The 71,164-nt window shown below is 35.0% G+C and overlaps 7 protein-coding genes, 1 long non-coding RNA gene and 1 other non-coding gene across 10 annotated transcripts; 4 read left to right on the forward strand and 5 right to left on the reverse strand.

The window, feature by feature from the left end:
* Positions 1-1,278: 1,278 nt before the first annotated feature.
* Positions 1,279-4,008, forward strand: LOC131651732 (pentatricopeptide repeat-containing protein At5g50280, chloroplastic-like). The gene is made up of 2 exons (XM_058921425.1): positions 1,279-2,225; positions 2,632-4,008. The coding sequence occupies exons 1-2, from the start codon at positions 1,375-1,377 to the stop codon at positions 3,917-3,919; spliced, it is 2,139 nt and encodes a 712-aa protein (XP_058777408.1). The 5' UTR covers positions 1,279-1,374; the 3' UTR covers positions 3,920-4,008.
* A 137-nt stretch (positions 4,009-4,145) lies between these two features.
* On the reverse strand, positions 4,146-8,080 carry LOC131651733 (protein root UVB sensitive 3-like). 2 transcript variants are annotated; one of them, XM_058921426.1, is made up of 14 exons: positions 7,719-8,077; positions 7,581-7,640; positions 7,461-7,499; positions 7,320-7,382; positions 6,664-6,720; positions 6,455-6,518; positions 6,022-6,105; positions 5,800-5,882; positions 5,592-5,721; positions 5,409-5,501; positions 5,086-5,224; positions 4,941-4,981; positions 4,662-4,849; positions 4,146-4,548 (listed from the first exon to the last, which is right to left on the reverse strand). In XM_058921426.1, the coding sequence occupies exons 1-14, from the start codon at positions 7,923-7,925 to the stop codon at positions 4,450-4,452; spliced, it is 1,347 nt and encodes a 448-aa protein (XP_058777409.1). In that variant the 5' UTR covers positions 7,926-8,077; the 3' UTR covers positions 4,146-4,449. The 2 variants fall into 2 exon arrangements, 1 of the variants encoding a protein (XP_058777409.1); XR_009298483.1 differs by lacking the exon at positions 4,146-4,548 and having other exon boundaries at positions 4,752-4,849; positions 5,086-5,207; positions 7,719-8,080.
* Positions 8,081-21,836: 13,756 nt separating this feature from the next.
* Positions 21,837-22,529, reverse strand: LOC131646552 (uncharacterized). Its single transcript, XR_009297520.1, has 3 exons — positions 22,091-22,529; positions 21,971-22,009; positions 21,837-21,899 (listed from the first exon to the last, which is right to left on the reverse strand). It is a non-coding gene; the product is annotated as an uncharacterized LOC131646552 (long non-coding RNA).
* A 5,169-nt stretch (positions 22,530-27,698) lies between these two features.
* Positions 27,699-27,772, reverse strand: TRNAN-GUU (transfer RNA asparagine (anticodon GUU)). Its single transcript has one exon. It is a non-coding gene; the product is annotated as a tRNA-Asn (tRNA).
* Positions 27,773-27,852: 80 nt separating this feature from the next.
* Positions 27,853-31,204, forward strand: LOC131651734 (pentatricopeptide repeat-containing protein At1g69290-like). Its single transcript, XM_058921427.1, has one exon. It carries the CDS (start codon positions 27,942-27,944, stop codon positions 29,913-29,915), a length of 1,974 nt encoding a protein of 657 aa, XP_058777410.1. The 5' UTR covers positions 27,853-27,941; the 3' UTR covers positions 29,916-31,204.
* An 836-nt stretch (positions 31,205-32,040) lies between these two features.
* On the forward strand, positions 32,041-35,678 carry LOC131651735 (probable inactive purple acid phosphatase 1). The gene is made up of 12 exons (XM_058921428.1): positions 32,041-32,243; positions 32,492-32,583; positions 32,703-32,769; positions 32,900-33,022; positions 33,195-33,287; positions 33,388-33,517; positions 33,758-33,839; positions 33,959-34,091; positions 34,285-34,490; positions 34,580-34,705; positions 34,831-35,140; positions 35,264-35,678. The coding sequence occupies exons 1-12, from the start codon at positions 32,073-32,075 to the stop codon at positions 35,567-35,569; spliced, it is 1,839 nt and encodes a 612-aa protein (XP_058777411.1). The 5' UTR covers positions 32,041-32,072; the 3' UTR covers positions 35,570-35,678.
* Positions 35,608-37,998, reverse strand: LOC131651736 (magnesium transporter MRS2-5-like). The gene is made up of 7 exons (XM_058921429.1): positions 37,810-37,998; positions 37,091-37,580; positions 36,929-36,999; positions 36,641-36,769; positions 36,200-36,541; positions 36,058-36,105; positions 35,608-35,972 (listed from the first exon to the last, which is right to left on the reverse strand). Exons 2-7 carry the CDS (start codon positions 37,500-37,502, stop codon positions 35,742-35,744), a joined length of 1,233 nt encoding a protein of 410 aa, XP_058777412.1. The 5' UTR covers positions 37,503-37,580; positions 37,810-37,998; the 3' UTR covers positions 35,608-35,741.
* Positions 37,999-51,499: 13,501 nt separating this feature from the next.
* Positions 51,500-55,355, reverse strand: LOC131646553 (ureide permease 1-like). The gene is made up of 4 exons (XM_058916564.1): positions 54,931-55,355; positions 54,626-54,784; positions 54,070-54,545; positions 51,500-51,945 (listed from the first exon to the last, which is right to left on the reverse strand). Exons 1-4 carry the CDS (start codon positions 55,295-55,297, stop codon positions 51,793-51,795), a joined length of 1,155 nt encoding a protein of 384 aa, XP_058772547.1. The 5' UTR covers positions 55,298-55,355; the 3' UTR covers positions 51,500-51,792.
* A 5,408-nt stretch (positions 55,356-60,763) lies between these two features.
* On the forward strand, positions 60,764-62,604 carry LOC131649713 (uncharacterized). The gene is made up of 2 exons (XM_058919469.1): positions 60,764-61,883; positions 61,994-62,604. The coding sequence occupies exons 1-2, from the start codon at positions 60,764-60,766 to the stop codon at positions 62,602-62,604; spliced, it is 1,731 nt and encodes a 576-aa protein (XP_058775452.1).
* The last annotated feature ends 8,560 nt before the right edge of the window (positions 62,605-71,164 follow it).

A 71,164-nucleotide genomic window follows, 5' to 3' on the forward strand; every position in this document is an offset into this window, starting at 1 on the left:
ATTCCTTGCATAAAACATATCCTAACATAAAATAGCTATGTGTGTAATTTTTGTTATCCTTTGTTAGTATTATTATTAGAGACTTATCATCTAAAAATAAAAATGTGCATTTAGAAACAAACACATGAACTACTTACTACTCTGTTCTCCCTCTAGCTTTAAGGGCTAATTTTGTAAACAATAGACTTGATTTGCCTTTTTTTTTTAGATTTACTTCTGATTATTAAAAGGGTTTTGGTATATTCCCCCTCTCTTTTTGTACCATTTTTTTCCTTTTTGATATATATCAGCCTTATTTTAAAAAAACAAAAAAACAAGACAACAATACCTAGGGGTGTTCGCGGTGCGGTTTGGACGGTTTTGACAAAAAAAATCATCCGAACCGCAAGAAAAAAAATAGTGCGGTTTGGTTTGGTTCGGATGGCTTTTAAAAAAAATCCGAACCAAACCAAACCAAACTAATGCGGTTTGGCTCGATTCGGTTGGTTCGGTTTGTTACAAATATTTTATTGAACCGTACATATACATATAGATGACAACATAACTTTGTATTTAGACATTCATACACTATCAAATAACAACAAAACTCATCATATTTTGACAACAACTTTCTATTTAATATGTAAAAATTAAATTAGATAAAAGTGAAATTAATAAACATAAAATAATAGTATAAAACAATATAAAAATTATTAGAACGAAACACAAAAGTAGAAGAGATGAGAGATTAGTGGAGGTGAAAAAGAAAAAACAAAGGAATTGAGAGATTATAGAAGAAGATATGTGATAAAAACGAAACTAAAATAGGGAACATTTGCATAAAAATAAGAAGGTGAAAAAGAAAGAATATAAGAGAGTAGAGATTATAGAAAAAAGGGAAGATGTATGTGGCAAAGAAGGCGCGATAATGCTATTAGAGATTTGAGAAGATCAGGACTAAAATCATATGTGTAAGGATGAGAAACTTGTTCATAATCATAAGGCTAAGGTGTAATAGATTTAAGTTGGGGTTGGATGTGAGTTAAGTAAAAGTTAGGTTGTAACATAATGCGGTTTGATTCGGTTTGGTTCGGTTTACAAAATACAAACCGCTAACCGAACCGAACCGTGCGGTTTTGTTAAAAGATGACCCAAACTAATCCGAACCAAATGCGGTTTTTTGCGGTTTCGGTTTGATTTGGTTTGGTTTGCGGTTTTTTATTGGGTTGGTTTGATTTTGATCACCCCTAACAATACCAATCCCTTATTTTACCCAAATTTCATGTTTCATAAATTTATCCTCCAATGGTATTCCCTTATTTTACCCAAATTTCATGTTTCATAAATTTATCCTCCAAATCCAAACCAACACAAGATCTCATGAACTAACAAACCATGTTTCTCACTCTCATAAACCATAAACTCTCTCTTTCTTCTTCTTCTTCTTCTTATTGCTTCTTCTATCTTCAACCTTCAATTTCACCCAACACTCACACTAAACCCTCTTTCCCCATTCACTCACACAAAACCCCACATTCATCACTATCCCTTTCTCCAACTACATCTCCAAACTCTTCAACTACACAAACCCCCATTTTTCTCCCATATTTCGACCAACACGAACAAGAGCAAAACATAAAAGAAGAAGAAGAAGATAATCAACAATCCTATGACCCAGATGATCCAATCTACAAATTCTTCAAAACCCGCACAAGGGTTCCATCTCAAAACCCGGGAAAACAAGGAAAGTTGTTCCTTCAGAGTAATCGTCGTACCACATGGCACCTTGCTTCAGATGATTTTCACGAAGAAGAAGAGGAAGAAATCCCTTTGTTGGTTGAAGACAACAAAGAAATGGGGTCTCAAAAGAAGGAATCATCATCACTGCCTGAAGGTGTTGTTGGGGAAATTCTTCATCTTGCAAGGAATTTGCCACAGAATTTGACTCTAGAGGAAGCTTTGGGAGAGTATGAAAAAAGGGTCAATACGAAAGAGTGTTTAGAGGTTTTGGAAATACTTGGGAAAGAGCACCTTGTGGTGTGTTGTTTGTATTTCTTTCAGTGGATGAGGTCACAGGAACCATCACTTGTTACACCAAGGGTTTTCACTGTGTTGTTCCCTTTGTTGGGAAGAGCAAAGATGGGTGATAAGTTGATGGTTTTGTTCAGAAACTTGCCGTCTAATAAGGAGTTCAGAAATGTTCGTGTTTATAATGCTGCAATTTCAGGCCTTCTCTCTGATGACAGGTAGCTACACATTTATTCACATTCAATCATTTCTTTAGTACTAGTAATGTATAGTATCGGCGTGCATTATTGCAGGGCCGTCTCAAGTTTCTGGAGGTTGGAGGTATTGTGTAGGTTAAAGTAGTATTACTATGACAAAATAAATAGAGGCATTATTTATTTAAAATATTTTCAAGAGGCCCTATTTGGCCCCGGCTTAACCGTGACAAAATTTGGGTTCTGTGTGGTAGTTCGCCTTGTATGCTCTCAAACACGACGCTGAGTTATTGTATAGTATCTATGTGTTATTCCATCATTGTTATTGTATCTGTTCATACCAATGTAGTTTTTCCATTGCAGCACTGAGGTAGTAATAATACATAACATAAGAGTTTGATGTTGATACCTTCCTGGTTGTGTTTATTAGATATGAAGATGCTTGGAAGGTTTATGAGTCGATGGAAACAGATAATGTTCTTCCAGATCATGTGACTTGCTCTATTATGATTATTGTTATGAGAAAACTTGGGCGTAGTGCAAAAGATGCATGGCAATTTTTCGAGAAAATGAACAGAAAAGGAGTACGATTGGGCGAAGAAGTCCTTGGTGCACTGATAAAGTCATTTTGTGTTGAGGGTCTGGTGAGTGAAGCTCTCATCATCCAATCTGAAATGGAGAAGAAAGGGATTTTTTCAAATGCAATTGTGTACAACACTCTGATGGATGCATATTGTAAATCAAATCGCGTAGAAGAAGCCGAAGGCCTTTTTGTCGAGATGAAAGCTAAAGGGATTAAACCAACCGCAGTTACCTTCAACATTCTAATGCATGCATACAGCCGAAGAATGCAACCTAAGATTGTAGAGAATCTGCTGTCAGAAATGCAGGATTTTGGCTTAAAGCCAAATGCCAATTCATATACTTGTCTAATCAGCGCGTATGGAAGGCAGAAAAAGATGAGCGACATGGCTTATGGTGTATTCTTGAAGATGAAGAAAGTCGGAATAAAACCCACTTCACATTCCTATACAGCAGTGATCCATGCTTATTCAGCTAGTGGCTGGTACGAGAAAGCTTATGCTGCATTTGAAAACATGATCAGAGAAGGTATCAAACCTTCAATAGAAACCTACACTACTTTACTAGATGCGTTCAGACGAGCTGGTGACGCCGAAACATTGATGAAAATATGGAAGCTGATGATGAGCGAGAAAGTTAAAGGAACAGAGGTTACATTCAACATTCTTGTTGATGGTTTTGCCAAACAAGGTCTCTTCATGGAAGCAAGAGATGTGATCTCTGAATTCGGGAAGATTGGATTGCGACCAACGGTGATGACCTATAATATGCTGATGAATGCATATGCACGAGGAGGGTTAGACTCGAAGCTGCCGCAGTTGTTGAAAGAGATGGAAGCTCTTAAGATAAGACCAGATTCGGTAACATATTCAACTATGTTATACGCCTTTGTCCGTGTTCGAGACTACAAGCGGGCGTTTTTTTATCACAAGCAGATGGTCAAAAGTGGGCAGGTGATGGATATCAGTTCATACAGGAAGCTACGGGACATTCTCGATGTCAAAGCCGCAGATAAAAACAAGAGTGATAAGGTAACCTTGCTTGGTGCAATTAACAAAAAGATGGGCATTATGAAAACCAAGAGGAAAAAAGATGAGTTTTGGAAGTACAAGACGAGACATGTAAAAAAACCTTAGTTCTGATGTTGATGTATAGTAGAAGTTAATGGTGCAATGCCTTGTAAGTTCAATTTTGATCCAATTAAGTTATATCTTTATTGATAGAACTTGTGCTTACCGTGCCTAGTTTCTAGTTCCAACCTTTGTTTTCATCAAATATCACATCTCTCATGTTTACAAGTTTGTTTTATTTTGAAGCATATAATTTGTATGCAGTGGTAGAATGATAACAGGACCGTTAGTATGTCATCAATTTTTCTTTTGATTTGCTCTTAAACATGTCTAAAACAGATAGAGCCAAAAATATTAATGTAATAGTTTAATCTATCATTATGTTGTGAATAAATAAATAAAAATTAAATAAGTAAATTAATATCTCAACAAGGTTGTGTTATAAAAAGTAAAATAAAAAGAAAAATAGGATGCAAGTGCAATGAACAGTTACATGATCAAAATTTCTCTACCTTGACAGCTTCTATAAAATCATAAATGTTGTACAATCATAAATAACTCAATCCATCCCATCCTTCCATTAACTTCCTCTTGGCCTAATCGGTTTTTTCTACCAACGGTTGGTGTATCCAGTTTGCTCTCCATACGATAGGTGATGATAGGAGCCGTTCTGTTTTCCACCCTAATGACTTGACCTGTACCAAACAGACACAGTTTCGATAAACTCTTCAAAAGAATCTTACAATAACCGAGTTATATAGACGATGTCTAGATAAAGTTAGTTTTCCATCCATGTTTAAATATGTACCTTCTGAATAAATACTTCATACTGATTTTCCATCCATGTTTGGCTGTCTGAATGCAAAGATTTGCTTTTATAAGCATTATTTGCTAGGACTAGAGCATGAATATATGACTTTAGGACATCAGCACCACTTGAATCTTTATGAACAATAACGTTAATTATTCCTTTCTTTTCCACTAGTAAGTACTTGGCTAAATACAGTAACAAGAAAACGAAAATAAGGTTTTTAGACTTAAAGTAAGAATCGGAAAGCAAGTGGTTGAAAAAATTTGAGAGACTAACCTTTCGTGTAGTAAGATGCTACCGAAAGCAAATTCTCCTTACTGTCGGTATCACACAGAATTTTCTAAGTAAGCTTTATGAATGACATATCAAAGAAGACATTTGTTATCTATGACGAGGCACAGACGAAATTTTAGCAACTCACATTTCCATTTCATCGAATGAAGAAATCCTTGTACCTAAAAGTACTTTTGTATCCAATAAATTAGCCTTCTTTGAACTCCATGGAGTTAGTTGTATCGGTAAAACATGCTCCAGTGAAGAGACCTGTTTAGGGGAGAGAACTGGCAAAAAGTTTAGAAGCATGCATTAATATAGAGAGAAACAATAAGAATAGTTTAAGCCTGCTTCATGTGACAAAACTGTTCTAAAATGCAGCCGATTTTATGTGCCAAAATCATAAACAGAAGAGTAAATGATCTAAGTCTAACATCGAAGATAAGTTGTAAAAATGGAAACAGATAATACCTTGGCCAGTCTTCGTGAAATGCTGCAAAAGAATAGAGCTTCTTTCAGGGTTTAGTGAGTTCAGTGCCAAGCATCGAACAGCTCGGTAGTTGGCTACATTAAACAAGACACCATTAGCATTATCAAGTTCAGTGCCAAAACTCGAAGGAATGCATAAAAACAAATTACGATTTGAAAACATACCATACATATGAAACAGGGTCAGAGACAAAAAGGAAAACCAAATTGCTAGTGGGTGTCCAATAGTAATGCGGGCAACAAGCATTCCCAGTGCCATGCCAATCATTGTAGCCACAGTTTCTTGACTTCCTTCCTATTGATGCATGTTCAAAAATCAAAATGTATCTATTTTTTATGCCCTACTAAATAAAAGACTTAATACAATTTATACCTTAGCGGATATATCTGCAGCATTATCCTGAAGAGCAAAATGTTGAGTCAAAGCTGCTCTAGTAGCTCCACTTGCAACCCCAGCTAGTTCAAAATCATGATTCAAGAGACAGAATATTAAATTACTGACATGCAAACTAAAGAGGAATAAAAACTTACAGAAACTAACTAATAAATTATGTTACTGATCTATTTTTGAACTTAAAGAAATGTTGGAACTTACTGAAAGATCTTGATATGCTCCCTAAGCAAACGATAAAAACAAAAGCTGATGGAAACAATGGTGAAATGAGGTCCATTAGCATACCTGCAATCAGTTTATAAACCTTAAAAGATCAATATGAGATACGAAGATTGCAATGTGAACTATCAAATTTACCACAGTAGCATCGATAAAAGATATATTGAAGCCTTCCTGCATCATTCTCCCCCTTACGATCAAACAGTGTAATGTTATTTGGTTGTAAGGGGAGAGTGATGCGCATGTAAGCCTCAAAATTTACTTCCAAACTCAGTCCTTGAATCGACATACTATGAAACCAACACTCAGTCTGTTAAATGTTTTTGGCCTATGTCTATACATAAGAGAAAATTTTCATAAAGAGCATGGTTAGAGAAATTTCTTCTAGAAAAAGACGAAGTGTCAAATAATCTACCAAGATCATTCATGAGATCTGCAACCAGACGCCACATTTTTGCATTGCTATCAAGATTTGATCCCTGCAACATATAGAACAAATAGAAATATAGTTAATAGATCATGCTTTCAGAATCATTTGAGTGGAGATTGAACCAGCGTACAGAGTCATTGCTGCATATTTCATTTCATAATTTATAAGAACCATAATTTCTTTGAGATACCGACCTGGTAGAATGTGAATAAGATTCCTCCAAGCATGCCAGTTAGATCTCTCAAAAACCACTGGAAATAGAATCAACATTCAATGTCAACGCATTGCGACCTAAGAAACACTAAAAGCAAAGCACCAAAATAAAACCAAAAAAAACAATCAACACCAAACGCCACACCTCACAAACACCAGACATGACACTCACACGTCAACATCAATAATAATTTGAAAAATGAAAGTAATTTGATGTAACCACTTGTGTCGGTTACTGACACAGACACCTGATGAACACTAGACACACCTCCAATCTAAAGTATCGTCCAATCTAAAGTGCTGGTACTACATGTTGTTCATGTAAACACATAATAAAACTAGTCCACTAGAAACAGTTTCAGCCTTCAATGTCAACACATTGTAGCCTAAGAAACACTAAAGGCAATGCACCAAAGCAAAACAAATCTAAAAAACACAAACAACTTGAGGCTTCATTCCCGAAGCTCCACCATAAAATAAAAATTGAAAAACAATAAATATTGAATCCAAGTATCCAACCACATGTTTTGGCGATGTCTGACACCAACACGTGTTGGATACCAGACACGCCTCTGATCTGAATTGTAGGTGCTGCATGCATACCGCTCAAACAATGTAGAATATAACTAATTGATACCTGAAAAGTGGCACCAAGGACAGTAGCTGATTTCTCACCAACTCCAATAGCACTCAAGAGAGCCTGAAAGGAATTTTATTGACAACTCATTCAATACTCAAACTTTTGTATCACTACATATACAGTGAAACAACACCTTACCTGGGTAGAAAGCATGGTCCTTATATATGTTGAAAGTCCCTGCAATAACCAATCAATAATTAACTCAAAAACAATAACAAAACACAGTTTTGATGACATAATTCATAATTGAATAGTTACCTGCAATAAATCCCAAATTTGAAAAGGAACATAATCCGGAGTAACACTGCTTGGAAAACCCTGAAAGAGAAACCCTTTCAACAATCACATAGTAATATAGTAGTTACAATCGACGATAGTTATAATATAGAAGCTTGCCTCAGGAACAAATGCTTGAAGAAAGCGTCTCCAAACATGGGTGAAGCGGGCACCAGATCTGTGTATGGAGAAAGAGGAAGAAGAGGCTTTGATGGTGAAAGTCTTGGAGAGCTTAGTGGGGGATGAACCGTTCCATTCTTCCAATGTTAATATTGGAGTTTTGTTGGAGGAGATGACGGATGGAGAAGAAGGTGAAAGTGATTCCATGATGCTGAGATCATGAAGTGGAGTGAAATAGTTGGATTGCGAGACAGACAGAAGTGAAGTACCAAACCTTGATCACTTCGCAGTTGTAAGAAGGGTCCTCTTCAATGTGTAACTGGTTTTGACTTTTTGGAAATGACTAATCAATCCAAACAAATCTAAAGGAGAAAAAAAGATATAAGTGAGTGGTAATATTTAGTTTCATTTAATCATCTAGTACAAATTATAAGTAGGGATGGCAATGGGCAGGGTTTGGGCAGGGTACTATAGTACCCGTCCCCATACCCGCAGTTTAAAAAAATCCCCGTACCCGAGTCCAAACCCGCTGGGGTATCAATATTCATGCCCGTACCCGTACCCTGTGGGTACCTCAATGCCCATACCCGTACCCGTTTACCCACATTTATAGTAAAATTAAATCGTTTAATTACAAAGTATCATATAATTTAAGTCTTTTTAACAATATTAAAAAAAATTATGTATGTTATTGTTGAGTTATGAAGCAAATAAACACTTTTATTAAAATGTATAATGATTTAATAGCGATATATTTTTGAAAAAAATTAGAATCATGCATTTTTATATAATAATATAAATGACATTATAGAAATATGTAGTGTGGGTATGGGGCGGGTTGGGTAGTAAGGTACTCGTGCCCGCACCCATACCCGCATATTTTAATGGGTAATTCCCCGTGCCCGTGCCCATACCCATTTTTATGGGTATTTACCCTACCCGATATGGGGTTTTTTGTGGGTACCCACTAGGGATGGGCCAAATTGCCATCCCTAATTATAAGTAAAAATATTTCATTTAATTATTTAATTTTAAAAAATTCATTTTTTAAAATAAAATTATATTTAAATTATATTTAATTTGTTTTTTCTCTTATTTTATCCATAAACAACAACTAATCAAAATTATTTTTACAACTTCCTATAAAACATATTCTAAAAAAGACATAACATTTTTTACTTTCTTAATAGGTGTGAAATATTATACTTTTGTTTATGAATTGGTACAAATGGAGTACCATATAAGAAAATAATATACTCTGGTTAATACAAAAATACTTTTTCTACCAATGCAAATTTTCTTTCTTCTCTATTCCTCTTTCCTTTTTCTCTCTCCCTCTTCTTCTTCTTTCTTCTCTCTTCCCTTTCTTCAACAAAAATAATATTTTTATCCTTCTTTGCTTATATCTACGAAACACCGACGATTATGTTATTTTTTGTTGTTGCGGGTTTCGATAAATTAGATCTGACATCGCCTCCAACCTACTGTAATTTGCCAGAATCGTCTTCGAAGTAGCTGAAAAATGCTTAGGTGTTGCATTGAGAATACATGCTTAGTAGAAGAATGGAAGATTGAAGAACCAAGTCGTTCTATTGAAGAAGAGACTCAAAGGTCTTCAAGACCAGTTCCTTACTCCTCTTTAGTCATCTTCTCTTGTCGAGAAAAAGGTAACTATCAATATCAGTAATCTAACATTTTATGTAGATTTATGATTCTGATGTTTAATTCGCCAATGATTCATTTTGTGATCTCCTTAAATGTTTTAAATGTTTTCTCTGTCAATGAAACTAAAAGGGTTACTATTATTTTCCATTTTATTTGTGCTGACTACTGTTAGGATTTTTCAATTTTTATATAATACTTTTTGAAAGATTCAAGCCTTCAGGTCACCATAAAAATGAGTTGGATTGGTGAGTTTTACTAGGGTGAAAGAATTTTCTTTTTAGTATCCCGGAGAATTCAAATTTGTTTGAATCAGTATTTACAATTATCTACATCTTGAATTTGATTTTCATAATCTGTGATTTTTTATGAGTTAGGTTTCAACGATTCGTGAGTAAATAAGATGATAAGTGAAGACTTACCACTAAACGATTGTATGGTTCAAATTAAAAACGTACAAGCAAGGCAAAACTTACCACTAAAGTAGACAATATAAAAACGAAACAAATCCTAAGTACAAAAACCATGCCAAACAATCTAAAACAGAACAAGCTCAAATCATGAATCACACCTAGCAAAAATTCATCAAGGGATGAAAAACACACAATGAAGGACTTGACTCTTATCCAACAATCTTAGGTTTAACTAGTCACTACCCAATGCAACATTTATCTTAGAAGTCCATCTAAGACAAGAGAACCTCTGCTCACTCTCTAGTGAAACCTAATTGTTACAACCCTGTAACAGCTATTTAAAAATCAACAAGAAAAAAAAAACTTACTTGATCTTTGCTTAACAACTTTGATCAAGAGACAAATCTATCAACTCTTACCTAAAAGATTCGAGTGAGAACAATACTTCTCTCACCTACAGGTTTTGAGAAGAACATGGTATCTATCCCACAACTCGGGTGGTCTACCTTAACAAACCCTAATGTTTACATCTTTGCAATACTCGGCTTGCTTGCTTACAAACTAGGTTACAAAGCTTTCTATTTAAAACCTATTCCCAACTGCACTTGGGCTTACAATCACAGCTATATTTGTTGTTACAAATCAGCAGAATTCTTCTGCTAAAAGAAAGGTCTTTAATCATAAGTTTCCTAAATTGTCTCCACTATTAGAAAGTACACAATCTTCAATATTCTGACTTGATTCTTTTGACCTTTAAATCCGCGCCAAATAGGATTACATAATATTCCATGGAATATTCTGCTTCTGTTAATTAGATATTGAATCTTCACATTCCAGCTTCAGCAGGCGCAATATCACATAAGACATGATGTCACAGAATATGTCTTAACATTCCATAGAACATCTTGTTGTTGTACCTATTCTGTATATGTTTATATTTGCAAGTTCTTTAGATCCTATTACATATTGCTGCTACTCTGTTTCTGGATGAGATCCATGGGGGATACTTTCTGGCTATGTACAAGGTAGAAGATTGTTTGAACAAGGAGTGTTCATATTGTATGGTCCCTTGAAGTGGAGGATGGACCTATTTGTGGAAGACTAAACCAACCGGACCAGAGCCGTTGTACCTTCTTGATGAAAGAAGATATTGATGCTTGGACAAGAAGGTTAAATTCATAAACTTCATGCGGGAGTGAGGATTTTGGATTGTATTGTTCAATCATTATACACAGAGAAAAGTATTATCAAAAGATTCATGCGGGAGTGAAGACTCTGATAAGGCAACCTCTGTAATTAAGGTTTATAATCAGGATTTGATGTTTGTAGTAGGGTCTATAATGTAGCTTGATGGAGAAGCAAGCTGCTCGTAGGGATAATCTGATTTATGTGATTGGCATTTATGTTTGGCTAAAACATAGTAGCAGCAATATGTAATAGGAACTATAGAACTTGCAAATATAAACAAATACAGAACAGGTACAACAGCAAGATGTTCTATGGAATGTTAAGACATGTTCTGTGACATCATGTCTTATGTGACATTGCGCCTACTGAAGCTGGAATGTGAAGATTCAATATGTAATTAACATATGTAGAATATTCCATGGAATATTATGTAATCCTATTTGGCGCTGATTTAAAGGTCAAAAGAATCAAGTCAGAATATTGAAGATTGTGTAGTTTTTAATTGTGGAGACAATTTAGGAAACTTATGATTAAAGATTTTTCTTTTAGCAGAAGAATTCTGCTGATTTGTAACAACAAATTTAGCTGTGATTGTAAGACCAAGTCCAGTTGGGAATAGGTTATAAATAGAAAACTTTGTAACCTAGTTTGTAAGCAAGCAAGCCGAGTATTGAAAAGATGTAAACATTAGGGTTTGTTAAGGTAGACCACCCGAGTTGTGGGATGGCTGCCATGTTCTTCTCAAAACCTGTAGGTGAGAGAAGTATTGTTCTCACTCGAATCCTTTAGGTAAGAGTTGAGAGATTTGTCTCTTGATCAAATATGTTAAGCAAAGATCAAGTAAGTTTATTTTCTTGTTAATTTTTTAAATAGCTGTTACAGGGTTGTAACAGTTAGGTATCACTAGGGAGTGAGCAGAGGTTCTCTTGTCTTAGATGGAGTTCTAAGATAAAGGTTGCATTGGGTAGTGACTAGGTAAACCAGAGGTTGTTTACATAAAATAATACTATTGATAGTGGAATCTTCTTACTGGCTTGGTAGCCCCCAGCGTAGGTAGTTAGACCGAACTGGGTTAACAATTCTGTTGTGCTTTTATTGTTTTCCTGCACTGTTTTTTTTACTCCTACCTTGTCTGTTTTATAATGTCAGATCAGATGTCAAGACATCCTTATATGACATATGAGTCTGCTGACACCGGAATTTCAATTGGTATCAGAGCAGGCATCCTGTCTGTTTTTGGATGAGATCGATGGGGGATACTTTCTGGCTGTGTACAAGGTAGAAGATTGTTTGATTAAGGAGTGTTCATATTGTATGGTCCCTTGAAGTGGAGGATGGATCTATTTGTTGAAGACTAGACCAACCTGACCAGAGCCGTTGTAGCTTCTTGATGAAAGAAGATATTGATGCTTGGACAAGAAGATTAAATTCAGAAACTTCATGCGGGAGTGAGGATTTTGGATTGTATTCTTCAATCATTATACACAGAGAAGAGTATTATCAAAATATTCATGCGGCAGTGAAGACTCTGATAAGGTAACCTCTGTAATTAAGGTTTATAATCAGGATTTGATGTTTGGAGTAGGGTCTAGAATGTAGCTTGATGGAGAATCAAGCTGCTCGTAGGGATAATCTGTTTTAAATCCCTATGTCATATGCTTACACTTGAAGTATGGAGTAAGCATTGTGAGTTCTGTTGAAGAATGGCTATTTTCCGCTACTTAGCCTCTGATACAAACCCTATATTAAAGGAGAATCCTAGGGTATTTAACAGAATGTATGGCAGAACCATACAACTATAATTAAAGTGTCAAAGATACTTGTGTAATCTCTCAAGTCCACTCATAATGGCATGGTTTATTAGAGCTGATGAATGTCAACTAATCAATGATATTCATAATCATCTGCAAGTGTGAACCTTGAAGAGTTTCAAGGCTGAAGTGTTCCTAGAAGGAGGAACAGATGTCCTACTAGATGTTGGGACATTAGTACTGGTATGCAGCTACCAGTTGAAGAACAAATGTTCTGGTGCTAAACTGATGTAGTGTGAGTACATTGGTTTGGAACCTATTCTTAATTTATGGGAGTTTAGAAGTAAAAGCTCAGTGTTAAAGAAGACTCGTGAAGGTATTCCTTTCTGATCCTTTATGTTTAAATCAAGATGAGCTTATATCTGGTATCTTCTTCTGATCGAAGGAACCAGATATGTGGATTTTCATTTATAACCATATAGCAGTTGTTGGAGCTGAATATTGTGTCTCAACCACAGTGAAATATGGTCATAGATGTTGACTGCCCTAGTTGTTATCCAGAAAGGGTAGTGTTATTTAGAATCAAGGAAGTCAGATGGCTCAGAAGAATCTAACTAATTTAGTGTTATGCCATAAATGAGTCTGTTTGAGAAACCTAAATGTGGGAATCTCCTCTATAGGTACAGACTATGGCATCCATCATCTCAAAATCAGAATGAAAGTTTGAAGAAAAGCCTACTGAGATGTTGGCTATTCTATTCCTTGATATGTCTGGATGTTGCTGATAATTACACTATATTGTTCCCACCCCAAGTGTTATGAATAAGATGTTAGAGATGTTAGCCAATAACCATAAAGGATGATGTCGTTTCAAATGTTAAAACATTATCTCCTTGTCTTCAGTTATTTAAAAGTATTTTATTGCCAAGAGGAAAGTATATAAGTGTGAAGAGGTAATCAGTCAGAATGATCTAGTGTGGGTAGTCAATTCTAACTGACTAACTGATAGGTACATTGACGGGAGACTTAGTACTTATTAGATGTGCAGCCTGAATGCAAGATTCATATACTCTGTTGGGAGCTGAGTATTTGTATGAAGAATTCATGGGCTCGTGTGAACTAAGCATCAGTATTAAAGTTCACTGTTTATCTTCACAAGTCTAGGAAGTGTGGCAATGTTGTCTGGTGTTTATTTGAAGAGTTGATTCAAACAAGAAGAAACATATAGGTTCTGTTAAATATCTTGATGGGAACTGGATATTAACAATAACTGTGTGGAAATCTGAAGTATGTGATGTATAGAAGAGAATGTTCTACATAAAGAAGTAACATCACAACTATTGAAGACACCAGAGAGATATGGTTCAGACTTATCTGCGGAAGATTGACTTATGGTTATACAATTATAGTTTCTTCTATTACAAGTTGCAGAGTGTGGCAATCTGAATCTTGTGTAGCAAGCAAACTAAGGATTCCTAATTTGGAAACTGTGGCTAATTCCAAATGAAGGGTGCTTCAAGGACTAACATCAAAAATGTTCGAAATTTGTATATCTCAGGGGGAGTAAGAAAGTATGAAGATCAGCAAGGACAATGTTATTCTGCTTCTATTTATATGGAAAGTTTTTCAAAAAATAATCTCTTAAAGCCAGAAGAACAATGTCATACAAGATGTCAGAACATAACTCAAGACATGTTTTATCCTTGAAAACTAGCAAGGATCATTCTGTGTATTATCATCTAAAAACATGTATTGATGGTGTATATCACTTGTTCTAATATAGTGCATGTTCCAATCATTGCACAAGTTCACCTGATGCAGTTATTTCTCAAATAACATCTCTTGATCAAGAAATTTATTAAAGTCTAGGTATGTTATTTAAATTGCTCAGGTTTCTAGAATCTTTTCCTTTTCCTTTTTTTTTCTTTGTTTTTTTATTTTTCTCTTGAGTCTTGTTTGAGTCTCTCATGTTCTTCTTTCGGATATGGGTAAATTTAGAGTCTATTTAGGTTATGTTTGTCAACTTGTGACAAACATAGGGAATAAGGGTAGTGTTCAGACATTATTAAGTCTGAGGTCCTCCTTTGCAGCTTTTGATGCAAAGATATTGAATAAGCTTTCTATTCTAAGTCAGTTTGTCTTACTGTTTAGAGTCTTGTTTTCAAGTCATGAACACAAATTGTGTCTTGTGTTCTAAGTCATCCAATATAGAGGAATGTTATCTCTATGGATAGTCAAAGTTTTTGAGTCATGAACACTATTTATCTTGTGTTCTGAGTCATCCAATGTAGAGATCTGGTTCTCTATACTTGTATATGGATGATTCAAGTAAGTTTGTCTATAAGCTGAGTCAGTTCTCAGAGTAAGGGGGAGAAAGCTGATCAAAGAGGATAATGCTGCAAACATGGAAATCCTGTTGAGAAACAGTATATTTCCTCAGAACTAAGGCAGATATACCTTGCTTGGATGTCCCAAGAGATGTTGGAACATCATCTCCAGAAGTTTTATTGACTCCTCAGTCAAGTAGGTGGTGTATATCCAGAAGAAATTCAAGGTCAAGCCACTGATCTAATCTGGAATGTGTTGGCTGCTTCCGGAAGTACTATAAGTGTGATGAAGAAGAATTCCAAATTAATGTCATACCATGTGTAAGAAGTATGAACATTTTGATTCAGAGACTGTGCTTAGAAATTTGTTTTAATGTGAAGTTGTTGTCCTACATGATGTTACGCCATCATTGCTTGTTATTATCTTGGAAGAATTTCTCGAACTGTGCATATGAAGGTTGAAAAAGCAACATTATTGTCTAAAGTGGCAGTTTTGACATAATGTGGATGAGAATGCGCAGATTCTGATCTAGGTGTTAGTGGTATGTTATGGCAATACATTATTACTATCATGATGAAGTCTTCAAGTGTTTGATGTTAGAAAATATGATCTGATGGCTAAAGGAGGAGCAATAATGCAAAAATGAATGTGTTCAGCAGGTTAGTTGAACTGAGAGTGAGCGCCTGAAAACTTGAAGATGTATTTTATGTTTTCCATCCATCAACTCATATTATTCCTTGAAGAATCTCTCGTTATCATGGACAGGGGGAGTTGCCTCTTGGTTTAAGATGAGGCTCTACTTGAGTGTTTTCTTGGTTAGAGATGTTCTAGCATCATGTACATTGTGTCTAAGTCTACTTACTAAGGCTGAGCCATTAGAATAGTAGCATGAAGGAGAAGATAAGCTATATATTTGAGGGGAAGCAACTGTCCATTTGGTAAGAATTGGTTTTAGAACAGTTGGGTTCCTGTGGCCATGACAGGGGGAGTTAGTAGAGTTGTTGAGAGTAAGCTTAGTCTGTATGTTTGAGTAATGTAAAGGTAGCAATTTCAGACGGGATATTGTGAAATGTTTAAGGACATCTTATCTACTGAGCAAAACAAGGAAATTTTCTTGGATATTATCAGTACACATCAGTGGACGGTGTAAAATGGAATTGGCGACTGTGCATGCGTTGGTTTTCAAAGATAACTTTTTCTAGAAGAAATAGTCAAAAATCGCTTTGGATAGATTAATTGCTTTTGGGAAATGTTTCCAAATAACGCGTTTGACCATTGAACAAGACCAAATACCATCGTTAATTTCTATGAATGCAAATGGCTATATAATGGTGTTACAACATATCACATACATCAATCTCCTTCAATATGTCTTTCGTGTGCGTTCAAATAAGTTGTGTCTGGATTTGGTACTGTGATGGGTTGCTATGCCAAATGCTAGCCTGAAAAAGAGCATCATGGACTGAGGTTGCTGTTCATTTATGTCATGAGTTTCTGTGTAAGGTCACAAAAAAATGTTTCATCCACATGCAGTGTCATGTCTAGTGAAAGATCTGGTGTAGCTGTGAGTTGTGATCTGAGTTATGAACACAATTGTGATTTGTGTTCTGAGTTACAGGAAGTAAGGGATTCCTCCCCTATCTTCTTCCTAATATACACCACAATGTGTGTACTTTATAGAGGAAGTTGATGGTGATGTCCACCAGGATGCTATGACATCGATACTCTCTGTCATATTGTGACTAAAAAGGGGGAGAGATGATCGAAGGTATTTTGAAGTCCACTACTGTCAAAATAAACAAAGGATTATTTAAAGACAGTGTGGATTGAAGATGTTATGATGTGGTTCAAAGATACTATGAAGACCTGAAGAACAGAAGAGATTGAAGCCCAATTCTGAGAATGTAAAAGATCTGTTCTTCTAAAGGTTGTAGTTTTTATCTTTGTTGTCTTGAAAGTTAAAGCTCATATTTTTGTTGTTTTGCTGCAATTGAATGTATAAGTTTTAGCCAAAATAAGCCAAAGGGGGATATTGTTAATGCATTGATTTATGTGATTGGCATTTATGTTTAGCTAAAACATAGTAGCAGCAATATGTAATAGGATCTATAGAACTTGCAAATATAAACAAATACAGAACAGGTACAACAACAAGATGTTCTATGGAATGTTAAGACATGTTCTGTGACATCATGTCTTATGTGATATTGCGCCTGCTGAAGTTGGAATGTGAAGATTCAATATGTAATTAACAGATGCAGAATATTCCATGGAATATTATGTAATCCTATTTGGCGCAGATTTAAAGGTCAAAAGAATCAAGTCAGAATATTGAAGATTGTGTAGTTTCTAATTGTGGAGACAATTTAGGAAACTTATGATTAAAGACCTTTCTTTTAGCAGAAAAATTCTGCTGATTTGTAACAGCAAATATAGCTGTGATTGTAAGCCCAAGTCAAGTTGGGAATAGGTTATAAATAGAAAGCTTTGTAACCTAGTTTATAAGCAAGCAAGCCGAGTATTGAAAAGATGTAAACATTAGGGTTTGTTAAGGTAGACCACCCGAGTTGTAGGATGGCTGTCATGTTCTTCTCAAAACCTGTAGGTGAGAGAAGTATTGTTCTCACTTGAATCCTTTAGGTAAGAGTTGAGAGATTTGTCTCTTGATCAAAGTTGTTAAGCAAAGATCAAGTAAGTTTTTTTCCTTGTTGATTTTTTAAATAGATGTTACAAGGTTGTAACAGTTAGGTATCACTAGGGAGTGAGCAGAGGTTCTCTTGTCTTAAATGGAGTTCTAAGATAAAGGTTGCATTGGGTAGTGACTAGGTAAACCAGAGGTTGTTTATGTGAAAACCAGAGGTTATTTACATAAAATGGTACTACTGGTAGTGGAATCTTCTTCCTGGCTTGGTAGCCTCCAGATTAGGCAGTTAGACCAAACTGGGTTAACAATTATGTTGTGCTTTTATTATTTTCCTGCACTATTTTTTCCTCTATTTTGTTTTTTAGGATTTTAGTCCCCTTCTTATCATTCTGCCAACAAATAACCCAAAACTAAGACCAACAGATGAAATTGAGTCAATAAACCCTTTAGTCTTGAGGAGAGTTATTGGTCTCCAAAGAAAAACAATAACAAGGCAAATGATCAGCCTAGAAACACATATATGGGGCGGCATGGATAGTAAAGTACATGTGTCCGCACCCATACCCGCATATTTTAATGGATAATTACCCGTGCCCGTACCTATTTTTGCGGGTTATTACCCTATCTGATGTGTGTATTTTTGTGGATACCCTCACTTTTGCCATCCCTACTCTAAAGCAAAAAATGTTGACTTTTTTTCAATACCAAGTGGAGGACTGACTCAAAATAACTCTCATTGAAGTTGCCCTAATTGTCCACATGTGTTGAGTTACTTGTCTAGTTAGACATTTTAATTGAAGCTAATAAGATTTTTGGGTGTTAGCACGAGTCAATTTATTTGATACAATAAAAAATGTATTTAAATGCATATAAAAAGTTAAAATGAATTGATCAATTATAAAATGAACAATGATGATATAAACTCAATAGTATTAAAATAATCGTATAAATGAATTTTTTTGTTCCATATTAGACATTACTTTAAATGATCTAACAATTAACTTAAGTGTATTGAGATATAATTCTCACTTCAAAAAGGAAGGTAATGAGTGAAAATACTAACAATTAACGTAATAGATATTTCAGTTAAATAAAGGATTCAATGGAGAATAGTTAATACACCTTTAATCTACCTCTCACACTTAATGTTTGAAATTGAGTACCACAATGTTAGCTTTTGATATAAGGTGGAAGATGATGAATGGTATTTAAAAGATCTCACGCAATACAACTATAAATTTTTACAACACCAACACTCTATGAAGCTTTTCACAAGGTTGAATCAAGTATATAATTTGTGTGAATGAAGAAACTCCCATGACTTCTCTCAAAAATCTTGATAAAAAGAGTATTTGGTTCTTGATAAATATCTTGATCACTCTCAACTAAACTTCAATAATGATTATTGAAAAATGATTACTCTCATAAAATACTTTTTAGAAGAGACACTAATTGGTTAAATAGGTGTATGAGATTTGGGCTAAAAAAAAAGATGAAAGAAAGACAATAAGATTTGAATCAAAGAAAGAATGATTTGAATCAAAGGTAGTAAGTGAAGAATTTGTTATTTTAATTTGAATCATGTTATATGTATGTGATTTGAGTCACACTAAAGCATGATTTGAAACACATTTGATTTTAAAAAAAATTTTGATTCACATGATTTAAATCAAATACTAAATGATTCGAGTTAAAAAGTACCATGGTTTGAATCACACAATTTCCTAATTCGAATCAAGGTGACATAACTAAAGTGTTTGATTTGAATCATAACATGTCTAGTTCGAATCAAGATTCACAAAAACTTTAATTTAAGTATTCTAACTTGTGATTAAAGTTACACTCAACATCTTGACTTACATCAAATTGCATAGACTAAAAACATACATTATCGTATATGTCCAAATATAATACATTAAATGTATGAGTATCTCAAAATACATGTCTACCCATATAATGAGAATGATCAACTTAAAAAAATTACAAATGTATTATAATAGTGCGTTAAATCAAAAAGTGAATTGTATGGAGTAATTAAAATTTATAATTAGTCATAGAATATTAGTGTAATTAGATAAAATTTAAGTTCAAACGATAATATATATTTATAAAGAAATTATGCCATAGTGTTTTGTATTAAGAATTCAATCATGTTAAAGTTTAAATACAATCTTTCGCCTTCAACGAGTAAACAAACTCCATCAATAAAAGTTGTTTGCAAAAGATTTGGCATAAAACTTTCTCTATTGCCGTCACCGAAAGCTGTTCATGGAGGATTTCACCTTAATCTCCTAATTAAAAAAATATATTATTTAACTATTCAATTTGAATGTTTTAACTCCCATTTTTTTGAATAATAACTTTTTCATTTATTAATTAAAATGAAAATCTCTTTCTTTTTCAGCTATATTTTTTTTACATTTGCTTTCGTACAGAAAGCATTATCATTTCTCTCTAGCTTAAAAAATATAATTTGTGAATTTTATTTAATTAATACTTATAATAATTATAGTTTAAAATATATTAGTATGAATGTTTTTATATCAAAAAATAATACTAATAAATTAAATTCTAAAGAAGTATTTGTGGTTTTTTTACAAATTACTTACATCTTTAATTTATAAAAAATATTTTTTAATTTAAAAATTTTAATATAGCTAAGTGGTGAGATATGTAATAATATATATAAAAATAAATTATATTGTCATTAAATACTATTTGAATGAATTAAATCATATTAAAATTATATCATAATATAAATAATTCACAACTGTGGTATATGATCATAAAAATAAAACTATGACATATTTTTATTTTTAGTTCATTAACGAGTTATATAATTATATAGTTTATTAACTATTTTATCAAAATAACCAAAGTTTTCCAATAAAATTTCTCAAATAACCATATTTTTTTTCATTGAATCAGCATTTATATGCGTTGCAAATTCTTTTTTAAACATAATACTTTGGAAATTAATTGAAAAATATGATTATTTAAAAAACTGTGTCAAAAAACTTAATTATTTTAATAAAAAAAGTCTATTTTATTAGCTAAGTAAACTACATTAACATCAATACAAAAGTAACACACATGTTACAATAGAAGAAGGGTGAGAAAATTATAAATTAAAAAAGAGAATGTAAAAGACATGGTTATAAATATGGTACATGTAAAATTTTAGAAAGACTAATAAATATCACATAGTTTTTTTTTTTTTGTGATACAATATCACATAAAAGTTTGTTATTACTGTTGAACATACATATTTTACTATTTAGATATTTTTAAATGAGTAGATACAACAAGAATTGCATAATGATTTGATTGTTAAATTAATAATGTATGAATTAAATTGTATTAAATTTGTATGAAAATAACACTTCATACTTATTTTATTATAACAAAAATGTATGAATTAAATAAAACAAAAAAATACGAACAACTTGAGGCTTCACTCCCGAAGCTCCACCGTAAAATAAAAATTGAAAAATAATTTGAAAATAAAAATTGAATGCAACCACATAGTTTCTGAATCTTCTATTGTTTTTTCTTCATCATCTTCATCCTCTCAGCAATGGCTTCTTATTTTTCTTTTCATTCTTACATGGTTCTTCTCAGAAACTCACAGAAGCTGAAATCATCGAGCAACATTCACTTTTGGGGATTAACTTACTTTTGTTGTTGTGCTGAAATCTTTTTTTTGTTACAAAATCCCTTTAATGTATTATATTTGGACATATACGATAATGTATATTTTTAGTCTATGCAATTTGATGTAAGTCAAGATGTTGAGTGTAACTTTAATCACAAGTTAGAATACTTAAATTAAAGTTTTTGTGAATCTTGATTCGAACTAGACATGTTATGATTCAAATCAAACACTTTAGTTATGTCACCTTGATTCGAATTAGGAAATTGTGTGATTCAAACCATGGTACTTTTTAACTCGAATCATTTGGTATTTGATTTGAATCATGTGAATCAAAAAAAATTTAAAATCAAATGTGATTCAAATCACCAGACAACACGTGTTACACACCGAGCAACACGTGTTGAACACCAGACACACCGAGCAACACGTGTTGAACACCAGACACACCTTCAAATGTAGAATATAACTAGATGATACCTGAAAAGTGGCACCAAGGACAGTAGCTGATTTCTCACCAACTCCAATAGCACTCAAGAGAGCCTGAAAGGGATTTTGTTAACAACTCATTCACTACTCAAACTTTTGCATTACTACTACATATAACGCCTTACCTGGGTAGAAAGCATGGTCCTTATATATGTTGAAAGTCCCTGCAATAACCAATCTATAATTAACTCAAAATCAACAACAAAACATAGTTTTGGTGAAATAATTCATAATTGAATAGTTACCTGCAATAAATCCCAAATTTGAAAAGGAACATAATCCGGAGTAACACTGCTTGGAAAACCCTGAAAGAGAAACCCTTTCAACAATCACATAGTAATATAGTAGTTACAATCGACGATAGTTATGATATAGAAGCTTGCCTCAGGAATAAATGCTTGAAGAAAGCGTCTCCAAACATGGGTAAAGCGGGCACCAGATCTATGTATGGAGAAAGAGGAAGAAGAGGCTTTGATGGTGAAAGTCTTGGAGAGCTTAGTGGGGGATGAACCGTTCCATTCTTCCAATGTTAATAATGGAGTCTTGTTGGAGGTGATAACTGATTCCATGATGCCGAGATCATGAAGTGAAATAGTTGGATTACGAGACAGACAGAAGTGAAGTGTGCCAAACCTTGATCACTTCGCAGGTTGTAAGAAGGGTCCTCTTCAATGTGTAACTAATAGGTTTTGACTTTTGGAAATGACTAGAATAATTTAGATCCAAAAAAAGGACAAAAAAGATATACCCTCTCACAAGATGGTCTTTCCTTTTTTTTTTATTTCAAATTATTTATCTATTTAGAATAATAATGTAATATTTATTATTTCTTTTCACTAATTTTTCTTTATTTATTGTATTTTAAATCCTGTAACGACTCAATTAATTATTATTAATAAGATTATTTTAGTAAATGATATTTATTTTATAATTGAAATCAATACAATTAAAAATGTGAAAATTTCAAAGAGGACACTTATTGTGATACGGAGGGAGTAATTGATAATATTTAGTTTTGGTGAAATCATTTTTTTTCTAGCCAACAATTTTGTATTTATAATTTTTTATACAAATATAGAAGGCAAACGAGCAATAAGTTGTGCTTCTATTTTTTTTTTGAATGACAAAATTAATTTTTAAAAAAATTACATTTATAAATTTAAGAGATACAACATTATTATTCATAAGCATTTGAGCTCACGACACACATTTCTCAAAATTTTCAAAAGGTTTTGAATCTTGTTTTGAGCTTTCCAAACAAAATCTCTTCATCTTTAATCTCTTGCATCATCCATTGTCGTTTGGATCTAACTCTCATAGTAGAGTGTGAGATCTATGAAGAGGATCGTTATTGTGATTAATGTTTTCTTTGAAGATTTCTTGAGGATTTCACGAGTTAAAATTTGTGTGTATGATTGAGGTAAGGATGACAAATCCATCAGAAAAGAAGGAAATTCTTTTCTCCATAATTACTTCGGTAGAGCTATGCGAAAGCCTATAGACAAAGTTGAAGTTTTTCCATCTTCAAACAAACTAAGGCTCAAGATACTAGTGTGATTAAGTAAAGATCACTGCAGAATATATGCTTGGAGCAACATTTTTGGACCTGGAAGATTTAAGACGAATTCAACAAGGATTTCAGACCTAAGATTTTTATTTTCACCGTTACATTAATTGTGATTGTACAAAATAACTCTGTAAAAATTTGTCATAATCATAGTGGAAGAAATAAATTTTCAATGGACATCTATTGGAGACTAGATTAGATGCAAGCAAGGACGAAAGCGTTGAACCAATATAAATCTTGGTGCAATATTCTTTAACCATATCTTTTCAATTTTATGTATAGTTTACACGTTAGTTTGTTGTTTTCTTAGAATTGCATGTGGTCAAGGTTTATTGTATTAATAACGATTTCATTGATAAGTTTAGGTTTTGTAAGATTGAGAGTTTGAAACGCTCTTGTTGTTGATAAAACTTGTACATTGTAAAATTAATTTTCTTATTCTATTGAATTTATTTTCATTACATATTTCGTGTAACTCAATTGAAATCCAATAAACATAATGGTTGCTTTGGTTACTTTTTGTTATCTAATTTCTATTTTGCATACTGATTGAGTATTATATATATTAAGTCCGAAAGCATATATTTTTGTATGCACGTTTTTATGTTATGCAAATAAATTTTTGATTTTTGATTTTTGAAATAAACATTTTTCTTAAATCGGACAAAAAATTTAAAAGGAGTTTCATTCAACCTCCTTCTAAACCCCATTTTAGACCGTTGAATTCTCATATTATCACCCAACAACTTATAGGATGGGGTGTTCAAAGTGGTGGTAGTCAAGTATCAGTGTGGTAGAAGTATTTGAATGATGTTAGAGGAGGGGTTAGGTTAAGTATTGGTAGTTGGTTTGATGGTATCTTGATGAGAGTGGTGGGAGATAGAGAAAACATTTTATGTTGACATGATCTCTGGCTTAAGGCCAAGTCCCATTATCTTAGATTTACATGTTTATTTGATTTAGCTAAAGACCATAATGTTTTGGTCGCTAAAAAGTGTATATAAGGTTGGGGTGTTGTTGGGTTGAATTGGAGGTGGTGTGAGGTCTCTTTGCTTGGAATGAAGGACATGTGGTAGAATTTTGTGTTTTTTAATAAATAAAATTAGGTTAACATTGTTGATAATTGAGGGTTGGAAACTTGTTTTGAATGATAGGTACTTCATCAAAGAGTTTTATCGTGATCTGACTATTGTGTAGGCCGGTCCTATGGCTCACAAGGAATTTGTCTAGAACAAAACGAATTTTTTAAAATTTTATTTATTTGCATAGAGACTCTTATAAAATAGGATAACAACAAAGACAACTTGACTTGGCATTGTCTTTCAATATTCAATGCTTTGTTATGCTTAGACAGCTGCGAAAAATAAGAAAGTTATGATAATTTGCTTTTTGAGCATGACTTCTTTGGCAAGATTTAGTATAACATTCTCAAGTGGTTGGGTTTTTTAATAGGCAATGATATATTAAAAGGGAATATAAGGGATACTCCGCCCAAAGCTACAAACCGGAAAACCCCAACTTCCTAAAACATAGGATATGTAGAGTATTCCAAACCGAACCATTACAACCTTCTATAATAGTACAAAAGGAACTCAACCAACACCAAGACCTAAGAACTATAACCGAAATGCTTTCATCAAAATTGGAAGCTGAATCTTTGAAAATTATGGCATTACGCATCAATCATAAGCTCCACACCGTTGCTAACCATATTACTACATCATATATCCTCACCATCCTGCATTTGATTTTCTCCCAATTAAGAAAAAAGCTCAACAATTATGCCAAAGATAGATCCAACCCACTGCCTAACCAACAATGCACAATTCTCAAGTGGTTGGTAACAGTTGGAATATGCCATGCCGACCAATAGGAGTCTACGACCTAATCTACATATGTTCATGCCAGGTAATATGTTTTTTAAATAGAGAATGCTAAAAAAATTAAAAACTTATTTAGTTAAATATATTAGATTATAATGCCATTAAAAAACTTTTTGATTCTGTTAGGCCAACCTACTTAAATAAATATAACTAATATTTTTGTATTACTATTTTTATCAAATTAAATTTCGTATTATTTTTATTAATTTGTAAATTTGTTAATATTTTCTATACATATTAAAATTTATTATATTGTCTATCTAATTAAAGTTGATTAAAACATGTCATTCAAAATCTGTCAGGTTATCTCGTAATGGACCCCCTTTATCGTATTTATTTTTTGTTGATAATGTTCTTCTTTTTGCAAAGGTTTATAACTCGTAGGTATGAATCATTTCTGATATCTTGAATCATTTTGCCATGTTTTCTAGTCTAAAAGTGAATGTTTCTAAATTAAAGGTGTTCATTTCCGCTACCAGTAAGAGGAGCAAAACGAATTTAATTGTCTCAAACATATGTATCAAACGAACTCTTACTCTAGAGAAGTACTTGGATTTTCCTATATACTGTGCATGGTCGTCTTCCACGCAAGGACTTTGAGTTCCTAGATAAAAAATTATCCACAGGTTAGCATCTTAACAATATAAATTGTTAAACAAGGCTGGTCGGTTGACTCTAGTAAGGTACTCCCTCCGGTCTCGAATATAAGCAACAAAAAAAATCTCTGGTCTTAAATATAAGCAAAAGTGATATTTAATTATTACATTTAATGTTATTATTCCAAATATAACCCTATTTTTTTTACATTATTATGTTTTTAACGATTTCCAAAGTAAAAAGTAGGGGTAAAAATATAAAAAGTGTAAGGCTTAAATGCATTTAGACATTTTTCTTAAAAGGTGAGTTTTTTTGTAAACTTGCTTATATATGAGACCGGATGGAGTATGTCCTAAACTCCTCCCCAAATTATTATATGCAAGTGGCTTGCTAACTGAGTCAACTTGTGAGTTTATTAATAGGATGACTAGGAATTTTTTGTGGAAAAGATAATTCTAACTCTGGTGTGTATCTTGTTGGGTAGAATAAAATCACTAAGCCCAAAAGCTAGGCAGTCTTAGGATCCGGAAAGCAAGATAGACTAATACTTATATGTTAGATAAGTTGGTTTAGGGTGTACAACGAGATTGGAATTTCCTATAGGTCCAAGTTTTGCTGCATACGTACATCAATGAGGAAATGTTCCTTAATATGAAAAAGAAATTGGAATTAGTGACTTAGAATGCAATTATGGAAACTATCGACTCTTAAAGATGACTTTGAGTTTAGATTGGGAGATGGAAACTCATCTTTCTAGTTTTCAAATTGGTCTGAGGTTTGGAAATTAGCGGAGCAGGTTCTCTATGTGGATATCTATGACCTGTAAATGCGAGTGAATGATGTTTTCTTAGATGACGATTGAAACTTCAATTTATTATGTACTAATATTCTTTTGGTTGTTTGTAACTGCCTGAAAGCACTTTCCATTTGTTTGAATTCTTTGGTGCCTGATTGATTAACATGAAAAGGCAATTTAGATGGTACCTATAATGTTTGGGATGATTATAAATGGCTCAACAAATTTGAACTTGTTCATAATATAACAAATAATAACTCTTGGAAGTAGGCGTGGCATATTCTTACTCCTAGGAAGGTGAAATTCTTCTTTTGGATAATTTTACATAAGTTCCTTCCAACATCCTTCATGCTGAGATGATGACGCTATTTCATGGATTGCGGATGATCTGAGAACTTGACATCAAAGACCTGATATGTTATTTTGACTCCAACTTTACTATCAAGCTTATCTCAAAGTCTATTAATATTTGACATCATTATGTCGCGATTCTTCACAACATTAAGAATATCTCTATGGTATAACGAGTTCAACTATTTCATACTCTTAGAAAGATAATCTTTGTGTCGACTATCTGGAAAAACATGAGGCTAGTAATGATGCAGTATACTAATAATTTACATAACCTCTTGTTAAAACCATCACTCTCTTGTTACCTAATAAGACTTTATCTTTTTAGATAGTTTTCTAATTTTTCCTTTTCATTTTCTCAATTTTCCCAATTGTACTAAAAAAAAATTCATTTAAAAAAAGAGGAATGATACTGTATTTGGAAATAAAGCAGTAATTTTGTAAATAATTGACTGCTTAAAAAAATAGCTCATGAGTCCAGGTGTATATTTTCCAAAATAAATATCAATACTATTTTTAAAAAATTATGAAGCAATGTATAAAAATAAATCGTCATAATGTAGTTTAAACTATGAAATTTATTAAAAAGATATGAATAATGTATAGAGGCGGAGGTTATAATAGAAGTAAAATAAGCATGGAAAAAATGAAATAAAAAACGCTAGAAGGAGGGGTTGAACCTCCGACCTTGTGGTTAACAGCCACACGCTCTAACCAACTGAGCTATTCCAGCTTCGTTGTTTAGAATACGACCATAACATTACTCATAAACATGCAACTAGCAATGAAATGTAAATCACAAACCACATTACACATAGAGTAACACAATCTGAGAACACTGAAACCTCAAACCAACAATCGAAGAAGACACAACATGCTTCAATTCAACCAACGAATCAACAATGGCCAAAAACCTTTTCAACTTCAATCTTCCATATAGATCCTTCTCCACCACACCCGAAACCCCCACTCTCTATTCTTTCCTTCAACCTTGCTTATTCTCCCTCAAAAAACCCCATTTCGACGAACCCCAAAACCTCCCAACTCCTCCACCACACTCTCTCTCCCTCACACCCCACCAACTTTCATCTCTCCAAACAACTCTCCACAAATCCCTCATCACTTCTCAAACCGATGAAGCTTGGAAATCCTTCAAAACCCTCACAACCCACCGTTCTTTCCCACCTAAACCCCTCACAACTTCCCTCCTCACCCACTTATCCTCCCTCGGCGACATTCACAATCTCAAAAGGGCTTTTGCATCCACAATCTATCTCATTGAGAAAAACCCGAACTTGCTCGATTCCGATACGATTAATTCCATGCTTGTTTCGATGAAATCTGCCAATACTGCTGCCCCGGCTTTTGCGATTGTTAAAACAATGTTTAAAAATCGGTTTTTTATCCCTTTTGATTCGTGGGGTGGTGTGGTTATTGACATTGCTAGGAATAATGATAACCTTGCTGCTTTTTTGCCTGTTTTTGAAGAGAATTGTAGGGTTGCTTTGGAGGAGAAGATGGAGTTTTTGAAACCGGATGTTGCGGGTTGTAATGCTGCTCTTGAAGCTTGCTGTTGTGAACTTGAATCGGTGACTGATGCGGAGAGAGTTGTTGGGATAATGTCGAACCTTGGTGTTAAACCGGATGAGTTTAGTTTTGGATTTCTTGCTTATTTGTATGCACTTAAAGGGTTGGGAAATAAGATAGATGAGTTGAAAGTTTTGATGACGGGTTTTGGTTACTCGAAAAACAAGAAATGTTTTTATTCTAATTTGATTAGTGGTTATGTTAAGTGTGGTAATTTAGCTTCTGTGGAGTCGAGTTTTCTCGGTAGTCTGAATGATAGAGACGGGGAGGAAGTTTGGAGTTTTGATAAAGATACTTTTTGTGTAGTGGTTAAGGAATATCTTCAGATGGGAAATATCAAGGGTTTGGCAAATTTGATTATTGAAGCTCAGAAGTTTGAGTCTTCGAATATCAAAGTTGATGAGTCTATAGGTTTTGGTATTGTTAATGCATGTGTTAGTATCGGACTATCTGACAAAGCGCACAGTATTCTCGATGAAATGAATGCTTTGGGAGGCTCGGTTGGTCTTGGGGTCTATGTACCGATCTTGAAGGCTTACTGCAAAGAGAATCGAACTGCGGAGGCTACTCTATTGGTGATGGAGATTAGTAGTTCAGGTCTGAAGTTGGACGTGGAAACGTATGATGCTCTGATAGAAACGTCGATGTCCAGTCAAGACTTTCAGTCGGTGTTTTCTCTGTTTAGGGATATGAGAGAGGCGAGGATTCCTGATTTGAAAGGGAGTTACTTGACTATAATGACAGGTTTGATGGAGAACAATCGACCTGAGTTGATGGCAGCTTTCTTAGATGAAGTGGTTGAGGATCCACGTGTTGAAGTTGGTACTCACGATTGGAATTCTATAATCCATGCTTTTTGTAAAGCTGGGAGACTAGAAGATGCAAGGAGGACTTTCAGAAGGATGATATTCCTGCAATTTGAGCCGAATGATCAGACTTACTTGTCCATGATTAACGGGTATGTTTCGGCAGAGAAATACTTTGATGTAATGATGTTGTGGAATGAGGTTAAGCGCAAATTATCAGCCGATGGACCGAAGGGGATCAAATTCGACCAAAATCTGGTTGATGCGTTCCTGTATGCTATGGTCAAGGGAGGTTTCTTTGAAGCTGTGATGCAAGTTGTTGAGAAATCTAAAGAGATGAAAATATTTGTTGATAAGTGGAGATACAAGCAAGCATTCATGGAGAAACATAAAAAGCTCAAAGTGGCCCGGTTAAGAAAAAAGAATTTTAGAAAAATGGAAGCGCTTATTGCTTTCAAGAATTGGGCTGGCTTAAATGCATGAACCGAATGTAGTGGTGAGTGACTACCATCACTTCTGGATATACAACATGCATGTTCTTTCAAGAAGCGAGCTTTGATTTCATAAATTCAGAGCACATCAATTTTTTAAATAACAAACAACAGAAATTTGGGACTTTCGGGTACTCCATAAGTTCCTATTCTCTGTAGAGTTTTTGATGTACCACAGAGCTATTTATTCACAATCTTTTAACAAGTGTTCACACCTAACTATAGCATTTTTGGGCCCAATGTAAGTTCTTGCAATGGTTTTGATGCGTTAGCAAAAGGGTGTATATCTGTAATTATGGCCCTGTTGTTTATATTTATTTTTGAAGATGGGGACTTAGTTGATTTAGGGGTCATTCAGGGCAGGGCCACCATTGCAATCTTGTTCATCTGAAATTTTGTCGTATAAAAGTGAAGAGGTCATCTGTGCCTTCTATTCTCATACACTACTTAAATTAGATTTTAGTTCTATTTCATGTCTAAATCTTTGATGCAATGTTGCAGGGGGCTCTATAAATTGCAGCAGAGTTTCATAGAATTCGAACACTTAATATAAGATATGTATTGTGTCCAATGCTGTTTTAAGTGAGTTGAATATTCTCGACTTTGTATTTAGAATTGTTTCTCTTCAGCCCTTAACCCAGCTGCTTGAATTTTCATGTCGTTACTCTTTGATGCTATCTTGTGTTCTGAAGATTCTAAACCTTATGTTTTTCAAGACGAAATCCATAGTAACAGATGGATCAACAGAGACCTGCGAAATGTAAAATTTATGATGAGCTTTGATATCATCTTGTTAGCCATGTATTGCAGCCTAATTTATGAAAGAAGGATGTATTCCTATCTCCTTCACAATGCCAAATAATTCTAAATTTCTCCTGCCAGAACATCTCTTCTCTGTCCAAAGTATTTTCCAAATCCACCTGAGCAATCTTCTCGTGTTTGAGCAGATCATCCGGGCCTCCTCTTTCTTGAATAGAATCTTGAATTAAGGAGAGATTAGAAGTTAAAATTTTCACTGGCTATTCATATCGCCAAACATATCCTTGTTCCATTGTCTGCAATTGGATCTTCTCGTTTAAACTGTACATGAAGCAATCCACCACTCGAACATTTCAACAATTTTGAATGAAATTATGACTTTCATCATGCAGAGACCATATTTTGTGAAATTTGAAAGGAGAATTCACTCTAGAGGCAGAGAACTTGAATTCTAATAAATTTGGATATTGGTCGGACCTAAGCTTTGGCATTGCATTAACAAACATTGAAGTACAATCAGTCAACAAATTTTGATTGCAAAAGACTATATCCAACCTTCTTTCCACTAGGTTATTCCCTATAATAAATGAATTGTGTAAATTTTGAAAATTTAATTTACACAATTTTTGTATACTTCCTCCGTCCCATCCCATAATGAGTGACTCATTTATAATAAAATAGTGTCTCAAAATAAATGATCCATTTCAATTTTCAATACATTTTTTCTAATTTTACTCTCTAATTAATAAAAGTTTCACCATTCTCGATATATGATAAGAGCACTATAATAAAAACGATATTCTCTCTTTTACTTTTATATATTTTTTTAATATACGTGAAATTGTATGCTGAGTCATTTATTATGGGACGGAGAAAAGAATAATAAAATAAGAATCTTATGTAATTAATGTCTAACTTTCACCTTCAAATTGTTTTAACCCGTTTTTTTATTTGAAGATTTTTAAATTAGTATACTTTAGATAAAAATAAAATTTCTTGATAAAGTACTAAAGGAATAACATTTCTCTCAAAAAGAATATTCTTAGAGTAAACATCTAAAATATATTGAACTTTTTATTTTTATTGTAAAATTTATAATTAATTGTATAAAGTGTTAAGATACATAAATTTGTGAACTAAATATAAAAATAATGTTTTAATTAAAATTCATTTATTTAATTTTCTTAAAGTTTAAAAATAATTACTTTTTCAATTTCAATTTTAAAGATAACAATTAAAATATTAGAGTGAGAGAGTGACATCTTTGTTTTTTTTTCACCCATTCAATATTCCTATTGTGAACAACAAATATCTTAATTATTAAATACATACATTATAGAGTGTTTTGTGAAGTGTAATTAATCAGAACATCATTCTTAAACATCAACAAATGGAGGAATCAATGTTTGTCTTCTTGTCACTTCTACTACTTTCTTCACTGCTACAAAGGGTACACTCACATGGAAATCATCCACTATCAAAAGTTGCTATTCATAAATCAACATTTTCCCTTCTTCACCTTGCTCACATCAAACCAACTCCATCACTTCTTGGATTACAAGTAAGTTTCAATAATTTTTATCAAATATATGAAACACGGACACCAGAAATATGACACTTACAGTAACACAGACATACCAATTTTTAAGAGGTGTCTGTGCTACAAAAGAATATAAGTTCATCACTTCAGTAGTATAATTTGCAATAACTTTTATAGGTGTGATTATGCAAAGTTTTCTTTGTGCTTCTAGAATAACTTTCATGCTTTATTTTCTTATTGTTGATCCTAGTTTAGTTGATTTTTTGTAGGGACAAACTTCAGAATGGATAACTGTAGAATACAGTTCTCCAATTCCTTCAATTGATGATTGGATTGGAGTGTTTTCTCCTGCAAACTTTAGGTCAAATTCAAATATATGTTCATATCTATTCTATATAGCTAGAAAGCTAGCTCCCCAATTTGGAGTTTTTTTCACAAATTCTATATAATAGTAACAATCAGTCTTGATTTACTTTTCAGTGATTCTACATGTCCAAAAGAAAATGGTAGGGTTTATCCACCACTATTGTGTTCTGCACCTATTAAGGTATGTATGGATGTAACCATTAACCAAAATCATTTATCTCAGATTTCAGTTGCTTTTCTTGAAGACTGAGAAGCTGAAGATTGAAAGAATTTTAGTGATGGTCTAATGTATTTGTTTTTTTATTGGACAGTTTCAAAATGCAAGTTACTTGAATCCTCAGTACAAAACAACTGGAAAAGGGCTTCTGAAGCTTCAGCTTATCAATCAGAGATCAGATTTCTCATTTGGACTGTTTTCTGGTGGATTATCAAATGTAAGCCTATCATTAGTTTGAAATTCGTTGACTCGTCTTATTTACCTTTGAATCCTATTATCATGGCTCACATACATTTCTTTTGAAATTCAAATTATTCTTGTAATTCCCTCAAAAGCTTCTAATTTTCACATCTACCGTAATTTATTTGTTTCGTTTTACCTGTTGATAGCCAAGGCTAGTGGCCGTGTCTAATAAAATCGCTTTTGCAAATCCAAATGCACCAGTTTATCCTCGTCTGGCACTAGGAAAGTCATGGAATGAGGTAAGTTCAACTTCTTCTGTCATAGATTGCATTACATGAGAAAATGGTTGTTTTATTTTTTTTCAAAATTAAAATGTTATCATTTATCGCTTAAAAACAGATGACTGTAACATGGACGAGTGGATATGGGATTAGTGATGCCGAGCCGTTTGTTGAATGGAATCCAAGAGGAGGGGATCATGTACATTCACCTGCTGGGACACTGACTTTCACACGTGATAGCTTATGTGGTAAGTAAGCCAAGCCTTACCTTTGAATTTGTGCACTTGATATATATCCTGTGATTAATTTTTCTTACACGTTCAGATTCTTGCCCGACACACTTCTGATATAGACACGATATCTTTGTCTATGTTTCATATCCTTAACAAGTGCTTAGGCCAGGCCACCAATAGAATCATCAGTTTTACTCAACATGCTTTGTTTAATGGAAATTTTTTCTAACAATGTTGGTCATCACTCGCTAACAGGTGCACCAGCTAGATCTGTAGGATGGCGTGAACCTGGATACATCCACACCAGTCATTTGAAAGAACTGTGGCCTAATAGGATGTATGTTATTTCTAGCTTATACTGGCCTATTTATATGCACTTTTTAGCATATCATGTTGTGTAATCTTATTATGATTAAACTGAATCAAAGTTCTTTGTGCTTTTTGCATGTTGAGTAGATATGAGTACAAGATAGGACACAAACTCAAGAATGGAACATACATTTGGAGTAAACAGTATCAGTTTAGAGCAGCTCCCTTTCCCGGGCAGAAGTCATTGCAACGTGTAGTTATATTTGGTGATATGGGGAAGGTTTGAACTTTGAACTGTTAGATTCAAAGAAAAGTTAAGATTGATAATGGATTGCATTTGTTGCAGTTTAAAGTTTCTGGTCAACTATTTAGATTATAATTCTTTGCCTGCAAGATATATTGAGTGCCTTTGATTAACATGCTTATGAGATTCTATTTGTCTGGATGTGAACTGTAATTGTATTATCATGCAGGAGGAAGTTGATGGTTCCAATGAATACAACAATTTTCAGCATGGTTCAACTAACACCACCGCGCAGCTTATCCAGGACTTAGAAAACATTGACATGGTTTTCCATATTGGAGATATAAGTTATGCAAATGGATATCTTTCTCAGTGGGATCAATTTACAGCACAAGTGGAGCCAATTGCATCAACTGTGCCTTACATGATTGCAAGGTTTTCTTTTATGGCATGCACCCAAAATTAGTCAAGGAAGTACTTTTCTTTTAATAACAAAATGAAATTATAATAATGCGGTTTTCCAGTGGGAACCATGAGCGCGACTGGCCTGAGTCAGGATCCTTCTATGGGAACATGGATTCTGGAGGAGAATGTGGTGTTTTGGCAGAGACTATGTTCTATGTCCCTGCTTCAAACAGGGCTAAATTCTGGTATAGCAGACACAATTTTATTTGTTTCAGAGCAAATGCAATGATTTAGAGGTGAAACTTAATATGATTGAAAGGTGAAACTTTCATTGTAATTGATGTTACACTTTTCTACTATTGCTTACCAGGTATTCAATTGACTACGGCATGTTCCGTTTCTGTGTTGCTGACACTGAACATGACTGGAGAGAAGGAACAGAGCAGTACAAGTTCATCGAGCATTGTTTGGCGTCGGTTGACCGACAAAAACAGCCATGGCTAATCTTCCTTGCACATCGGGTACTTGGTTATTCTTCTTGTATTTGTTATGCAGAAGAGGGATCATTTGCAGAACCAATGGGAAGAGAAAGCCTTCAAAAGCTGTGGCAGAAATACAAAGTAGACATTGCCATCTATGGTCATGTGCATAATTATGAGAGGACATGTCCCATATACCAGGTTTATTCAACTTCATGAAAATTATCCATCCTTCCAAATTTTGCCAAATTAAGAAAGAATGTGAATATTATCAATACTAAAGAGTGCTTGTGTTTTTCTTTAATCTTTTGCATGTTGATATAGAATTTCTGCACTAGTGAAGAGAAACACAACTATAAGGGAGCCTTAAATGGGACCATACACATTGTCGCCGGAGGCGGTGGAGCAAGCCTTTCAACATTTACATCTCTCAAAACCAAATGGAGCATCTTTAAAGACTATGATTATGGATTTGTAAAACTAACTGGTTATAATCATTCAACTTTGCTGTTTGAGTACAAGAAGAGCAGAGACGGGAAGGTTTACGACTCTTTCAAAATATCACGGGATTACAGAGACATCTTGGCTTGCACCATGGATAGTTGTCCAAGTGCAACAATGGCGTCGTGATTGATGAAATGACAACAACTTTAATGTATCCAGTCCCGTGAAAACACCGCTTGTATTATTTCGACCAAACAGATAAATATGTAAATATGTGAAAAATATATAATTGCCAGTCATGTCATCTTGACCAAGTTGACTTTGATAGAACACACACAGTTAATTTATTGCTGAATTTTTATTCTGGAAGCACTTTTTTGTATCTAAAATAGGATAGTAAGGAGAAATACAATGCTACACAACCAATTCCAGTAATTACTATAACCCAGTTGAATCCAGATGTGTAGTCAAAAACTGAGGTTTTAAAGTTCATTCCAAATACTCCTGCCACCGCGGTAAATATTGCAGCCACCATTGTGGCTGCTGTAAGAAGCATCTCAAACTTTATTAGGAGGTTTTGAATATTCCCCTGTAACAGATAGAGTGAAAAATTCAGAGTATATCAAATAAATAAAGTGACAGAAGAATGTTGCTAGTTGTTAATCTTAACCTACCAGTTTTATGTTGAGAAAATCTTCAGTGTCGTCTATGTATTCTTTGAGCTGCATTACCGGCAAGAGTATTATTATCAATGAAGTTCAGCAATGTGGGTAAATTCTAAAACTACGGCTCTGAATAAAGTCAATTTTCTCATACCGAGGATAATGTATTGAGAGTATTATCAATGACGATAAAGTATGCTTCCAGCAACATCTCCAGTGGCTGAATCCTTTCTTCATTATCAGATGAACTTGTTGTACTACCATATTTACTTGAATTTCCAATACTGCTGCTGATAGTCCTACGCAACATTTGTAAGCCACTAACTGACTGCTCCGGTGAAGTAGGATCTGATTTCGAAATCACTTTGCCTGATGACGTGCGACTTAGATTCAAATCACTCGAAGGGTAGGCATCTGATCTTCTCCTTTTCTCAGTCAGGCACATCTCAGCCATGTCACCATCGTCATCCATGAGATGTTCTATTTCATCACGAACCTGATAACTATATACAAATTACTAGTTGCAGGTAATAGAAAGCTAGAAAGAAAGAAAAAATATATGAGAATTAAGGATGAGAATTCCATGTTGATCAACCTTCTGAACTCGCTGAGTCAAAGCAAGAAGGTGACCTTTGAATCTTCTAACACTTTCCAGAAGGAGAGTACTAATAGATGAGGCCAGTTCATCTAGCACGGGATATATTTCCATCTCTAATTCTTTCACCTATCAAATCAAAACCGTTCTTAATATAACATCTTCAAGATGACAGCTTTCTTATGCCCATATGGCTAATAGCTTAATCAGCGACTTCTTACGCATATAACAAAGCTATAAAAACATACAATTACCCCCAAAATAGTACAGTTTGTGGTCAGTTAATACCTGTTCATCTAAAGATGTGCATGTCAATTCCAGAGCCAACTCCAGTGCCCGAAATTCAAAGGGAAGATCATCTGTTCAAAAACAGAAACATGGTAAGCAATTCTACACAGTAATTACCTCGATCGAAAAACTTTACACAGCAAAAACAGGAACAATCCTTACCAGACTTTTCTTTCTTGAGCCGATTGCATAACTGTGACCTGTACCGACCAACAGTCCCATCCAGTGAATTCATGAGAATCACTTCATCCGCAGTAATTATACACCGGATTTGCTCAAGGTTGACAACAATAGCCATCTCCCTTCCTAATATCGAAGAAGGATAAATAAACATGGGATCCAATAACCGAAGATCTCTCGAAGGCAAACAGCAATCTCTCATAATAGTAGCCTTGTCAAGCGTCACAACCTCCGAATTCCCATCCTGATCAATCTTTATCCAAGAACGACTCACATGACCTCTCTTCTTCAGGCCGGTTATACCAGTCCTTTGATTCCCTTGCCTGTTAACATCATACTCGGGTAAATCGGAAACACAATACTCGCCGTGTGTTTCTTCCATTGCATTGTCCATTTTACTCACTAGCAATTCTGAATCTGATACAAGTACTTTTCACCATTCACTAATCAAGCATTCATTTCCACAACAACCCTTAATCAATAAAAAAGGAAACAATTATAACAAATATGAAATAGTTAATATAACACTAAAAATCGCAACTTTAATTAATATCTTGAATACCCAGTTTCAAACAAGATAAAATCTTTTAAATACATAACAGTGATGCTGCTACTAAAGTTACTAATTTTATAAAGGGATATTCAAAACCAGTGAATGATTGTGAAAAAATTGAAACCCCAAAAAGAAAAAGAGTAGTAACCTGAAGATTATTGTGTTGAGAGAAAACTGCGTGTGTGAAGGATTTCGCTTTTTGCAGAGCAGAAACGTTGAAGAGTATCGATCGGTGAATCACCATGAACTTGTGATTATAGTTTTTTAGATAGAATATTCAGGTTTTGAGTGAAGACTCGTTTATTTTCGTATGCGAATAAAAATAAAAAGCTGGTATCCACCCCTACACGTGCACATGAAATTTTACCATATAGTTATCGTCCATCTCTAAAAATTTTAAAATATTCCAATTTATCATTTTCACTTCACATTTATTTTTATTTATTTTTTTAAATTAGAGAATTTTACACCTCTACATCAATTATCAATATACGTGAGAATTTTATTTAAAGAATTCTATTAGATATAAGTGATAGGGTGTATGGAACTTGGAATTAGACAGTTATTGTTACCATACGTTCAGATACTAAAACAAGAAAGGGAGAAGCAATAAATTAATCTTTTATTGTGATAGATGTGAAAAATACAAGGAAGCAGATTGTGCAACATAAAGTGCGACTAAAAAATACGGGTGTTCATTCAAAATCAAATGAACATCGTCTAAAGATGGTTCAAGATAGAAGATATTGATGTAAACTATCCATAATTTACCTGATATATTTGAAGGTCATACGTTTCTTGGTGGTGTAAGTTCAGATGATCAGGAATATTTTTTTGATTTAACAAAGTGTCATGTTTCACCTAGACACATATTGCATTCCTTGCAAGAGTTAGAATTGAAGAATGTTACTTAGATCACAAAAATATATAAACATAAGAGTAAATTACAAAAAGAGATCAAAGGTTCTAGAATTGAGATACAACATCTATTTAAACATCTATTTAAGATGATGGATGATGCAATTTATGTTTACTACAGTAGAAGAAAAGATGACTCGGAAGAGTTATCACGAGGTTAAGCATGTAACACCCCTTTTCTAACCCCAAATATATCATACAATCAAGCAGAGTAAGCATGCATAAAGGAAAAAGGGCGTCACATGTTATTTTCATCACAATGAAAACCTAAAATAAAACATCCAATATTCTTAATATGCAAAGATCATATTTGTAACACAAATGTATATCTCATGCTTTCATACATTATGCATAAACGCTTGCGGAAAACAATTGAATTGCTATTAAAATTTCAATGAATATATCCCATACTATATTCATCTACCAAATTCGAATTAACATTTAAATCCACCATCTTGGCCACATAGCCTTAAACAACATATCCGAGATCTCAAACAAATACATCTGAATATCCAACAAAACATAGGGAATAACAATATCCAAACATAAGCATAAGTCTAAATAAAATCCCCCCAAGTGTTACATGATCAGAGCATATGACTCGCTACCTAATCCAATAACAAACTCAGGAGCTCCTCGGCTAAATCCTCGGACAAGCTACTACTCGTCGGAACCTGCACGTTATCAACGAAGGATAACATTCAAACAGAAGGGTGAGAATTCAACTTCTTATAGAAAACATAATAATGGGAAATGTAAACATAACAAGCATACATTTTACTATTCATCACACTTCTCAATTAAGCAATTCACATATCATATACCAATCATCACTCCAAAACAAATCACATGTATACAAGACAATCACATAACACACAATGTGACTCGAAATGCAACAAATGTGACTCAATGCATGTGGTACCCAATGTGAATCCAATGTTTCACCGCTTTCCGATTCAATGTTTAGAATCCAAGCCACGCTCCCGATCCGGACAAGATCAAAGCCAACACGCCTATTTCCAATTAAGGATCACGTCTGCTACGCCTGTTTCCATTCAAGGATCAACGTCTCTTACTATGTGAACCCAAGTTTCACCGCTTCCACCATAAAGCCGACCATGCTATGAATGTATGTACAATTACCAACAATTTATGCAATTAAGATTATCTCATCAATCTTAACCTACCGCATACCACAATAATCCAACTCTATGAATTATCCGCCAATTGTACACAACATTCACAACACAATTAACAATTACAACAAGGCATAACAACCATCATATATCCAATCCCAATCATCATGCATATATTACCACACATCTTACCAATAGTTGTTATTCATTACATACCAAAACGTAACGCACATAAAAGCATTTACAAGTATACAATCCACATCTCAATACATACACCTTTAAATGATCATTATCAACAAGACACATTCAGATAGTACATATAAATGTATATTTATATTCATTATAACATATCATGGATATCACATCACTTAACACATATATGAATATTAACCACAAGTCTTATTTCATAATACACACATAAGTAATCACATGTTATCCATATATTAACATCCAATTTAAACTATTCCACATCAACTAACATTTAGAATTCAATCACATAAATCGCGGTTATCATATCACATAATACATCCATGAACATTGATCATGCACAACTCATTCATAACATACACATATAGGTAAATGTTATTCTCAGTTATCATCATAATTTATAAAACAAGTGTCAATCCATCCTATCCTATCATATAGACAATCTCATTAGCTTCCCAACGCTTCGAACGGCGCATAAAACGGATTTACGGATCAAAAGTTATGGCCTTTCAAAGTTTGGAAAAAGTTTTGTAAAGCAGGGTTCGCGGCTCGAACAAAGTTCGCGGCGCGAACTGAGTGAATCAAATATTCCTGAGTTTCTGCCAAGCAGTTCGCGGCTCGAACAATAGTTCGCGGCGCAAACTGGCGATTTCAGAAAATCCCAAATCTCATAAAACAGCATGCGAATTTCATCCCAAAACCCTTAAACTCAACCCAAATCAAACTGAAAACACCAACCATCATGAACAACAATAGAATACATGTTATAACCACAAATATAGCACACATTTATGGATCTTCTAACATCATAACATCATCAAACATCAATTAAAACACATTTCAAATCATAAATTCATGCATTTGTTCATAAACCCTAACTTTTCTATGTTTCCATGAAATTGCAAAGATGAAGAGATAATCACAACAACACACATTACCCAATCATATAGTCTATAAGAACTTGTATTCAAACCCTTACCTCTAACTCTTAAATCCACCCTCTTCAAGAAATCTACAATTTCCTTCTTCTTCTCTTCTATGTTCTTTCTCCTCTATTCTCTTCTTTCTCTTCCTTTCCCCCAAATTGTGTTATCTCTAAAACCCTAGTTTTCCTCTTCTTACTATCTTTCTCTTAATGGGCTTAGTTATGTTATTACCCATCCATCCAATTATTAATTAGGCCCAGTACATAGTATACTACTAATATCCTAATTATATCATAAAACACAAATATGCATATAATTAGATATTTCAATTAATTAGTAATACCACATAATAATTAAATAAACAAATAATTAATAAAACACACAAATAAGCTAATAAATAAAATATCTAATAAAATCGGGTTGTTACAACTCTCCCCCACTTAAAATATTTTCGTCCTCGAAAATTCTCTTCAAGCAACTAGCCCCAAGTACAAATCCTTCATTCAACCTTCAAGTATCTTCTCTTCTAATCTCAAATCACTCCGCAAACCTCTTAAAAATCCAAAAGAAAAACCTCGGAGTTTTATCCAAAACAATACTTGACGGAATACCATGCAGACACACAATTCTCTCGATGTACAACTTAGCAAGTCTTTCCATCAAATAATCCATCCTTATCGGAATAAAATGAACACATTTGTCCGTCTATCCATAATAATCCAAATCGCTTCACAATTACTCGACGTTCTCGGCCAACCTGAAACAAAATCCGTAGAAATACGATCCCACTTCCACTCGGGAATAGATAACTGTTGTACCAACTAAACGGTTTTTGATGCTCAATCTTTGACTTTTGACAAGTCAAACATGAATAAACAAATTCCGCTATATCTTTCTTCATACTTTACCACTAAACAGTTTCCTCAAATCTTGTTACATTTTAGTAGCATTATGATGTATGCTCAAACCATTACGATGTCCTTCATTTCAAAATTCTCTTATCCAACTTCGAAGTATCAGAAATGCAAACTCGATCACGACCTTTCATGACTCTAATCTCGTCAATCCGAAAGTGATTAACTTTACCTTGATTAATCAATGTCATCTCGTTAACCAATTGCAATCCAATTTCTGACTCTCTCTAATCTCGTTAAGAACACCAGAAGCAGGCTTCAACATACTAAGCTTAACGCAAGAAGACGTCGCTTCACAACCAAACTCAACTCTCTAGATTGTTCCAATGATTTTCAACTCTTGGATCCTCCACATAGAAATATGCAATGATTTCCTATTCAATGCATCGGCTACAATATTCACTTTTCCATGATGGTAGTTCAAACTAGAATCATAATCTCTCAAGAATTCCAACCATTTTCGTTTGCCTCATATTCAACTCTCTTTGATCAAACAAATACCTCAAACTCTTGTGATCACTGAAAACGTCAAATCTTGATCCAAACAAATAATGCCTCCAAAGTTTCAAAACAAACACAACGGCGGCCAACTCCAAATCATGTGTCGGATAATTCCTCTCATGAACTTTAAGTTGCCTTGAAGCATAAGCTACCACTTGCCCTTTTTGCATCAAAACGCCTCCCAAACCCAACAATGAAGCATCATAATACACCACAAACGGTTCCAACGGATCCTTCAAAATTAAAATAGGAGCAGAAGTCAACCTTCTCTTAAGCTCTTGAAAATTCGATTCACATTGCGAAGTCCACATAAAAGCTTGTCCTTTCCTAGTCAACAACGTCAACGACAAAGATAACTTAGAAAATCCCTCAATGAACTTCCTATAATAACCAACCAAACCAAGAAAACTTCTAATCTCAGAAACAGACTTAGGAGCTTCCCATTGAGATATAGCTTCAATCTTCGACGGGTCAACAGAAATACCTCCACTAGAGATCACATGGCCAAGAAAACTCACTTCCTTTAACCAAAATTCACACTTCGAAAGCTTAGCAAACAACCTCTTCTCTTTCAACACCGACAACACAATTCTCAAATTCTCAGCATGATCATCTTCACTCTTAGGATCAAAACATCCTTAAAACATTACCTCATTAGGACATTCCTTCTTCTTACTTGACAAAATAAGTGCAAATCTATAACCATACACTTAGACAAATGAACCTCTTCTCAACAACTCCTCAATTCGACTCTTCAACCTCTCCTTAGTCACTTTACAAAATACCAAATTAGCAAGAGAAGTTTATCTCGTCCAATACGATCTCGTTTTCTATCAACAATAGATTAAGGGTGATCAAGTCCTCAATTTGTCAATAGACAGTCGAAAATCATAATGAAACATAAACCATCGTTACTAAACCATAATAGTGTTCCTTCAGAACTCACACTCGAAATTACTTAACACACCAAGATCCAACTTCCTCTTACTTTTAGAGGTTCATAAATCTTACAATCAAAATTCTTCTTTTTCGATATTTGTTTTGATTTCAGATCTTGATAATGATAGATTTGTAATTAATTGAGGGAGACCCTATGTTGAAACTAATCGAAGATTGAGTCAAGTTTTTAAAGTTCTTGCAAGATTAAGGTTGTTGTCATCAGTGTTAACAAATTTCTATGAAAAGAATGAGGTTATTTTCTCTAGATTTCCTTGGTAATGATTGTGATAAAGGCTACGGACAAGACGGAGTTCTTCTCAAATCTTTGAACAATTCATCGCTCAAGGAATCAGTAGGATCAAGGGATGATTGCTAGATATGAAGGCTTGGAGCATATTAGTGATATTCTAAGATTCAAGGAGCGTTAATCAAGTAAAGATTACGCAAAAGATTTTGGAATTAAGCTGTATACAAGTCAAGATCCAGATAGGAGAATTATATTTTTCAGCATTATTGTGTATAAGTGATTATATGAACTCTTGCAATATTTGTCAAAATAAAAAGGAATAATGCAGGTTCTAACGGGAAACCATTGAAGAGTGCACGTAGGTAATGCAAGGATGAACATTGAAGCACTATAAATCCCAGTGTCTTCTCTCTCTCTCTCTCTCTCTCTCTCTCTCCTATATTTAATTTCCGTAGGATATTACATGTTTAGGTTTTCAATGCTTAGAGTAGTTGATCATTTATTCAAATGATAGAAATTTATTACGTAACATTATGTTTGATTAGAATTGAAACCTAATCGAGCTTTAGTGGTGATAAATTATGAGAAACTATTGAGTTTAGAATTCATTGAAATTGGATCATTGTATAATCACACCTTATAAAGTGTACAATTAATATCAATTGAATACCTCTGTGTATCATCATTAAACTACTTTTGATATTTGTGAAGTGATTAAGTGTTAACATGATCCAATTTAAATACAAGTATAATTCTCATATTTTAGTTCAAATCTTCTGCGCGCAAACTATGAAAAACCTTCTACAATCCATTTTTGGAAAATCAGTTGAATTTTTGTTTTAGTCTATTCACCCCCTCTATATTGTTTTCTTACTCCATATTCTCATCCAATAATTGGCATCAAGAGCTGGTCTTTTGATTAAGTTTAATCGACTCCAAACTTTTGAAAATATGATAGACGATGATGATCTATAGGGAGCGTATAATAGAGCTCCGGTTTTCAAAGGTGAAAACTAAACTTATTGGAAAACGAACATGAACATACACTTATTATCACTCGACAAAAATATATGGTGTGCTGTCACCAAGGAACCATTTATCACTACGGGCGATGATGGATTTGTAAAACACCCAAAAGATTGGAATGATGATGAAACCAAACAGGCTTCTTATGATTTGAAAGTGAGAAACATATTTATCTCCACTTTAAGCGCAAAGGTATTCTATGCTATTTCAGATCATAGGAGTGCCAAGGGTATATGAGATGCTCTCCAAACTCTCTATGAGGGAACATATGACGTTAGGGATTCTAAAATCAATATGTTTACATAGGTGTACAAACTATTTCGCATGGAACCCATAGAATTCGTGCAAATATTGTATAAACCCTATTTAATCAACAAATCATACTAAAAAATTATACTAAAAAATATTGAGATCTATGTGCAGGGAGAGGCAACCGAAGATTGCCGCTATAAAGGAAACAAATGTTCTTAATTATTTTGGATGTTACAAAGCTGTTCAGGAATTCAGCCGAGCATGAAAATAAACTGAAACGACCCACAGATAGCGAAGTAAAGTCGAAAGAGAAAGGGAAAGAAGAGAAATGGAATTTTTCTTTAAAAAAATTCGTCATTAAAAGCTAGTAAATCAAAGGAAGAAAGTGATCATTATGAGGAATAAGCTCCTAAACAAGAGGAGATATATTTATTCATCAAACACTACAATATATACTTAAATAGAAATAAGCTTAAACATTTTGACAAAGGATTGATAAATAACAAAAATACTCACCCGCCTAAAAGAGAACACGAGAAAAAGGATGACGACATTACGTGTTACGAGTGTGGTAAATTGGGACATTTCAGAACTACTTGTCCAAGTCTCACCTTATAAAAATAAAGATAAGGAGTTTTACAAGAAGAAATGAAAAATCTCCAATGGTCAGAAAGCCTATATCGCGTGGGAAGAAGAGAATGAGAGCTCATCCTCGTATTCTTGCTCAAGTTGAGATGATGAGTGTGCTAACCTATGTTTAATGGCACATAAGAAATATGAAACATCAAAGGTATACACTTCTAAATTCAATGATGAATATTCATATCGTAAATTTCTGAAAGCATTTAATGATATGTATGTGGGTTCTATAAATGCGTTTAAGAAGATTGCTCTCCAAAAACAATTAATTGTGGAACTTGAAAAGGAGATAACTTATCTTAGGCGTGCTTTAGATTCTATTAAAGAAGTGCATACATCTTTAGTTGATAAGCGTTATAATGCTCTCACACCTTAGTTGAAAATGTAGAAACAGTAGAATGTGTTACGTATTCAAATTTAAAACTTAAAATTTAAAATCTCAAAGGACAACAACTCATGTTACTTCACTATTTTGTTCTTGTTGTAGCTTTTCAAGTGATAGAGGGAAAAATTTCAAGAAAAAGCTCATGTCACTAGGAGAAATAGAAAAAGCATTTCATCTAAATCTATTTGTCATTATTGTGGTGATAAGGGACACATTAGGCCACTTTGTTGTATTAGGAACGTTCAAGTTCCTAATGGTAAAATGGCATGGATTCCTAAGTGTACCTCAACTAACCCTAAAGGACCCACTAGTTAGGGACTTAAATTCCCTGTTGGATTTTCACATGAAAGTCTTATCTCCACAAAAAGATTATGGTTTCTACATAGAGGATGTTCAAGACAGATGGCGAAAGATGCTTCCATGTTCATTAAGTCCGATGAGAAAGAAAGCGGTCACGTCACATATGGGGACAGCACAAGAGGTAAAATTTTAGGAGAAGGTATTTTGGGAGAAAATCCCTCCACAATCAACATTGAAAATGTGCTTTTAGTTAAATGGTTTAAATACAACCTAGTTAGAGTTAGCCAATTATGTGACAAAGGGTACACAATGGTTTTTGATACTCCTAGTTATTTAATTGAGTATAAGGCAAGTAAGGACCTTGTGTTTAAGGGTTCTAGGATTGATATGTTTATATTCTTGATCTAGATGACATGTCAATGCATGGAACCAAGTGTTTAATCGCCAAGGGTGAAGATTACTGATTATGGCATATAAGCTTAATTCTCGTGCATTTTGATTTGTTGAATAAAGTAACATCCAAGAATCTAGTGATTGGTCTTCCTAAAATGGATTTTTTTTAAAAGACAAAGTATGTGATGCTTGCCAAATGGGAAAGTAAATGAGAGTGTCGTTTAAATTGAAAAAGGTTATTTCAACACCAAAACCTCTCGAGCATCTCTACCAAGACTTGTTTGGTCCTTCATGGACAAGAAGTTTAGGAGGTAATTATTACGGGTTTGTAATTGCGGATGACTACTCTAGATTCATTTGGACATTATTTTTGACCCATAAGGATTAAACTGTTAAGGCTTTCATTAATTTTTCTAAGCTTGTCTAAAATTTTCAGATTGAAAATTATCACACTCCGTAGTGATCATGGTGGTGAATCTGAAAACCATCAATTTCAAAACTTTTGTAATGAAAAGAGGATTGCTCATAACTTTTCATGTACTATAACTCGACAACAAAATGGTAACGTTGAGCATAAAAACTGTGTTTTAGAAGAAATCCTTATGAAAAAGGTCATATTTGAAGAAGACTTTAGAGGTATGCAAGACCTCAGGATTGACAAATCTAATGTGGATAGTCAAAACAATATGTTAGAACATATGTTCCAACATCTGTCTCAGAAGTCTCAATCATCTCTAGAGACTGGTTTTGACTTAATCAAGAAGGTATCATTAATAGGGAAGGTTGATGATCAGGTTGGAGGTGCTCCCAACTTTGAACATCCTACTTTGGTTAGGAATAAAAGCCGGAAGAATATAATGACTTCTTATATGTTTGAAAAGGTGATTAACCAAAGAAATGAAAGAAAGTCTAGTGAAGTAGAAAAAGGTCTGTTGAAGTCTAGCCACAAGGTTCATGTTCAAATGATTGTCTCAACATGCCTATTGTTGATAAGTCTGAGCTAAGTACTAAAGGAAGTAGAATTATTATTCTAATATGGTTTGGGTATATAAGATGTTATTATAATGAAGATTCCCAAGGAATAAACTTGAGAAGTCCATGCGGTGATAAGGATGTGGCAGGCATCTGACACGACATGTTAATAGAGCCTCAAGTGCATAAGAAGAATAAAGATCATATGTTCTTGAAGATATTAAGGTTGATATTGCTATAGCTCATGGTGGTGCTGTTAACAACCATGATCATGCATTAGAAGAGATGAAGACTCAAGGTGAAGGTGTGAATGAGATCTATTGTAATACAAATGGCAAGAAGTATAGATTGATTTCAAATTATGAAAGTGTTGATTTCATTGGGATGATGGATGAAAAAAACACCTTTATCAAGAAGGACTTGAGAATAGAAACTTAAGGCCTTCCTAGTTACAACTGAATGAAGAGAATTCATGAAAAGGATTGTATAATGAATGTGAATGACAATACTGATAATGATGTATGTATTCATGAAGAATATACCTCTATGAACAATGTTGTTCATACTAGGTTTGTTCAACCTATTAAAGATTCTAGTGAAGATGTTGATCTCTGTATACATAAGCTTAAGAGAAAAGGGTTAGAAGGAATACTATTGTTTTTATAGTGTCACCATAAGAGAGTATGAAGATCAAATGATAAACACCATGGTGGAAAGGAATAATGTACAATGTGTTCAACAAATGCCGGTTGAGCTTAGATTTGACATGATAGAAGATATGAACTATCTTCAAGGTTTTGAAGTGGAGAAAATGAATGATTACTCATGTAACTCCCAGGGAATAAGTTGCACTCAAATGTGTGGGAGTGAATCAATGCTCAAAGATGTCATTAAAGGTGATGAAGAAGATGTTGTCCAAGATGTTCCAGAAATTGTGAGTGACATGATGGTGGATAATACCACGTATCAGATAGAGACTGCCTCAAATAGTTATGAAGAACATAAAGATTTTGGACAAAAAACAATTGCTGAAGCAAATGCCTTGATCATTATGTGCAACATACAAAAAAGGTTGAATGATAAAGAGTTTCCTTCCAATCATGAGGAAATAATGCTGAAGGGATTATGTTTGTATCATAGAAGGATAGGCCTTAAGAGGAATTTGTCAATTAAAGAATTAACATTTGAAGAAGAAATACAACTATTGAAGGAAGTGTGTGTAAAAAACAAGGATAACCTCATGCTAAGTTACACTGGTGCTAGTGGAGATGATTGGAAAAGCCTTACAAGTAGAAGTGATAAGCTATTACTAAGGGTGAAGAAAATGTTGAAGAAGTACAATATGGGACTAGATGTCTTGCCATTGATCTGGGACTTTCTCACTAAAGCTTTGAATGAAAATCAATTTAAAATACTAAGATATGCCCTTGGTATTTGCATCGTTCATAATACATATCAATCAATACTGGGGAGTTATGTCAAAAGATAAAAAAACATTTCTCTCCCTTAAGACTACTTTGGTGCACAAAATAAGGAAGTTACCGTGGTTATACCAGGAGTGGTATAACTGGATTAGCGTTACTAGCAAGACAAACATATATATTATCTTATCCTATTCTCAGACTACGGATCCTAACCTCAATATGAATCAAAATCAAGCTGGTGGAAGCAAACTTATCCAAGATATTTAGGTCTCGAAGGAGGTTATTGATATGATGGAGTTGTGGTTGAACAAAACCAAGGAAGCTCAAGAGGTTAGGAATAGCATCTCAAATGTTGAACAATCGGGAGGTACAGGCTATAAGAAGATTCTTACCAAGAATATGAATCCTAAGAAGATAAAGAAGGTAGAGGAAATTTTGAAGGACCTAATGAATATAGATGTAAGTGATTCTAAATCAAATGAAGACCTTGAGAACTGCATGGATTCACCCAGGGATAAAGAATGAAGACCTTTTGGTGGTTGAAAGGATAATTTTGTTTAATGGCCCTTGTATTCTTGGCATGTTTCTATTATTTTTTTGTAAAGGCTCTATAGCCTCTTAAGACCGAGTTATGAAATAATGTTGTGCATCTTTTGATGATGATTCTGGAAACTTTTCCCTCATGATATGGTTGTGTATGTACTAAAGGGGGAGATTGAAGTTCTTTGTGAAGTGGTCATTTGGATTGCATTTTGCAAAACAACAACATGAAAGAAGTGTTCAAAGTGATCTAGCTTGCTAAAGCAATATGAAGGTGCAGAAGGAACACATGTTGGACACGATGTCCCAACATATTGCTTGACATTTAGGCCTGGCGCATCAGGCCTCTGCTTCTTCATTTTAGAAGAATCCTTGATCAAATATTGGATAAGATTTTATTGTTATTAAGATAATAATATGATTATATGATTTTTTTTAGATAGATGTGAAGATCAAATCAGATTTTAAGAAATTTAAATTTGAATTTCTAACAAACTAAATCATATCTTTTTGTTGGAGATGATCAAGGAATGAATCTAATATCCAACTAAATCTGCAATGTTTCTGGACCAAATCAAATTGCAAATCCATAAAGAAAAACACAAAAGATTATTACTATATAAGGAGGACACAAAAAGCATTGAAATTCAAGCATTCAGGTATACAATTGAAGATCTTCGTGTATTCTCTAATGCCCTAATAGGAGTAGTCTAGAATACTCACACACACATACACACCCACACACACACACACACACACGCACACGCACACACACACACACACACACACACACACACACATATATATATATATATATATATATATATATATATATATATATATGTACACTTTATGTTTAAGTAACTTGACATATAAGGTTTGTCTAGTTGAGTTGTAATATTCAACATCATTCAAATGTGTTGTTTGAGAAGTTGGTCACTAGGATTGCCAAATTTAGGGGGGAGACTCTAAATAGAAAGTCATTGGGTAGTGTTAGGAAGAGGCTTTGAACAACATAGGATTGTTGTTTCTTGTAAGTCTAAATGTACTAAGCTATTAATAGTGAATTTACTTTCTTTGGGTTGTGGATTCTACCCTCCAAAAGTAGGCGTGGTTTCACCGAACTGGATAACTAATTCTCTGTATTATTTATTGTTTTTCAGCCCCATCAACTTGCACAACTCATTCTGTTATATCTGTGTTAATCATAGTACAACTTGTCGAATCCATTGTTAGAGCACCGTGTTCGACATCTGTCCCCGAGGAACAAAATTTCAGAGAGAGAGGACATCCACGTTGAATTTCCAAGATCAACTTCTCTCTCTATTGCGACAACAGATCTACAGTCTACTTAGCACACAATCTAACATTTTACGAATGTTAAAACATATAAAAATCGACTGCCACCTAATCAAAGAAAAAATGGAATTAGGACTCATCAAACTCTTTCCCATTCCATCTTCTGCTTAGATTGGTGATGTTATTACTAAGCCTTTTCCTATCCTGCATTTTCTTCATTTTTAGCCAAGTTGGACTTGTCTCAATACAACGTCCAACTTGTGGAGGAGTGATAGATAATAATAAAATTAATCATAGTTAATTATTCATTATTTTCTATTTTAATGTTAATTAATTGCACTTTTATAGTAAATTTAGTTGGTATATTGATGTATAAATACACCACCTGACCCCTCTATTAAGCTACACTTTTCATTATAATAATATAAATATTTTTTCTTTTCAACAATTCCAATATATAATAATATTTTTATATTATAAATTAATTTGAATTATTCTTTATCATAATTAGATTCAAAGTTCTAGTTAGTGAAAATATTTTCATCATTATTTGGCAAATTCAATCTGTTCAATTAAAAGCTTTTTAATCATCTAATAACCTTTGACCCTAAGTAATATAAATATCAACAATATAAGTAATGATAAATATAGAAAAGTAGTGACACAATATAATTTAATGGTTACACAATATAAGTGTTGAATTTTGTAGACAATTGATACAACACTTATGCTTGTATTTGAGACACTTCAATAAGATATGAAATGTGCAAAACATGAATTTGTTTTGCATGTGCATATATTTTTTATTAATTATTTTACAACATTTTAGTTGAGACATTGACATTGTTAGTTATGAAAAATACATTGATTTCTAAATCATGCACAATAATGTTTTTTATCATAAAACAAACTGAAATTATTCTTTGTTATACTATTTATCTTAAAGTACATTATTGTCAAAAGGTGTTTCCCCCTTTGCAAAAAACTCAATCTCTTCAGATGAATAACATCCTTTAACCTAAGAAAGATAAATTAATTATTGTTGAGCCGAACCAATTACGTTTTTTATAAAACCTTTTAAATTCTATTAACATGTTCCTTTAAGACGCATAATCATTTTCGGTGCCCAGACGATGCCATGAGTAGAACAATGGCTGCAATGAACATAATCAACATGCTTCCAAGTAGTGTATAAGTTCTCTTTGATGATTTTCTATACTCTCCAAACAAAACAATTCCCCAAAAAGTGCCCACAAGTGGAAGAGCCTGCACATAAAATACTCTTTAAATATAAAAATGAATGATACATGTGAACTTTGAAACGTAGAGATAGTGTAATGTTAGTTTTTTAACAAAGTGTATAGTTTCTTTTCTTTAATCAGTGTCTAGAGAAAATTTTAATATTGTAATGTTATCTATGTTATTTCATTTCTTTTTAATTAAATTATAACTACTAATTAAATAATATTCTCTAGTTTATTAATGATGAAATCTTATTTTTGTTTAGTTGTTACGTGTTTTAGTTTTTTATTTATAAATGATATACACACGTGTTTTTCTTGTTTCACAATCGATTTAACAATAATGGTACAATACTTTTTCTAGTCATAACGGTATAATACATTTTAAAGTTATCTTAGCAAAACATTTTAGGGTTCTTTTTCAATCATATATTTAATTTTTTTATTTACTTTATGCGAACTAGTTTTTAAGAGAATAGGCCTAATAATATTTAGCAATAGCTTGTTTACCACTCAAGCCAAATTATATATATATATATATATATATATATATATATATATATATATATATATATATATATATATCCGGCACAATGTGGGACCTCATAGGAACTTGCGACACGGTTATGAGATTCATCCAACAGACTTGTCGAGAATCCTTTAAGAAAACTTTTCCACTTAACAATTTAGAAGGCATATGGACCATAGTACGATATCCACTCTTAGTGACATATAATGACTATATCAAAGGGAGCTCTAAGGACCGTCAGATTAGAAGTTACAAATATTTGGGCGACGTTAGGTCGATGGGATCAACCTCATTACTTTTGAACAACACATGAACTAAGATAAAATTGTTTTAGAAGGACACTTGATTAAAGCAGGCAAGTCAAAAGGTGTAGAATGTTAGATTGTACTTACAAGAGGTAGAAGACTCTAGGTCTCTATAGATTCTAGAAACCCATTATAAAAGCCTAAATAAGGTCTCATATTAAGGTACATAGTATTCTAATATGAAACACCTCTCACTTTCAACTACACCGACTTAGACCTCAAAGTGTTTGCATGTACTCCCATCCAAATTATTATAGAGATGAGGTATATACAGTTAGGTCAACAACTAATGAAGACCATTTCTCTTCTTGACTTTCTCTAGTTGAACTTCCTCCATTTTCTTTATTCTAAATACATTGTAGCCATCATTTTAGATATGTTCTTTTTCTTCATCCATAAATTAAATCCAACTCTTCGGCTTTCAAGTTTTTAACCACGCAGAAATTTCCCGTATTGTGGAACCTAAGATAGACATATCCTTGAAAAACACCTTATCAAAGTAGTCAAAAGGCACATAGCCATTAGATTTTACTTGCAAGAGATCCATTTCCATTTGGCCTCTACAAGTGTAAGAGGCAAAAAGTTCAAGGTCCCTGAATATTATAGAACCCCAATATATAATTCTAACAAAGATATCATATTCAAGTACACATTATTCTAATCCTAAATATCTTTCACTTTCTACTATCACTTACTTGGAAATCAGAATGTGTTCAAGTGCCTCTCTGGTCGGACCAAAACATCAAGACAATGAATCAATCATCAGAAGTTATCGTCGGATCTTGGTTCACTTTCTCATTTGTAAAATAAATAGGCCAGATGTTCTCTTGACCAGTACATTTTAGTTATGTTGTACATATGCTTGTAACATAAATACATTAAGAATGAAAGTTGAATTAACCAATCCAATCCTTTTTAATGATAAATGACTAAATTGATACAGAAACATAAATGTTGCGTTTCAAACTTTGAATTAAATTCAGGAGAAAACTTATATACAATTTCTTAGGTGTGGTTTATACTATTTTTCAATGAAAATATGACAAGCGTATAATTTCCTCCTATACATATGCAATTTTATCCTATTTTCAATCTTTAAAGAGTATTTTGTGTACACTTGATATATTTTCATTGAAAAATAGTATAAATCACACCTAAGGAATTCTATCTAAGTTTTCTCCTCAAGTTAAATTCCAAATGATATATTCTTACCATTTCTCTTTTATTAGGAATAATCAAGTATACATCTTAATAAAAATTGCCTCCTAAAAGAAAAGTTATGTACATACATAAAAGAAAGTAAAGGAAAACTCACTTGAACAACATCTGCCGCTGCATATCCTGCAGCTTGACCAGCCATAAACTGAAGTCCATTTCCAAATCCACAAAGGAGACCAGCCAACAAGGCCAAACCTCTACCATTCCAATCTCTCATATAAGCTTTCAATGATGACTTGGGTGAGTTTAACACCGGGTGGTATAGAAAAGTGATGTTTAGAATTATTCCAATAACAAAACAAGAGAATGAGAAATAAAAGAAGGTTGTATAAACACTTAAATGAGGAACCCCTCTTCTTAAAGTATGATATTGGTCATTTGTTGCTAAATTGAATAATGGTGAGAATATAGAGAAGGAAATTCCTGCAAAGAAAGTTATAGCCAACCCAATAAAAGTGCTCTTTCCACTTGCCTTTATGGATCTTCTTTTTTCAAGTTCTAAGAGAAAAATTGCAGTTCCTGCTTTAATCTTATGTGTAGCATCACTTTCATTCTCTAAATCTTTTGAACTAACTGTTTATATGTAAAAAGAAATGAAAAAGATCAATGTTATTCAAATATGACAATTATATAATGTAGAAAAATATTCTTACCTTCACTTGTAAAATCTTTGAGCTTAGCTTGATTATCAGCAATATTTGATGAGTGAACAATAAAGCCAAGACAAACTGCAACAAAAAAGCAACCAACTCCTGGAAAAAGAATCTTAGCTTTATTTATTTTATCATCCAAAAAGTAGTTCAAGATTGTTCCTATTACATAAACAAACAAAAAAGTTTAATAAAAGCATCAAGAAAAGATATAATTATAAATCAGAAGGGTATATATATATATATATATATATATATATATATATATATATATATATATATATGATGAGAATGAGATATATATATACCGATAACAACAATTATGCTTGATGTGATTACTCCAGCAACTGATAAACCAACAAAAGCCCAAACATATTGAGAAGACAAATTTCCAATGCTAAGGACAACCCCTCCAGCCATAGCAAACAAAACAGAAGGCATGTTATCCTGAGAAAGCTGTGACAGGAAGTTTGGGTCCTGAGTGCCTATTTCACCAAAGGTGAAAGCAATAATAACAGCAGCCAAGAGATTGGTGATGGTGTAATCAAGGTAGGTATGTTGAGGAAGACGACCTCTCCTTTCTAATAGATTCATAACAGCAGGCCATGTCCCTAAGAAGAACAAGGAAAGCAGCATGCATACTATGGCACCTCCTTTGCTCTCAACCTGATACATTTTTCAACAATTTTTCATAATATGTGATGAGAATATGTATACTATCTAGAAAAGCCAAAGGAGTTAATTAATTATTACTAGTATATAATAATATCAATACTAAGTAGCAATATGTCTTTAAGGTTATATGTAAGGGCAAACATTATGACTAGGTGGATGTTATTTAATCAATTACTCATTCTAGTTTTATTTTATGTCACTTTTCATCCTTTCCATACATATTAAAAAATATAATTAATTTTATATAAATAAGAACCTATTTGAATTATTTTATAAAATTTATGTTTCCGTAGTAGTATTTTTTTTTTTTTGGAATAAAATAACCTTTATTTATTTCCAAAAGGAGGTGAAGTACAAGTGATCAAAACAAGATCCAACTATCCCAGCAAACCTAGCATACTATGCAGTCAGAAACTTAAGATGCATACATTTAAGATTCTAACATTAAGGTGCTAACATACTTCCTATATTTCTCCTTTGCCCAGCATCGGTATATAAGGGCATCCAGAATCTTAGAAACAGTTTCTTGAATATTACCACCATCCTCAAAAATTTTCTTGTTTATATAATGCCAACACTCGTGGACCGTCTCCGTAAATGCACATAACAACACACGAGCCTTGGTACCTTTTCTACCACACTCACAGATGATCCAACATAACTCTCTATCCCACCTATCCGGGCGGTGATCAATTCCAAGCCACCTGAGAATATCCTCCCATACTTTTCTCATATCATGACAGGAGAAAAGAAAATGGTTTTGTGTCTCAATTTCGTGGCAGAACCGGCACAGGTTACTTGTGAGTAGGCCAAATCTGCACAATCGTTCTTTCGTTGCTAGACTATTGTGACACGCCATCCATAAGGTGTGAATCGCGCGAGGCCTAGCAAGGTTGCTGGATACAAGATAGCACCAGTTTACCTCCGGGGCCGGGTCACATATCGCACGATAAATGATCCTTGTCACGTACTTACTATGGAGAAGCATATTATTCCATTCCGGCATATTTCGAACATAGTCTCGAACTTTCAGCATACTCTTCAAAATCCAGGAATTTGATTGCCTAGTTTGAATAGTCAGTATGTCATCATTTTTAATGTAGTAGCTATGCACCCACCTAATCCACATGCTATCGGCTTTACCAGACAGGTTCCAGATATTCTTCAATAAACAAGCTCTGTTCCAGTTATGCAAAGCTAAGATATTCAGTCCCCCTTGTCTTCTCAAGCTACATACCTTCTTCCATGCCACCGGGGATTTACGAGTGACTATATCTGTACCAGCCCAGAGAAACGATCGACAAACCGCTTCAACCTTATGGATAACACTTTTTGGAATCGGGAGGCATTGAACCCAAAAGTTAGAGATGGAGAACAAAACACTCTTGATCAACTGAGTTCTACCCGCAAAGCTGAGGAGCCTTGAGCTCCAATGTTTAATCCTGGACACAATCTTTTCTACCAGCATTAAACAACTTTGAACCGATAGTTTCCGGCTAGTTAGAGGCAACCCAAGGTATTTAAAAGGTAACCCTCCCTCTGCAAAGGAGGTGGTCTGCAGGATCTCCCTTTTTACCTGCTCACTCACATTTCCAAAATACGTTTTGCATTTGGACGGATTAACATACAGGCCCGTGGACTTAGAGAACTTGCTGAATGCTGCCATCACCTTTTGGACAGATGCAGAGTCACCTCTAGTGAATATCAATAGATCATCCGCAAAGCTAAGGTTGATTATCTTCAATTTCCTGCACTTGGAGTGAAACTAAAATCGAGTATTCGCATCCAATCTCTGAAGAATTCTATTTAGATATTCCATCACCAGAACAAAAAGCAAGGGTGACAAGGGGTCTCCTTGTCTCAGACCCCTTTGGGCCTGTAAATGCTCAGAAACAGCAGAGTTTACTTTGTATCTGTAAGACACAGTCTTCACCATATGCATACACCACTGAATAAATCTATTTGGGAAACCCAGCTCAGTCATAATGTCTTCCAAGGCTTGCCAGTCAACACTATCGTATGCCTTCTGCAAATCCATTTGTATCATACATTTGGGCGCCCCTCCGTTGACACTATAACCCCTCAGCAATTCATATGCAAGCAGAATATGATCTTTGATTTGTTGGCCAGGGACAAATGCAGCTTGGTCAACATTTACAATATCTTTCAGTACTTTACCAAGTCTAGTGGTCATAATTTTAGAGATGATCTTGTATAGGACTGAACAGCATGAAATTGGTCGAAAATCTCTTACCATACAAGCAGTGGAGCTTTTGGGAATAATAGTCACAAGTGTGCTATTGACTGCCCTGTAGAGCCTGCCATTGTCAAAGAAATCCCAAACTGCTGCCTGCACATCCTGTTTAATGATAGGCCAGGCAACTTTGTAAAATTTCACTCCATAGCCATCCACCCCTGGGGCAGTGAGGTCCTTGATTGATCTCATGGCATCATAAATCTCTTTTTCAGACACTGTAGCAGTCAAGAGTTCACAATTATCCATGGATAGCTGCCTACCTCTCCTCATGGCATCAACATCAATTTTCATAAGGTTGTTCTCTTTCTTTCCAATGAGATCTCTATAGAAATCTAATACCTCTTTCTCCATATCTTTTTGATCCTGAATTTTATTACCATACTTGTCCTGAAGGAAACAAATGCTGGTTCTGCTGTATTTAGCTCTCAGGGCAGCATAAAAAAACGCATTATTGTTGTCCCCAAGCCTAATCCAGTTAATTTTTGACCTCTGCCTCAACATACTCTCCTCTGTATTGTTAAGGTGTATTACCTTCTCTGAGCAGTTTTTAACCCTTTCAATCAAATGAGTATCCATTCTATTTTGTAGCAAATCCTGCTGAGCACTAAGTAACTCACCCCTGGCAGCTTCAATTTGGGTCTTGATCCCATACAGCGGTTTCATCAGAGTTTTGATAACAGGTTGCAGTCTGTACAACTTTTTCCACACCACATACATGGGTTTGCCCCTCATGTCCTGTCTCCAACTTTGTTCAATCTCCTGCAGGAAGTTGTCCACGGCAGTTACATGATTGGGAAATTTAAACTGAGATTTGAAATGCTGGCCCTGCTGGTTCTGATGCAGTCTTAACAAACAATGATCAGACACATTAGGTTCAAGAATCTCCAATACAGTGTCAATATTCTCTTGTTGCCATTCCACATTCCCAAGTAATCTATCAATGCGAGAGTATATGGTCCCCGTGCTATGTTTATTGCTCCAAGTGTAGTGATCCCCTTTACTCTCCTTCTCAAATAACCCAGTTCTCTCCATCATAGCAGCCAAGTCAACATATTCACTCTCTTTGACCCTGTTGCCACCCAACCTATCAGTTACTGATAGCACATTATTAAAGTCTCCAATCACTAGCCACGGTCCAGATATGTTCTTATGAATGGTCTCTATCTCTTCCCACAATTTCCTTCGCAGATTAAGAGTATTGTGGGCATACACGGCAGTGCACCATTGGTGAAAGGTGCCATTCAGTTTGAAAATCCCCACATGGATATATTGATCTGAACACGATACCTTCTCAATTCTTATTCTGTTACTGTCCCAGATAAGCCAGATTCGCCCATTATAATGCTTGTCATAGTTGTCAACAACAGACCAATGCAGACCAAACATATTCCTAATGGCTGCAGCTTTATTGGTTTTTACACGCGTTTCAAGTAAAATGCCAATCACAGGGTTCAGGTATTTGAGACGGGCCACAATCTCCCTACATTTCCCTGGTTTATTCAACCCTCTAACATTCCAAGAAATCAGCATGGAGCAGGTATAGGTCTCCCTCCCCCTTCTTCCACAGTACCAACAAGAGCCTCAAAACCATTTTGGCAAGGCACCTCAGCTATCAACTCAGGTTCAGGCAAAACTATTTTTCCTTTCGCTCTTTTGTTCTTTGTAACTTCAGTCCACGAGGTAGAGGCTTGCTCAATAGGATTGTTAGGGGTACATACCTCAGGTTCTTTAACTTTCTCCTTGTCCTTGACCTGTTGCCATTGCTTTACTGGTGCTTTCTTTTCCCTATTGCATTGATGCCCAATCTTCTGACAAAGATCACAGAACAACGGCTTCCACTCATATTCTACCAGCTGAGTCAGTTTGTTTCCCTCATTGTCCCTAATTGTGATACTCTCCTTCATTTGTTTCGTGATGTCTATCTCCACAAGTATGCGTGCAAAGGATATTCTCAACTTGTTGGCGGTGCACTCGTCTGTAAACATTGGTTTACCCAAAGCACTGCCTATCTTCCCTAAGCTAGAGGCACTCCATAGATAGAGTGGGAGCTTTGGAAGTTTGACCCATACGGGAATTGTCCTCACCATATCTCGTTTAAAATCAAAACCCGGATACCAATCCTTGAGCACCATTGGCATATTGTGAATTGAGTACGGGCCTCTCATTAGTACCAGCTCCTTGTCCTTGCTATCCTGGAATTTCATGAGGAAGTATCCATCATCATGGTAAAATAACTCCGGCAGCTTCACAAAATTCCAATAGCGCACCATGAATTGTTTCACTCCAGTCATGCTGAGATCTCTACCCAGGACATACATGATGATTGTGTTATCCCAGAATTGCAGCTCAGATATGACGTCCTCCGGGGCAATCTCTACCTCCAGCTCACCATCAACATAGTTTGGTGCTTGGTATGCAATTGGTAAGCCATTCGCCGGAAGTCTATTCCCACTAATAACATCCACCCACAGCTTCTTTTCCTCCTTCGTTGCTTCCTGTAGTCTCTCAATTACTACCGGTGAGGGAGTCGGACCTGCTACCCCCTCCCCTTCTTTTGCTTCGGTTGTGGTATCCTTCTTCAGAACAGATGTGCTCTCTTCGCAACTTTGTGGCTGAGCCAGCGGCGTTGACACCTTCGTCTTCGGACGTCCTCGCCCTCGTCCCATCCTAGATCTGACCTAGTATGTAGTTCACGCACGGATTTCCTCCCACCACCGTGGTCCCTAACCCTAAGCTTAGGAGTTTAAACCAACAACGGTGAGAGAAGCCCCGCCAAGGTATACAGGAGATTCGCCGGAAGTCGTTTCGTGTCCACCGGAAATCGCCAGAGCAAAGCGTCCTTTTATATCATACCGTTTCCTTAGTAGTATTGAAAATATAAATTAAAAGAAAAAAGAAAAAATATTATTAAAATATTTTTATTTTATTTATATTATGAAATTATTTATAATTTAATAATTAATCTTTGTTGAAGAATGTGATGGGTTAGTTTTAATAATTTTGGCTTAATTGTAACTTTAGTCCCTCTATTTTGTCTTTTTCTTGATTTTGATCGTTCTATTTTAGTCCTCTTTTTTAAGTTTTCTATGCAATTTTTGTTCCCCTATTTTTTTCCTGCAAAATTAGTCTCTATTTTTGTCCTTATTTTGATAGAAAACTCAAAAAGGAACCAAAATCGTAGTTCTAAAAAAGGGGGACGGATTCTTTGAATGGGAACGCGTGGGAAACGTGGGCGAGGGAGGCCAAAATTGGCGCCATCGTCACCGGCATTGCAACCACCACCGACGACTGTTACGGTGGAGGCGAATCCTGTTCTAGAGAAGAGCGATCCTATGATTTTGGTGGAAAGAGAGCAACAAATTAAGGAACAGCAAGATCTAACGAATGTGGAAACCCTAGATTCAGGGAAGGAGCGCAATCTGAAGGAAACTTCGCAACCGGAAAGGAAACTATGGGTGGATATTGTATCGGAGAACAGAAATCCCTCAAAAGGCCTATCAATACAGTATGTGGCTCCGAATTTGGTTGATGGAGAAATCGAAGTAGCGATTGAGGAAGATGATGTTGCTTCTGAGATTCATTCTTGGGCAAACTCCTTGATTCTATATGCTTTTGGAGAAGATCTCAGTATAAACATGGTGAAGAACTACATGGCGAAAACGTGGAATTTTGTGAAGCTGCCGGATCTGTATTACAATGATGATGGATATTTCATCCTCCGGTTTCACTCTCATGATGACATGGATGCGATTCTGATGAAAGGGCCTTACACGCTGCGGAATATTCCGCTGTTGCTTCAGGAATGGAGACCAGATTTCAACTTGAAAAGAGATATGCCGAGGACTCTTCCTATTTGGGTGAAGCTACCACAACTTCCTCTGTATCTTTGGGGGGCAAAAAGTCTTAGCAAGATCGGAAGCGCCATTGGAGTTCCACTGGTCACGGATGAATGTACAACCAGCAAACTGCGAGTCTCTTATGCAAGAATCATAGTGGAGGTGGATGTCACTAAAGATTTTGTAAAAGAGATTGCTATCAGAGATTGTGAGGGTAGAAAGATCAAACAAATGGTGGAATACGAGTGGAGACCCAAATTCTGTGATAAATGCAAGAAGCTTGGGCATCAATGCAAGGAACCGGTTAGGAAAGTGGAGAGGAAATGGAAACCTAAGCCTTTGATCCCAGTTAGTGTGACGCCAGAAGAGCATACCACAGCCACACCTAGTACAAAGAATGTCACTGTTGAGCAAGGAGCTTCCTCCAAGGATAATCAAGAGAAGAATAATGATGAGCCTCCTTGGACCTTGGTGAAAGCTACAAGAGAAAAAGGTAAGAAAATCTCCCCTGAAGCCCCTGATGTTATTAATTGTCTAAATTGATTTGATGCACTAGGAATTATGAAGGATTCATTAGTGACTGTTAAGGGTGATCCATGTTAGCTTCGTGGAATGTAAGGGGGCTGAATAAATCAGGGAAATTGCGTGAGATTAGCTCCCGTCTCCGTTATATTCATCCTGATATTATGATATACATTGAAACCAGGGTTAAAGAACCTAAAGCTAAGATCATTAGAGAGAAACTGAAGTTACATGATATGTACATAGACAATTACAATAATCATGCTAATGGTAGAGTGTGGATTTCTTGGGATACAAACAAGTGTGACATTAAGAAGATCCTCAGTACAGATCAGGCTATACATTGTGGAGTATATGATCACCAGGGCAAGTTTAAGTACTACCTGACTGCAGTCTATGCTCACAATACCCTGGCTCAAAGGAAACTTCTGTGGCAAACTATTGTAAATATACATTCTACTGTTCAAGGATCATGGTGCATTATTGGAGATTTGAATAATGTGATGAGTTCCCAGGACAGAATTGGTGGTAGGAAGGTTAAAGAGGCTGAGTACAGAGATTTGCATGAGATGATGAACCTGACTGACTTATGTGAAATGGAAAGTAGCGGTGTTCACTTTACTTGGAACAGTAGGCAGAGTGATGGGATTATATACTCTAGAATTGATAGAGTACTTGGTAACATGGACTAGTTTCAGAATAGCAGGGAGTTAAAGCTCAAATGTTTACCTCCAAGTGTGTCTGACCATGCTTTGTTGTATATGGAACCAAAGAACTACATGCATAGGGCTAGGAGATTCAAATTCCAGAACTGCTTAACTGAGATGGAGGGATTCAAAGAGGTTGTGGAAAACAGCTGGAGAGAGCCTATCACAGGTAATGCCATGTATATCCTGTGGAATAAGCTCCAAAGACTTAAACCTGTGCTCACCAATTTTGGTAAATCTGCCTCCCACATGAGGATTAAACTGGAGGAAACTAGAGGTGCCTTGGAAGATGCCCAAGTGGATCTGCACAATGACAGACTGAACCCTATTCAGATTAGCAAAGTCAAAGACCTCACTAAGACAATTATTCAGTTGAACTCCCTTGAAGAGAGTATATTACAACAAAGAGCCAAGATTGACTGGTTGAAGAAGGGTGACTGCAATACTGCCTACTATCATGCCACCATTAAGGCAAAAAGTCAGCAAAGAAGCATGGATATGTTGCAGCTTGAGGATGGGTCCACCATCACTGAGCAAAAAGACATTCATCATGAAGTTATTTGATTCAACACTAGCCTTATGGGTAGCAAAGCCAGGTTACTCAAGCATGTGGACATTGAGGCTATCAGACAAGGTAAACTTGTCACAATGCAACAAGGATTAGACCTTGTGAAACAGGTATCTGAAGAGGAGGTTATGGAGGCCCTTAATGGTATTGGTGACCTTAAAAGCCCTGGCATAGATGGGTATAGAGCTAAATTTTTCAAGTCATGCTGGCACATCATTAGGAATGAGGTTCTAAATGCTATTCAATTATTTTTCCTCAAAGGCAAGCTGTATAGAGCTTTTAATAGCACTGTGGTTACCCTTGTACCTAATCATGCTAAAGCTACTACTATTAGAGATTATAGGCCTATAGCAGGGTGTAATACCTTCTATAAAATCATCTCTAAAGTGTTAACTAATAGACTGAGCAAGATCCTTATTGAGATTATCCACCCAAGCCAAGCAGCCTTCATACCAGGGCAACAAATCCACAACCACATATTGCTTGCAACTGAACTTTTGAAGGGTTACTCAAGGAAGAAGGGAACTCCTAAATGTATGCTGCAAATGGATATTCGGAAAGCCTATGACATGGTGGACAGGAAGTCTTTAGAATGTATTCTATATGAGCTTGGATTCCCTAAGACTTTTATTGACTGGATCATGCTTGGGACATCTACTGTCAGCTACAGATTCAACATCAATGGAGATTATTCAGACATCTTGGAAGCCAAAAGAGGAGTGAGGCAAGGGGATCCCATCTCCCCCTTGATTTTTGTCATCATCATGGAATACATGCACAGAATTATGGCTAAGATGAAATCTGATCCAGAGTTTCACTATCATAGCAAGTGTGATAAGCTTGGCATTACACATTTGTCTTTTGCTGATGATGTCCTCCTATTTAGTAGAGGAGATTACAATTCTGTGAATTGCATGCTGATGGCTTTCAAAGCATTCTCAGACTCCACTGGCCTAAATGTGAATCCTAAAAAATGCCAAATGTTCTGCAGTAGCATGGAGGAAGACACTATAGAGAGACTCAAGATGCAGACCCAGTTTGGTAAAGTCACACTACCTGTCAGGTACCTTGGGGTTCCTTTATCTAGTAAAAAACTTCACTTAATCCATTATATGCCTCTGATGGATAAGATAACTAGTAGGATCAAGCACTGGTCTCATAAACTGTTGAGCATAGCAGGTAGAATGCTGCTAGTTAAAAGTATTTTCTTGGCCACCACTCAATACTGGATGATGTGCTTTCCCTTGCCCAAAGTTTTTATTCACAAGATTGAGTCAATATGCAGAGCTTTTGTTTGGTCAGGCAAAGACAAGGGTAGGAAGAGTCATGTTGCTTGGCATCAGGTATGCAGACCAATCAAGCAAGGAGGTATGAACATCATTAACATGGGCACTTGGAACCAGGTAGCTTTATTAAAGTGCCTGTGGAATAGTTCTATGAAATTAGATAATTTGTGGGTGAAGTGGATTCATTTATATTACCTGAAGAACAACACTGTCTGGTCTGCCTCTACACCTACTACTAGCACATGGATCATGAGAGCTATCTTGGATAGGAGGAGTGATGTTCATGAGCATCACCAGACTTGGCTGCAGATGCAGAATAATGGTAGGTTCTCTATGAAAAGAATGTATGAATGTCTTACTCCTACTGTCCCAATTGTTAGATGGAGTAGTCTAATTCAACACAACCATGCTAGGCCTAGATCTGTGGTTTGTATGTGGCTTGCTTGCCAAGATCGACTGGCTACTAAAGTGAGATTGAAGAGACTTGGTCTATTGCAAAGTGAGCAGTGTTGTTTTTGTAATGAGGCACCTGAAGATTTCAATCATCTCTTGATAGAATGCAGAATCTCCTCAGTCATTTAAAGGGAAATCCTTAAATGGCTGAACATCATTCATACACCTAGCAACTGGTCTGAGGAAATCACTTGGATTATTAGCCAAACTCGTGGGAAAGGCTTCAGGCAGGACATGCTGAAAATATCGATTGCTGAAGCTGTTTATGCTTTGTGGATATATAGAAATACTAATATTTTTTTATAGAAATAATGTTGATGATACAAATAGTGTTGTTAGAAAAACGATAGATATGATTGTACAAAGAGGCTGGATGAAGCCTAAGTATAGGAGTAAACTAGCTTTGCTCATGCTATAGTTTGTATTCTTAGGATGGGGCTGGATCATGCTTGATCGCCTGCTTGTAACTGTTTTTTGAAATATATTATATACTCTTTTATTTCAAAAAAAGGGGGACCAAAATAAATAAAAAAAGAAGATAAAATAGGGGGACCAAACTTGTTTAAGAAATTCTGATTTAGTTTTACTCAAACTAATAGAACGCTGTTTGACTAAAAGAATATAAAATCAGTGAGATGTTTTTAAAAAAAAAAATCATAAGTTGCATGCGGTATATATTTTGGTTTTCTATTCCCAATTTCTATTTTAATTAATAACAAATCAACAAATAATGTAATTAAATGAATTGTAAATAAATAAGAAAATTAAAACTTAATAAAAAAATAGATTTCTGGAAAAAAAATGTAAAAACGTGACCAGGCTGCGTTTGGTATGTGCCACATCATTAATGAGGCAGCCAAGTGGAGGGGGACCTTGAAAATCCCAAGTGGAGCAAAGTTTGGGGACTAGAAACCTGGTTTTTAAAATGGAGGGACTAATACTTCAGAAAGTTAAAAATAGGGGGACCAAAAGTGTAATTAAGCCTAAATTCTATTAACATGTTGCTTTAAAACGCATAATTATTTTTGGCGCCCAAACGATGCCATGAGTAGAACAATTGCTGCAATGAACATAGTCTAGAATTTTTTTCAGTATGTTCTCGACAACTATGTCATATACAAAAAAAACAAGGAAAATTAAATACATGTACATAACGGGTGTAATACCCCGTATTAAATTAAATGCTCTAATGTTATTAGCTGACACCGAGGTTTTATAAATTGGTACATTAGAGATACTTTTGGACATTTAGTTAGTTGTGTAACTTAAGATATTTTCTTATATCATTTTCCTTTTTGCTTTTCTTCTTCATTGCAACAAGAAGAGAAAGATAGCGAGAAGAAGTAGAGAGAAGGAAGAGCAAGAGGAGAAAAGAGGAAAAGGCTTGGATCTTCATCATTTCTCCGCCGAATCGACTCATCTTCGACATCAACGACTCGTAATCGAGGTGGGTTCTAGTTAGAAACTTATAGTTTTGATTTATGGATGAAATCATAAGTTTGAGAAATTGGGGTTTTTAGTAAAAATCTTAGGGTTTGACTCAATCTGTGAAATTGATGTTTGTTGCTACTAATAAATCCTGAGTAGAGATCATATATGTTGTTCTATGCTTTAGTATAAATCTGGAACAGGTTTGAGTATGGAGATGGTTGGATTTAGTCCTTGTTGAACCAAAAACCAGATCTGGGAATTCTGTTTTCGCGCGCTTCGCGGCGCGAACAAGGGGGTGGCGGCGCGAACCTTGCAGATAATTCTGAGGTTGGTTCTGCCATCAGTACGCGGCGCGTACAAGGGTTCGCGGCGTGAACACCATGAGATTTTGGTGAGGTTTGCTACTTCCAGAGGGTTCGCGGCGCGACCTAGCTGTTGCGTGGCGCGAACTGAAGCTTTCTTAGCCAATTCTTTAGTTTAATGAGATAAACCGTTTCGATCATAACTTTTGAACCAAAACTCTGTTTTAATCACCGTTCAAAGTGGTAGGAAGCTAGAAGCGTGTACTTTCTAGTAGTGTAGGTTTTGGTATCAAAAGGAGAATTATGTAATCGAGAGTCGGTAGTTTGCTTGATTACTTGGGTTATTTATCGTTCGGAACCATGTGAACGGTATGCTTTTGGTATGACGAATATGTACTCTATAATTGTGATAAATTGCCATTTTACAGACAATGATGATAATTGTTTGGTTGAGTTCTATTGCAGGTGGATTGGTATACCTTTGTTATATATGTTTATATCAAAGAGGTTTGGATAACTTCATTGTTATGTGAATAAAGAATAAGTGATGAAAACTAGGATTTGTTAGGTATGTGTAACTTAACAAAGAAAATCTAGGATGAGACATTATATGGAACATACGTTTAATTAAAATTTTATGAGAAAAGGCTAACAGGCCTAGAGAAGGGCTAACAGGCCTAGTGATTTGCGTGAGCAATCACCATTGTATGATGTACTAATCGGAATCATTGTTTTCTTTATGTCTTTATTTTCTTTTGAATGCTAATAGGCATTCCATGTGCAGAGAGGCACTAATAATCTTGCCAAGTTTGCTTCCCGCTTTTGTGTACGAATGGAACCTAAGGGTAGAGACTTGTGATGGTGTACGGGCCATGTGAAGTGACGATTCATGGGGGAAGGCTCATGAATCCGAATCCATTTCGTATGTCAAGATTTCCCAAAGGATCCATGACTCGTGCCACCTCCTAGACGTAGAAGGGGACAGGAATAGAGGGATACCTTGGTAACGGTTTTTCCGATTTGTAGTATTTGTGTTGAGTTGTTGAACTCTATGTATGATTCCATATAATGTTAGTGTGTGAACTCAAGGTCTAGTTCCTTGTTGTGACTTGAGATTGATAGGCTAGAACCTTGTAAAGCCGAGAGGATCCATAAGATAGGGAACTCACTGAGACTTTGTATCTCACCCCATTATATATTGATTTCAGGTACTACAGGTTCCGCGAAGGGTAAGGAGAAAGCGATTTGATTCCTTATTCCTTATGTTTCTTTTTGGATATGGCGAAGCTTCCGTTGTGGATTTCTTTTGTGATCATTGTTTGATCTAGTTCTTAGTATTTTCTTTTGGACATCTTGTATGTATTATGCCATTTAGTAGAACTTTTGTGTTAGGGCATTAATATGTATAATGTGTTGACTAGGAACTTATAAGTATTTTCAGTACCAAATACTTGGATTCATGTATACCTATATGCTTTGATGTATGTATTTATATATGGGTGTTACAGTTGGTATCAGAGCAGGTCGTATCCTCGACCTAGCCATGAGATATTATAAGTGTTCTTTCTGTCCAAGATGTGTCGTGTTCACATGAGTTTTGTTGTGTTATGACTATGGTATTGAGCCTGATCAACTTAATCCCATTTTGATGACCTCCAGGAACATGGCGGACGGACGCATGACTCGTGGTCGACCCCCCACACGGCCTCCACAAGTGAATCCACCGGATGGCGGTGCGAATGTTCCATGGCCCCAGTTCATGCAGCAGATGCAACAGCAGCAGAATCAGTTCATGCTGCAAATGATGCAAAAGGTGAATGGCGGTCATAATGTTCCCGTGGTTGTGCCCGAAGCTGTAGGTGGGACTTATAGGGATTTCATTCGCATGAATCCTCCGGAATTTCATGGCGGACTAGATCCTATAAAGGCGCATGAGTGGGTGCCCAATGTGGAAGGAATCTTTGAGATCGTGCATTGTAGTGAAGAGAACAAGGTGGTGTTTGCTTCTCATTCGCTGAAGGGTCCAGCTATGAGATGGTGGAAGGGTGCTTCTCCTTTGATGACTACTCAGGAAGTACCTAAGGAATGGGAAAATTTCAAGACCACTTTTATGGAGAAATACTTTCCTAGTTCGCTGAGGACTAAGAAGGAGTTGGAGTTCCAACAGTTAAGGCAGGAAAATATGTCAGTGGCTACTTATGCTGAGAAGTTTGAAATTTTGGCTGCTTACTCTAGGCAGGCCGCCTATGCTCCTGATGAGAGTTGGAAGGTGGACCAGTTTCTGTTTGTTTTAAGGGCTGATATCTCACATAGTGTGTCCCAGAGGGAGTTCACTACTTATACGGAGTTATTACGACAATGTTATGTGGCTGAGACCAGTTTGAAGAAAGTTCAAACTGAGGAAGATTTGAAGAAGAAGAATCAACATGAGAGAGGAAGGCCAAGCCAACAATTTCGACCTAGGCCACAAGCTTTCAAAGGGAAGCAAGTGCATGGTTCTCGGTCTAGTGCACCTCCGGTGTGTCGTAGCTGTGGTAAGAATCACCTTGGAAGGTGTAACTTTGAAGGGGTGAAATATTTTCATTGCCAGCAAGAAGGGCATATGGCTAGGAATTATCCTCAGAATAGGAATCAAGTGCAAGGAAGGGGTACTAGTAGAGTTTACACCTTGGATGCTAAGAAGACCAAGAGTGATAACTCTTTGATTGCGGGTACGTGTTTCATTAATGGGCATTCTTGTTTTGTTCTATTTGATTGTGGAGCAACACACTCTTTTGTGTCATTGCAATGTATGAAGCGACTTGGGTTGCAAGCTACTCCTTTATTTCCTCCTATGGCGGTTACTACTGCTATGGATGAGATGGTCGAGACACCGTTGGTGTGTGAGAATTGTGTGTTATCTGTGGGTGGTAGGAATTTCCAGATTGATCTTGTTTTCTTACCACTTAAGAAGGTAGATGTTGTTTTGGGAATGGATTGGTGTAGCGGGGAAAATCTGATATCGAAGCCATGGGATTGACTCGAATCAATATTCCGTTTGAAATCGCCACCGCGCTTTATTTTTTTCAAAGGAAAAGGGAAAAGAACGTAAAACCCAAAGTTTTGTTTTTAAAACAAGAAAGAGATCTCAGGTACGGGTGTTGATTATATGAGGGGAAGGTTTAAAGCACCCCTCATATCTGTGGTACTCCACAGGAACCTTTTTGAAAATCTGTGTTGTGTGTGTGCTAAAAAACGGTTTGTTTTATTTTTAAAATAAGCTCGGCAAAGCGTTAAGCCTTGTGCCTACATACCTCCTCGGTGCAATGGAGAAGTCAGAGCTAATGTAGTTCCGCTTTTGGGAAAAACGTTTTAAAAACGAATAAACACTTTGGTGTCGTTAGAGAGAAATACTCAGCCATTGATTTTGAGCATGAGAACAAACAAGTTCTTTGCATCGCAAATGAAAGAAGGGCTCCAACTCGGATAAAATCAACGAGTATGCCACTAGCTCTCTCACGCGGAAAAGATCTCGTTATTATCAATCAATTTCAAAATCGTGGGGTATAACCACTCGTTTCGACAGTTAACGGTGTCTAAACTTTTGAAGAAAAGCCACTAAGGGCGAAAGATATTTTTAAGAAAAAGGTTTTGAAAAGATTTGCAAACATAAGAATATTTTGGAAAAAGGGAGAAGATTTTGAAAATTTAAGAATGGGAGGAGATGAAGAGGCTAACCTAATGCATAAAATAAAAGCTAAGGAAAGAAACGGTCTAACCGAATAAGAAGCCAACACTTGACATTAAGAGCCAAGGTAATTTTCCCATCCTTTGGATTTATCAATACCAACACATTAACACTTGGGGATCCAGATGAACTTATTGTCTTAGCACCATTTTTTTCATTAAGCACATTAAGATTCTGACGAAAATCGGGCAGAGTAACGGCTGTTTTTGGGTAAAATCCTTATATCCATGCCTTGGAATTAACCATCAAGGGCTTTCAAGGAAGTACCTGCACACATAAACATACAACAAAACAATGCCAGACAGACAGAACAATCACAGGGTAGTAATAGAATGAGTCCAGAGGTACTAGGTCCATAAGTCCGAATCTCCAAATTGCTAGGGATAGTAACTGATAGTCCAAAGAGAACCTTATGTATTTTTTAGATTTTGGTTATTTATTAGTGTTTTAGCAAGAAAAATAGAGTATGGTCCAAGTGGACAAAAGAAAAAATGACGGAAAGTAAATATGATGAAATGATAAAATAAAGCGATAAAGCGAGAAATATAAAGAGCGGTAATATAAAGAGCGGTAATATAAAGAACGATATAGTAAAGGTGCGGAAATTAAAGTTAGTTGTTAAATGTTAAAGATAACCATCTTGAAGCTTGTCAAGTATGTTATCAAAGTTAGTAGGAGATCAATGGTGAGTGAATGATGTACTCGGATTTAAATTCAATGGGGTTTATCAGAAGCTTGATAAAATCATAGCGACTACACGATAAAAACCTCCACAAGT

This window comes from Vicia villosa, linkage group LG2, assembly GCF_029867415.1.
Source record: "Vicia villosa cultivar HV-30 ecotype Madison, WI linkage group LG2, Vvil1.0, whole genome shotgun sequence".
In the NCBI taxonomy this organism is placed as follows: domain Eukaryota; kingdom Viridiplantae; phylum Streptophyta; class Magnoliopsida; order Fabales; family Fabaceae; genus Vicia; species Vicia villosa.

Bases quoted from the DNA above. Each gene is read 5' to 3' on its own strand.
- LOC131651732 (XM_058921425.1), top strand. From the start codon at position 1,375: ATGTTTCTCACTCTCATAAACCATAAACTCTCTCTTTCTTCTTCTTCT. The intron at 2,226-2,631 runs GTAGCTACACAT...TGTGTTTATTAG, and splicing joins GGCCTTCTCTCTGATGACAG to ATATGAAGATGCTTGGAAGG.
- LOC131651733 (XM_058921426.1), bottom strand. From the start codon at position 7,925: ATGGAATCACTTTCACCTTCTTCTCCATCCGTCATCTCCTCCAACAAA. The intron at 6,519-6,663 runs GTCGGTATCTCA...TATATGTTGCAG, and splicing joins TCTTATTCACATTCTACCAG to GGATCAAATCTTGATAGCAA. The intron at 4,982-5,085 runs GTGAGTTGCTAA...TGATACCGACAG, and splicing joins TCATTCGATGAAATGGAAAT to TAAGGAGAATTTGCTTTCGG.
- LOC131651734 (XM_058921427.1), top strand. From the start codon at position 27,942: ATGGCCAAAAACCTTTTCAACTTCAATCTTCCATATAGATCCTTCTCC.
- LOC131651735 (XM_058921428.1), top strand. From the start codon at position 32,073: ATGGAGGAATCAATGTTTGTCTTCTTGTCACTTCTACTACTTTCTTCA. The intron at 32,244-32,491 runs GTAAGTTTCAAT...GATTTTTTGTAG, and splicing joins CATCACTTCTTGGATTACAA to GGACAAACTTCAGAATGGAT. The intron at 32,584-32,702 runs GTCAAATTCAAA...TTTACTTTTCAG, and splicing joins TTTTCTCCTGCAAACTTTAG to TGATTCTACATGTCCAAAAG.
- LOC131651736 (XM_058921429.1), bottom strand. From the start codon at position 37,502: ATGGACAATGCAATGGAAGAAACACACGGCGAGTATTGTGTTTCCGAT. The intron at 36,542-36,640 runs GTTGATCAACAT...TATAGTTATCAG, and splicing joins TGACTCAGCGAGTTCAGAAG to GTTCGTGATGAAATAGAACA. The intron at 36,106-36,199 runs GTATGAGAAAAT...CCGGTAATGCAG, and splicing joins CTCTCAATACATTATCCTCG to CTCAAAGAATACATAGACGA.
- LOC131646553 (XM_058916564.1), bottom strand. From the start codon at position 55,297: ATGTATCAGGTTGAGAGCAAAGGAGGTGCCATAGTATGCATGCTGCTT. The intron at 54,546-54,625 runs GTAAGAATATTT...ACATATAAACAG, and splicing joins CAAAGATTTTACAAGTGAAG to TTAGTTCAAAAGATTTAGAG. The intron at 51,946-54,069 runs GTGAGTTTTCCT...TTTTATGTGCAG, and splicing joins CAGCGGCAGATGTTGTTCAA to GCTCTTCCACTTGTGGGCAC.
- LOC131649713 (XM_058919469.1), top strand. From the start codon at position 60,764: ATGGGAACGCGTGGGAAACGTGGGCGAGGGAGGCCAAAATTGGCGCCA. The intron at 61,884-61,993 runs GTAAGAAAATCT...GATCCATGTTAG, and splicing joins GAAAGCTACAAGAGAAAAAG to CTTCGTGGAATGTAAGGGGG.